We start from the raw sequence: 72,089 nt of genomic DNA on the forward strand, positions 1-72,089 counted from the left end.
ACACTATCATCTGAAGGATGATGAAAGCAACGATGTACGTGATCAATTTGAGTTTTTTCTTCTTAGCGAGTTCTTCCGGTCCCAACATCGCCCGCTCTTCATCGCTGCCCATGGTGTGTTCTTTTATGGAGGAAAAGATCTTTTGGTTTGTATAAGCCAAATATGCTAAGTAGTTGGTGATAATGGTTGGTTTGTCATCTGTTATTTATACTTATAATATAGTACATTAGATGATGTCATTTAAATTATTTTTCCTTAGAACGGACGTTGGACGGAAATTTCCTTTGCAATAATTTATTTGAACAAACGCGCATTTGGTTTCGACTTCTAGATGCTTACATGTTTTCAAAATAAAATTTGACTTTTGGTAAATCACATAAACTTCTAACGCGTGGAGAATACATCAACTCGAGTTTAGAATCGCCCCAGTAAACCCATATTCTACAATGAGTCATGCTCAATACTTCCATGTAATGATGTAAACCACTTGCAGGCCCGCTAACCTAAGGAATTTTTTTTATAGACCCGAAGAATTAAAGAAGTCACCCGGACTCGTGGCTTTTTTTTTTTTTTAAATAAGTTTCTTTGTGGGTCTGGGGCTCATTCCACAAATATTGTTTGGGCGAATTGCACTTCTTTAACCATGCTTGCATATGGTGTTATAAAGGACTGTCAATGGATAGTCTAAAATCCGAATCCGAATACGAATATTATTTTGGTATACGAATATATTTCGAATACGGATTCAAAAATTGGTACATCCGCATTAGATAGAGTCGGATTCGAAAATATAATATAATAAGTGTGGACATGAGATTCTCGTTTTCAAATATCTCTACCACTTTGGGATATTGGAGTCGTCATCATTCTTTTTGTAAAAGGATGTGAATGGTCATCTAGATTGTATTTTTTGAAAAGAATATTGTTTTGGTGTTTAGTGACTCTTGTATGGATAGGGTTCATTTGTCCACCTTGAATGTGGTGCCTCGCCAAAACGCTAACACAAATCCCCATGTCAGATCCCGAGGTACTAGGTGACACCTTGAAATTTCGGCATGGTCTCCTCTGTTTATGTTAGCATTCCAAGACGTTCAACCTGCACCTGATAAACGACATACATTCTTGTATATATACATTCAAAATATAATACTAACGGAAGCCTATATACATCTAATAACATATAAAAATCAGAGTGCGGAAGAAGAAGTTTATATACATGATTATACAGGAATTCCTCACTCTAACAAAATTCCTATCAATCAGAATAAAATCTATAATACTTTTGGACAATTCGATACCACTAGGGGGTATAACCCCAATACTCACCAAATGACGGACTCTGGCTGTCTATCTAACCCACCAGATGATTCTCACTCATTTCTACACCTGCATCGCTAAGCTTCAGATCTGAAACTAAAAAATTGGAGAAGGAAAGGGTGAGTAACAATGGTTACCCAGTAAAGAAACAAACAATTTCTGCCAATAACCTCTTCTAGCATGAACGAGTAAGCATACTAACTCATTTTAACACATGCAAAGTTTTACAAAATAAACTACGATTAACTGGTACATATAGCCAAGGATGAACAACTTAACATTTTAAAACTCACATTACATCGATCATCATTACTCATTATAACATTCTCTTTTTATACATATCTAATTGATCAAATGGAAACATTAAACATAGATTTCATTTTATATATCAAAATAAGCAACAGATACATAATACACAATGGTGGAGTATTGGAATTAGAGAGTTGGGATTCACGACTGGATCGCTCCCAGTCGGGACATGATGTTACAATTCTTCTCTGGCTTTTAGTTCCTGATTTTGTGGCCGGTCGCTGTACTTACCACGCTTGGTTGACCATTTATCCGGCTTAGGTTGGTCGTTTGACGTGACCGTAAGCAATGGGTCTCTTTTCGATGTGTCAGAACGTTTGATTACTATAGATTGTTAGTGATTACTGACTAATCATCTTCGTCTGTGCCTATCAGGCGTGCATGTGATTCCCAAATATACAAACCATTCGTATACGACCACCTTTACATTACAAGTTCACTGGTAAAGATAGAGAGGAATATCCCGGATTCCAGTTGTGACTCCACTTTCATACGCGTCCCATGCCACGTATGAGTTTGGTGGTCCCTACCGTACATCCCAGGATAGTACACCACTCCGGATGATATGACATACTATCCCTTCAAGCATTCACAGACTCTTTAACAGCTCACAAAATAGCTACATATATATATATATTACTTTCATTTGAAAATAAAAGAGAAATTAATAATACAAGGTTGAGAATGGATATCCAGTTTCCTACCATGCAAGTGTTGCCACCCGGCCTAAAATAAATAATATAGCGGAAAGGTAAACAGCGCCTCGCGCTAACAAAAATTTAAATAAACATGCAACTAACAATATTATCCCTGGATATCTGTTCACCAACCTACACACAACACAACAACGTAAAATGCAGACATCACCCCTCGGGTGTGACTCTGACATTTTACCGTTTCACACCCTTTTTCCCTTTTTCCGATTTTTTTTTACAATTTTCAATCTCTTCAATAAAATATCCATTTTCTGATATTCATCAACTCAATATGAGTTCATTGAATATTAAATCACATTTTCCAACTGAAGAATTTATTTTTTATCAATAATATAAAAAAATACAAATTATTTTTCAAAACGGGGTCCGAGCAGTGCACAAGACCCAATTTATGGAAATAACCCGTTAAAATACCCTACCCACGTATAATTTGTTAAAAATACAATTAAACATTTCGAACATGCAATTTCTAACGTGAATTTTTGAAATAACAAAAGAATTCTTCTATATTTCGGAAATACATCCAAATTTTTCCAATAAAATCCTAAATGCAATTTTCACAATCTACGATTACTAATAGAAATTGAGAGTTCCTTACAATCACTAGGCGACGGAATTGAAGCACTTGCGCGGAAATCGAGACAGCTCGTACTTCGAGATGGCTGATTTTTGAAATCGGCCCAGTGATTTCAAAGATCTCTATGTCGTCGTCCTTTCTCCCTTCTACGGCGAAGGACGGTTTGACCCCGAAACGGATGAAATTCGAAGTCAAAGTTTTGAAATCGTCGTATATGTATACGGCTGATTTTTGACGATATGGGATGAAAGAGAAAATGAAATGAAGGGATCTTGGGTGGGTTTAGTAAATGTTGAAGCTGCAGATCTTTTTCTCTTCTGCAACGATCGTTGAAAGTGGACTGTTTGTGACGAATCGACGTTGGAAGAACGAGAGAAAACCAAATTTTTTTAAGAAATAACATGGCTGGTTTTGTATGCGTTGGAGAAGATGAATAGAAAAAATAAAAATAAAAAAATTATTTATATAAGGTCTCGGGACGAAATCGCTATTTTGACTATTATTTTGATCGACAATAACTTCACCATCCGAACTCCAAAACTGACAAATGAATACTCTATTTCATCTAATTTTTCGTTCTAGATTTAATGGTGTAGTCAATTTCTACAAATTTTATCTCTAACAAAAATTTGCATTTTTGGCCTAAGGTGACCCCTAAACTTGATGTCGTTTTCGTTTTTGATGATAATTCGACTTTCTGATCTTCAAAAATGACAAATAAATAGTCCATGTTTAATAATTTTTTATTACGAACCCAATGGTATAATTGAATCTTAATAATTCTTACTCTAGCAAAAAGTCACTATTTTAGCCTGGTCCGACTCGAAAATCGAGGATTTTGTAACTTTATATTCAGACTCGCATTTGAGCGTACTTATAGGCTAAAATATATTTTTTGATCATTTTGAATCCAATCGTGAGGTCAGATTCCATTAAAAATGATCAGAAATATTCTAAAGTTTTACCCCTAAGTCCCACTTTCAAGATTTTCTTAAAATTCTATTATTTATTTTTTTCCTCGAGATACGAATTGAAAACTCGGGGTTTTACATTGGATTTAGGTAAAGAGGTCTATTTTAAGAGAGTACGGAAGGTGTTAGGCATCTTACTCCTTCCACCGTTGGTGGTAATATTGAATTTGATCTATTTGAAATAAAAAAAGAAAAGTCAGAAAGATCCGATTTGTGCCCTTGAGTATGAGGGACTTTGATATTGGTTTAAATCGTTGAAGGCCTCCTTATTGAAAAAGGGGTCCTTCGATGGCTCAAACCTTTTGTGGTGTATGCATAAATGTAGAGAAAGGGAAGAAGTAGAAGAGAGGAAGTTGGAGAGAAAAGAAGGGGGGTTATTTGTTTATTTTTGTCCAAAATCCATCTTGATCTTCTTGACCTTCTTTGACCTTCAAAAAATATGCTTCCTTGACTTGATCTTAGTTTTCTTGAAAGTGAATAGAAGGTTGAGAATGAGGAGTGAGTTAAGAGAGTTTTGAGAAAGAGAGTTCAAGTGTTTGTTCTTAGTAGTATTTTTTCATTAGGTGCACTTGTGTTGAGAATGGGGGGATTTTATAGAAGTTTGAAGGTTATTTTTAAGGATAGAGTTGGGTAAAATAATGAAAATGAGTAGAATGGTTTGGCGTTTGTGAAAGAGGGTGTGTGTGAATTAAGGGTGGTGGAAAGACATTTGTGAGCCAAATGGGTTGGATCCTTCAACTCATTTGGATTGAGTGTTAGGTGAAGTAAAATGAGTGGTATTTGATTAAGAGAATGAGGGTGTAAGAGAGTGGTTTGTTAATTAAATATTTGGTGAGTTGAATGTAATGGATTTGATTAGAAGAATAGGTTGTGTAAGGGATTAAATAATTAGGTTTTGGGAGGGTAAAGAGTGTGGTGACATGTGTCCAACAAAGTGGAAATGGAGTGTTTAGATAAGTTGATTAGAGAGAATAAGTGTTGGATTGAAAATAAGTGGTGTGAGTTTAGTTTTTGAAAATAGGTTTGTAGGGAATGATAAGGGTAGGTTAGAGAAAGGTATGGGTTGAGATGTGGGTAGATGATATTTTAAAGAAAGGTGATGGGGATAGGTAAGTAAATGAGGGAGGTGAGTTGAAGTGGTGACATATGTCCTACCTTGATAATCTTAGGTGATTAGCTGTAATTTTAGGACTTGGGTTGAGAATTGGGCTTGGGTAGTGGGTTGAATAGGTATATTGATGAGTTGAGAACCCAATGGGCTTAGGTGGTAAGTTGAGCTTGGGTATAGTAATGGGTTGAGTTGAATTGAATTAAGGTTGGGTTGGATTGACAAGTGTAGAGGAGTGGTGAGGGATCTTTGGCCCATGGGTCATGTGGGAAGAGCTTAAGGCCATTTATTGAAAAATAAAAGAATTTTTGAAGGTTTGGACTTTGAGGGCTTATTCCAATTTTTATGGATTTTGGGACATTTTACATTGAGGGCTCAATCAAATTTTAGTGCCTACAGCTACCCCTCTTTGCAGGAATTGCGTGCAAAGAATAGACGAAACCCTTATTTATATGGGCCCAATGATTTTGCTCAGACAAGTTTTGAAAATACTAATTTGGTTTGACGAATTTGATGACAAGAAATGGCTACCCAAGCACGGGGTCTGACAGGATGAGCCTTTTGAAGTCCTCGATCTCGTGGTTCAGAGCACTTGTGAAATCTCGGATTTGTGATAGTTTGGTGGAAAAACTTTGAAATAAGAGTTTTTTAACGAATCTTAGGCAATATGAATTGAGCTTTTGCAAAAATGTTATTTTTTTTGTTTTTGTTTTTTTAATTTCTATATTTTTTATGTTTTGTTTTTAATTTTTTTGATTTCTTTTGTTTTTGGTTTTTTTTTTTTTTTTTTTTTTTTGGGGGGGGGGGGGGGTTTGTTCATAGAACACAAACAGACGAAGATTTTTTGGGTCCATGCATAATCCATAGACTTGATTTTTAAAATTTTTGGTTTGTTCATGATGCACAGACTGTGAAGATTTATTTTAGTCCGTGTATCATGTATAGACTAATACGTTTAAATTATAAACGTCGCGCTTAAACATTTCACTTGGCCATTTCATTTCATATTCTTTCTGATTTTCTCATTTTCATTACTTCTTGCCTTGTGGTGCTCTTGGATTGTTGAGGAGATTCTCGTGTGGACCTTTCGTATGCATGCCGATTTAGACTTCTAGCACTTATTGCACTCTCGAGGCTTACTTTTCGAATAAAAGTCGGTTCATCTTCCTTTCTTGTTGAATATTTTCCTTTCATTCGTAAAACCTCTATCTCATGACCACTCGCTTCAAACAAATCATGATAAGCACAAACTTTATTATGTTCTTGCTTGTTATGATAGATTTTTCTTTATGCCCTCACTTTGCTCATTCTTTTAGAAGTTTTTATTGCAAGAAAACTCTTGTTATATGCTTGTTACGAATGCTTATTTTGCCTTGCATGCTTTCGCTCTTCATCATGTTAACATTCGAACATGTGCCCTTAGAAACTGTAGGACGTCTAGGGTAGATTCCCTATGTACGAGGTGTGATTAGGTTAAGGTGGATTTTGGAAAATGGGCGAGGGAAGTAGTTAGGTCGTTGAGCGAAATGGTTTGGATGATTCTAGGGTGAGTTTTTTGTTAGGCATTTTTCCGGTTGAGTTGGAGTTGGTTTTTGTAGGGAATGAAGTAGTGAGGCGTAGTCATGGAGAAGGATAAGTCGAACATTTGGTTTGTCGAAAATGTCTTGAATAGATTCTTTTGATCAAGTTAAGGTTTTGGTCGTTGGTGGGTTTTGTCCGGGCTAGAGTTTTGGTTGTCAATGGGTTTGATCCGGGTTAGATTTGGTTTTAGTGTGTTGTCTTTATTGAATAGTTGATTTTTCCTGTAGATGGTGCGTACTCGATGGAGTAGGGTAGCCTTGATTGGTGAGTCCGGGGGTAGGCCAACTGTGAGGACTAGGTATGAGCAAGATATTGTCAGGGCATCGCCCGTAGAGGAGGCTGTCTTTAGGGAGCGAGGCTGAGGCTGGTACTTCCTGACGTTGTGCTGCAATTCAAGGTGTACTTAGGAGGAGCAAGACTAGAGAAGTGACTGGTAGGGGTGGCCATGGTGGCAAAGGGAGAGGAGTCGAGGGAGCTCACACTACTATACCAACAGAGGCTCGAGAGGGAGTATCAGACAGTCATCTTTTTAATAGATTGAGTATATATGTCTTGATGTACATAAGGATGGACATGTTGATGCCTTATCCGTCGAGCAACTTCATAGGTAGCTGGAGGACTTTCATAATGGAGTTCGCCCTCTTTACTGAGGACTTGAGGGGCTAGTTTACTTGGGTTGGTTTTCGGGCTTTCTTGTAAATTTCATACTTCAGATCAGACTGGCCGATCTTTGTAATAGTAGTTTCCAGCCACGCATACTTTTCATATGCCCGAGACAGAGATTGATATCAAGCCATCGGATTTTGTTGCTATCATTGGGATTTCGAAGGAGGGGGAGCCCATTTTCCTTGATATGCTTCCATTAGATGAGATTGCGTCCTTTCATCTCTGCTGCCGAGGTCTACAAGCTGCACAGGCTGAGCATGAGGTTCTTGTGGTTGACTCTCGACTATCGAAGTCGTACCATTAGGCGAGGAGATGTCGATTTTGTTGCAGTATTTTGTCCCAGCTTCCTATGTTTGTTGGGGAGCTACTTCTTTTTAGAGGACTACTCTACGATGATGACCTGGTTCATTCCCTTCCTCTAGGACATTCACCGAGTACCTACCTATGACTAGGGGAGTTTGATCTATGGCATCATTTTCGGTGGCCTGGATCACGTTGTGGAGGGCATCATTTCCCCCCTGAGGTGGCGGGATTTCTACTAGGTTCTTCTGGCCTTTCCTTGAGGTATATTTCGTCTTAAGTTTTGTGTTTTTGATATTTTTCTTCTCTTGGTTGATTGGTCTAATCTTGTTGTATTCTTTTCCTTCCAGCTTTTTGTTCAGTGTATTTTCCATATTATCTTCCCCCATGTGCCATCCAAATAAGGGCTATCCTTTTGGTGTTTTTTGGGCGACCTGAGACTGGCGCACAATCAAAAGTAACTCTCGTAGTGCTCGGGCCCACTTCAATAGGTGCAGACTTCATGAAGTGAGTAACCCTTTTTCGTTTTGTAGAATTAGAGTTTCCTTCTGGTATTTAAGATCTCATTGTTTTATTTTGTGCAGATATTCTCTGTCACCTTTCCAAACTTTTATCACTAGGTTCAGGAGTGTCAATAGGTGTGGGCAACCTTCGATCAGGACATGCGGTGAGAGCTCTACCGATGTTTCATCGACCGTCAGTCCTATGTATATTACTTTGAGGAGCGGTTGTTTTTTCAACATGACTGGTTTCTTAGTATCCCAACAGTTCTGATGACACCTTCTTCGATGGATCTACCGACGGAAGAGCACTTGACCCAAGTTGGTGGGTTACTAATGCGAGGGCTTCTGGTGGAAGGTGACTATGTTAGCTAGTTCAGGACTACCTCCATTGGTTGCTTAATGCCTACTATGCCTGTTCGTGCCAGGATTACTGAGATTGGCGAGATCTTTATCTAGGAACATGAAGATATTGTGAGCTCTTGCTCTTATTTTTCATCCCCATTTTGATTCTCTATATCCTGTATGATTATCTGATTCTTTTTCAGGTTGATGATTTGCATCACCTCCAGGAAGGGTACAGTGTGATCGAGGCTCAGGCAGCCCGATGTGTTGAGATGGAGGCTTGGTGGAGAGCGGCTCAGGCAGTGGTGGTAGCTCAAGCGAAGCGTATCCACAAGCTTGAGATGATGTTGGCCATGAGGGAGTCTCGTTCGCAGGCCGAGATGATATGTTCTTATCCTCTACTTCTTTCAATTCAGTAGTTTTATCATTGTCGATTGATTTTCTTATTGTTTTGCTCTTTTGTGGTGTTACAGAACTATCGTCAATGTTGTGATAGGGCTAACACATCGGCTCATCTGCCTCCTCCTACTCAAGTATATTTAATTTCAATTATTTCTTTTGCACTAGCCTGCCTGCATGTCTGCTTGTCATTTGATTGCTTATATTTGTCTTTTCAGGCTTCGGGTGCTGCTGGACCTTCTACCCAACCCCCAGCTTCTATGGTAGATCTTTCAAAGACTTCCGATATGGGCTTAGGGATACATGATCTGCTTGCTTATTCCGGCTCCGACTCCGTCTTTTCCGGTCCTCAAGACGTAGATTTGACCAGCGTTGATTCTACTTTCCCAAATGGTCCTAGGTCAGATGAGGATAGGTCTTAAATAGTGTTTATTGTATATAATCATTGTCTGCATGTATATATTTTTCACTTGCACTCATTGTATAACTGATTTCAATTATAAATATATAACAATTTTTATTTCTTTTTGGATTTGTCAGGACGAGGACCCTTGTATGATTTGAATTCTCGGCCTTCCAAGGCCTTGGAGTGTGATTGAATTGACTATACGCAGTCCTCAGGACTCCTAGTTAGTATTTTCCTTGATCGGGGTTTCTTGAGACCTCGAGACATGTGTTGAGAGAGTTTGGGCCTCAATAAGCCTCATGTGAGTGCATCGAGTGATTAGAGTCTCATAAGGCTTTGATGGTATTTTTGGACCTCCCAAAGGTCTAAGTGCACGTTTCGGGATGTTTGGGCCCACAAAAACCCTTTCGGTGTGATCAAGCCCTTAGACCTCCCCAGATAGGCGCAATTGGGGTATCATGGTCTTAATAGACCTGTTGTGACTTTAATTGAATAATCGGGACTTGGAATTGGAAAAATCAAATGATCGAGTCCTGTAGTACCCCCATGCATCAATTCAAGCACAACACAAAATATAAACGTACTGGTCCATGCATATAGCACGAATTGCGCAAATTTTGATAGGTTCGTGTTGTATGCACGGACTGTTTGATTTGTATCCAGTCCGTGCATGGAGTACGGGCTCAAGTGGATTTATTTAGTCCGTACTCTATGTACGAACTAGAACCTTTCTTTTTTGACTTTTTACCCAATAGAACCTCATTTTATTCTCTTCATTCACAATTTCAAGATTTTTCACACATTATAGGGCATCAATAAAGTCCACTCATACATTGGAGAATTTAGCCAACTTTGATCTTGCAGTTGAAAGCTCATCTCCCACTCTTGAAGGTGGTCCCAACCTCCAAAATCTCAAAAGGTACGTCGTTGTAAACCCATTTTTGCAACAATGATTTAACTCTTTGACTCATGAAAAGAGGATTAGATGAAACTCCAATAAGCTTGGACTCACTCTCTCTTTGTCAAAGTTTACCATCATGTAAGACTTGATGGAAGCTCTTATGGGATTTTGGATCCCAGAGCTCAACTTGTTTCGTTTGGGAGACAAGAAAATGACTCCTATGATTGAAGAGTTTGAGTGCATTCTCAGCCTTTGCCAATTGCCTCAAGTGGTCGTACCACCCTTGCGTGAAAGCTATAGATAAGAAGTGTTAGGATTCTTTAGGGTACCAAAACAACAACTAGAGCGGATTGATGGGAATTCGAATCTCTCAAGGTTTCTAAGGCATTTTTGCTTCGATGGCTTGAGGATGTGGGTTCCCTATCTTGGTTCAACATTTTGACCCTAGTAGTGGTGAATCAACTCTTGTTCTCTCGGAATGATTAGTATGTGAATCTAGTTTTGATAAGAGTACTCAATCAAGTTTGATAGGGTTTCAGACTTGCTCCTATGGTCCTAGGGGAAACATATTTATCCCTCATGGCTTGCTCGAACGGGAGAGAGCGAGTGTAGCATGGGTGTGCTCCATTGTTGCAGGTAAGGTCCTCATTTTGTCGATTTTAAATTTTAAAATATTGTGATTAGAGTTGACTTCTCTCTTTGTGTAGCTTTGGTTCCTTGATCATTTTACTTCATCCGTGACCATTAGTTGTCCTTTCAATGTCCATGTCGATTTAGTGGTTTTAATGAACAAGAGAGAGCTCTCTGTCTGTTCTGGTGCAAGTCAGGTTGGTTTGAAGGTTGCAGGATATGCCCGATGATGAGGTACGTTGGTTAGGTACCTTCTAGCTTTCAGTTTCGCCTGTTTTTTTCTTTTCACGAAGTTGCTTTGCCATATTGATCGGTTTGACTAGGGTTACTCACTACATCCCTCTTCGTGTGTTGAGGCAATTTGGCAAAAAACAAGTTGAAAAAAGTAAGACTTGAGAAAAATATCGATTTAGGTTGAGAAAAGTAGGACCTGAGGCATTGGATCCTTCCCCGATTTCACAATCACTCATTCTTGAATAGCTGATATGCTCCATGTTCTATCTAAGGCAATAGAGTCACAAGTTTTTTAGCAAAATCATGAGTTTTATGAACAAGAGACCAATTCTCGGGTTTTAAGTTGCAAAAAAGTTTTGGTTCGTACCTTACCTAAAGCCATAGTAAAATTTTGGCCTGGCCAAGGGTGATCCATGCTTAGAACAAAATTTTGGCCTGGTCTAGGATGACCCACGACCATAACAAAATTTTGAATTGGCCAAGGTTCACCTATTGCTAGAACAAAAATTCACTTAAATTTTTTCATTATTTTTTGACGAATTTGTTTATAAAACCCTAAGGAAACTCCCCCTTTAGCATTTTGGACCTAGCCTGTCAATTTTACAAAAAATAAATAATCATAGAAGCATACTTTTAAAAAATAAACAGGCAAAACTGGTAAATTCAGGTAAAATGGAATAAAGGTTTTACAAACACACACAAATTATAAGATACGTAATATTCTTTATTACAAAATGAAAAAAAAAACTCAGGCCTTCCAAAAGAAACCTTTGGTAGCATGATGAAACTTCTTAGCACATAATCGTTTCAATCGAGTCATAGCCGATGCTGCTTTAGGTTTTGTCATGGGCTCTGCCTCAAGCTCTAGTTTTGGCTCTGGCTCTCTTTCAACTTCTTGGCTAGTCTCTTACTCCGACTTAACTAGATAATTAGACTCACGCTCCTTAGAAACATGGTTTGGGGCGCAAAAGGTCTCGTAAACCAACAGTCTGTGAACCTGACATGGCTGGTTCTCGCTACTTCCCAAGTAACACTGTTTCCAGCCCGATAGTACCCTTAAGGACCACAGTCGCTTGCCTAATGTGGCTCAGTAGATGCTTCCAAGTAATAAGATGTCTAGAAAACGTTAGTTGGAGTATAAGGAGTACTACTCCCAGAAGCTCCTTGATGAGACCAAATATATATATATATATATTAATAAGCATAGTCATTTTGTTTTATTCAGATGAATAAATAAGTACTAACTAAAATGGTTTTTCTACTAACCCATAATGACTTAGGTGACCTCTGATAGGAAGAACTAGTACCTTCTTGTGCTTGCTGGAGAGCCTACAGAAGATAACAAGATGATTAAATAAGAATTTTTCAAATAAGGGAAAGAATTACAATTGCTTACTAGCTCACGCTAGAATTGCTCAATATAAAAAACTTGTCAAGCCATCTCAAAATTCCTCATCTCGTCTCGTTCAAGGTATCTAGCCAACTCAGCACTTCGAGTGCAAATATAGTTAAAAAAATAAGAAGTGGGAAAATAGTAATGACAACTAAAGAGGAAAAAGAGAAAACGAAAGTTGAGCCTCATGCTAGCAAACATAAATGCTTCCGAATTCCTGAAACCCCTTGACTATCTCAAGTAAAGGAAGCAAATGCCCAATAGATACCTTGTGGAACTGCTCGTCTTAGTTCCCAAGAAGAATGAATGCTCCCTAGGAATATACTCTAAATTAGTGAGCATACTGAAAGCGCCCTCGATCCGCGGGGTGCGCGGATCCGCTTTTGACCCTTGAGGTTTGGGAGTCGCCACCTAGTTATTGTGGTCTAGGAACCAAACTGACTCTAACATGGATAAAAACAACTAATCTACCATAAAAAATCTGAATTCGGAGATCATGTTACGGGGTTGGAAGGTGTTAGGCACCAACCCCGCCCGGCCAAAGCCGGTCTCTACTAACTTCCCAAGTAAATTACATTGCTAAAACCTAGATAAAAATAAAAGTTTACCTTTCCGATAGCAAGGACTTTGTTCCCTCAGATCTGACAAAAAGAACTCCTTGTACCGTGCTTCCTTGCTTCGTTCTGTCTCCGGATTTGATTTCGGATCTCCGAGACAAGGTATCTTCTTATTTTTGAATCTGAACTCTTCAAGTTCGTTGCGGATTTGGGGGTGTTTTTGGAGGGCTTTTAGGTGTTTTCTAGACTAAAATTGAAGGAGGGATGTTAGGTAAGGAGTTGGGGCTCCAAAACTAGGGTTTATGGGGGGCTAGGAGAGCTTCTAGACCTACTTCTCCTAGGATTTATTATTTGATACGAAAATAGGGTGTGAGCACCTCTATTTATAGAATTTTTTTAAGGTTTATTTGGATAGAGTTAGTGTTTAATTAGAGATCTTTTAATTAGAGTTGTGTTTTAGTTAAAATTGTTTTAGGTAGAATTGTGTTTTAATTAGAATTGTTTTAGGTAGAATTGTTTTTAAGTTAGAACTCTATTAGATAGAGTTATTATTTAATTAGAATTCTATTATGACTTTTGGTCTTATTTGATTGACTTTTAATGTTTTGACTTTAGTCTTAATTGATTGACTTTTAATATTTTGACTTCAGTCTTGCTTAATTGACTTTAATTTTGACTTTAGTCACACTTGATTGACTTTAATACTTTGACTACAGTCTTGCTTGATTGACTTTAAATTTTTGAAGAACCCCCTTCCATTATTTCTTTAATTCTTTGGACCCCCAAATGGAGGGGTCCTTAAAGAAATATCCCACGAACCCTCAACAATTTTGCCTGAGAGTCCGATTGATCAATTTTTTAGGTTCAAAATTTTAAATTAATTTCATTAATGTTTCACTTTAATTATTTAATGTTTTATTTATTAATTTCGAATTTTTTAATTATGAAAATTATGAAATTACCGTTTTGCCCCCAGAGAGGACTTTTCACATTTTAAGTCGGTTTTTAATGTTCTAGGATGTTTTAGAATCGGTTTTTCGTAAGGAATTCAATGAGAATGTTGGTTTGTGTCATTTATGAAAATTTTTATGTGAAATGGTTGTGAACTTTATGAGGGCATTTTCGTAATTTTGTCAAATTCTGTTAAAATTGGTGAAATGATTTATTTGGTTCCAATTTTTTATTTTATGTGTTCGAGAGAGTTTTCCTAAGCGTAACGTAGGCTCTAGGGTTGTCTTGAGGTTAGGGGTATTTTGGTAATTTGGTCAATTTTTAGTGATTTTTATCGTGAAGCTTCTTTTTGGTCTGCAAGATGATGATTTCTATGTTTCTGGGGTCGTATTTTCCTAGCGTAGCATGGTTTCTAAGGTTTTGTCAGTTCGAGATACCTCATCCGAATTTCTGAAACACATCTGGTAACAAAATAAAGCAATAGAATACACATCCATCATTGGGAATCATTGCGATCGGGTTGACGAGTTGATTAATCAGGCGGATGCAAAAATGGGGTGTCTACACATACTATCCTAGATAGCTCCAAATCTCAAAATAAGTGGAGGACTAAGTGGAATGCGAGCTTCTTCTTAAGACTAAAATAAAATTTGTTCTCCTAGGTAGAACACATAAGAAAGTCCACTGATGTTGTACGGGTGAACCATCCTCTAGAAGTTAAAGAGGGGAGCCATAACAAAGTCTGGATGAGCAGAAATAGAATGTGGTAACTCGAGCACTTTATGATTGATGATCTGAAAAGGAGCAAATGAGTAGCTAAGGCAAGGAAGAAAAATGAATGAGAATAAAGAAAGGCAAAGAAATGGGATAATACTTACATCTCGGCAAAAACATCAATCTAAATGAGCCCAAATGGACTAACCTTTACTCTTTTATGTTTTTTTGGGACATATAACAATTTCCTACCCATGGGGTAGTCAATTCTTCTTGAGGGCATACAATGACGACATAAATGAAAGTGACGATGCGAGAATAACTGCAAAAAAGGGAAGGAATGTGATGTATAGGAAAAAATAGGACAAAATTAAAGTAAAATTGTGAAGTACCTCAACAAAAGGCTAGAAGAAGAAAAGAGATATTCCACCACTAGGCCATCCCATCATACCTAAGACCACTTGATCATCAACCCTTACAAGAGGTATAGGTATTCCCCCTATCCCAATCTTGGTGATACTCAAAAATTCAGAGGGTCTGATTACAAGTTCTATATTAGGGAGATGGAAAGTGTGAATTTGAAGAAACCACCTCTTTATAAGTGCAATAATCTCAAAGAAGGTGTCAAATCCCGTCAATCCCATTTGTGCCTCAAAGGCATTAGAAAAACTCGCATAAATGTTGCAAAAAGTATACCAGCTACCCCTAAACTAACCATCAGGTACTTTGATACTGGCACGCGTGCAAGCAAATATATGAAGATAAAGACTGGATAATATTGGAGTATTGTGAATTTAGACATCAATCTCAGGGGGAATGATAACCCTCAACCCCACCATGTCATCAATCCCAACTACTACCACCTCAAACCCTACTACCGTCAGAGGACAATCATGTAGTGCTTTGTACTCTTCTCCATTACCTAAGGGCACTTGAGGTCTCGCCTCATTTGAACTACTTGAAGAACTATCTTCAGGAGGAGAAACCTTCTTACTTTTACTCTTATAAGAAGATTCCCTCCTTAAAGCTTTGAAAATCTTTAATCGACCCATCTGATGAGAAAAGTGTGGCGCCCCGCCAAACGTTAACACAAATCCCAAGGCCAAATCCCAAGGTACTAGGTGGCACCTCGAAATTTCGGCATGGTCTCCTCTGTTTATGTTAGCGTTTTACGGAACTCAAACCTGATAAACTAATTTATAACAAAACCTGTATATAAAAATGTAGATACAAGAAAATAACAGCGGAAGACTAATTACATCTAACATGTAAGTAGATCAGAGTGCGGAAGATTTATCAATATACAGGCTTGCCAAAATACTCTCACTCTAACAGAGGCCTAAAACTCTCAAATCCAAAAACTACATACATCCTGGATGAAACTAACAACACTAAGGGATGTGGCCCTAGTGCTCAGCAGGCAATAAAATCTGATCGTCGATCTGATCGACCAGATACTCCTCAATTACTGCCTCTACGCCTGTCTCGACAGCTGCAAGTGCTGAAACTAAAAAAAATAGGAAGGAAAGGGTGAGTAACAATGGTTACCCAGTAAGTCCACAGCCAATTCCTACTAATAACCCTTCCTAAGTATGATCGAATAAAGCATACTGAACATTTTAATACATGCAAGGTTTTACAAGATAAAATACGATCAACTGGTACATATAGCCAGGGATGAGCAACTAAACAGTTTAAAAGTAACACATAACATCAATCATCCATACTCATTATACATTTTCCATTTTATGCAAATAATGTTGACAACATTGAAATAATAGACATGCTTCTCAGTTTATAATTCGAAATATAACAACAGATACATAATACAAATGGTGGAGTATTGGAATTAAAGAGTTGGGATTCACGACTGGACCGCTCCCAGTCGGGACATGATATTCCTCAATAACATTGTAGTTCCTGATTTTGTGGCTGGTCGTGTCTACCACGCTTGCGGAACCATTTATCCGGCTCAGGCTGGCCGTTTGACGTGACCGTAAGCAATGGGTCTCTTTTCGATGTGTCAGAACGTTCGACTACTACTAGATTGTTAGTGATCACTGACTAATCATCTTCATCTATGCCTATCAGGCGTGCATGTGATTCCCAAATGACACTCCACTCGTATACGACCACCTTTACAATACACGTTCACTGGTAAAGATAAGAAAGGAATAGACCCGGATTCCAGTTGTGACTCCACTCTCATACGCGTCCCATACCACGTATGAGTTTGGTGGTCCCCACCATACATCCCAGGATAGTGTACCCCTCCGGATGATGTGACACACTATCCCTTCAGGCATTCACGAACCCTTTAACAGCTCACAAAATAGCTACGTACATATATGATTTTTCATTTAAAACAAAAGAGAAATTAACAGAACAAGGTTGAGAACGGATATCCAGTTCCTACCATGCAACTGTGGCCACCCGGCCTAAAATAAATAACAGTACTCAGCGCACGCGCTAACATAATCGGAAATAAACATGCAACCCTTTCATTAATAACCTGGATATCCTTTCACCAACCTACACACAACATACAATGTAAAATGTAGACATCACCCCTCAGGTGTGATTCTGACATTTTACCGTTCATTCCCTTTTCCATTCTTTCAACATTCTCATTTTTCGTCTTTTCAAATCAACCATCCATTTCCAATCTTTCAAGGTCATTATTTCGGTCTTTCCATTGAAATTCATCAAAGTTTATAAAAAAACAAGGTCCCAGCGATGCTCGGGACCAAAGCTGTTAAAAATAGAGAAAGCTGGTGAAAATTTGGCTAAGTGTCAGAAACTCAATTTTTCAAAGTTCTCGAAATTAAAAACGAGTTTTTCGAAATGAAAGTCTTGATCATGAGATTCGACACCATATAGTTTTTGTAATCTAATTCAAAGAAACGCGAAAGTTATTTCATTTTGAAAACTTGCCGAAAACGTCGAAAAATACGTTTTGTTCTTGAAACCAAAATTCGGATTTTGATCCTTTGAGATTTGGATCTTAAAACCATTCTTATTGTTCCGAAATGGGGGGTAAAACCTTAATTTCATTAAAGAACTTAAAGTAAATGAAAAGTAAAAATTAAAGTGGAAGTAAAAATTAAAGAGGACATTTACTTAAATGTTTTTAATGAAATAAAGGGTGAGAAATAGTGTATAAGGTGTGAGGAGGTCAAGCCAAGAGTCAGAGTCTGTTTTTGACTCAGAACAGTGCTGTCGGCAGCAGAACCTTGTTCTGTCGGTGGAACCGATGGTTCCTGCCGACAAAAGAAAATTTTCGGTGGCAGAAGCTTCATTCTGTCGGTGGAACCGACAGAATGCCTTCGGCAGGTGCCGGTGGCACCGACCCTTCCCGCCGACAGCCTGAACCTCACTCGCGATTTTTGGGTTTTTCGATCCCTTCTTTAGATCTTTGTTCCATTCTTCAAATCCCTCAATCCACCCACGAATTCAACATTTAAAACATAGATTAAACACCTCAAATCTTTATTTCTAGCATGAATTTCCATTCAAACAAAATCTCTATGATTTAAAACAAACAACTCATTTTTAACAAAATCCCTAAATGCAAGTTTCAGAAATCTAAAGTTACCAATAAGAATTGGAAGTCCCTTACTTGGTTGTGAACGCCAAGGGTACAAGCTAGCACTACAACTCAAGGTTGGATGGCTCAAGAGTCGAGGTTGGGCTGACTTGGATGCGAAACGAGCGAGGGTTTGTAAGGTCTCCGACAATGACGTTCTCTTTCACTTCTACAATGAAGTATAGACCTAGCTCCTAACTCGATGAAGCCCTCGGATGGCATGTGTTGAGGTTTACTCGAGCTACCCGGCTGATTTTGATGGAGGATGGAGAAAACGAACAAGAATGAACAACCAAAGGTGGTGAAGTTGTAGCCCTTGTCGTGGTCGACAACTTTGCTTTCTTCGTCGAGGTTCAACTCGGACTCGTTCACTCACAAACTTGACGGAAATGGGTCGAAACCCTAGGGTGGAGAAGTGGCTGTCGTTTGGTTTCCTTAGAGAAGAAGAGAAATGAAATGAAATAAAAGAAATAAGATTTCTTTTATAATAAAGCTGAGGGTATACTTGTAATTTCCCCATCATTTCTAGTTTCGATCGTAACTTAACTATTCGGACTCGGAAAACGACAAACGAATATACTATTTCGAATAATTTTTCACTACGGATCTAATGGTTTCATCAAATCTTTTCGATTCTCGCTCTAACGAAATTCCACTGTTTTGGGTCCCACTTAACACGAAATTCGAGGATTCTATAACTTCTCTATCCGAATTCGAATTCGGACTTGCTTACAGGCTAATGTATATATTTCGATCCTTTTGAATCTAATGGCGAAGTTGATTTTCCTCGAAATTAATCATAACAAGATCCGAGTATTTTACTCTAAGTCTCTCATTCGATATTTCCTCCAACTCTCACCATTTACTTTCCTCGAGATATGAGTTGAAAATCCGGGGTGTTACAAAAAGAAAGCATGATAAAAGTTAGAAGTCAACCAAGATTCATACCCAAAAAACCACAAAAAAATTCAAAATAATCAAAATACTAAAAATACCAAGGAATTTGCCCCAAACCTATGTCTACCCCGTTGAAGCAGTTTGCCGAACATGTGGCATGCTTGACATGAATTAACCACCCCAAATCAATAAAAATCTTACCTAAGCCACCCAAACCCCTACCTAAGCCTATCCAATACATTTCATATCCTTAAACCCCACCATTTTTTCAAATAATCTCATTGGCGCATTTCATTGAACACGTGGAGTGCTGAAATGAAATAACCTTTCTCAAGCCATTAAATCATCTTCCTACCCATCTTAATCCTTCAATCCAACAACATTCAACTTCCATACAAATCGACTCTATCAAGGCTCTAATCTCATGAATTCAAAGAATTAATTGACAAATTGAAGAAATTTATAGATTACCACGTACCTTGTTACAAATTTGAGGTCAAAAGGTGAATATTCGAACAAATTTGGTTGTAAGCAGTTGTAAACCATCGAATCGTTGTAAATCAGACATGACAAAGAAATTTGGACCGAGGTAACCCACCATGAGTCAAATACATACCGAGGGTCAAGCTCAGAAGCAAGAATCCAAAAATCTGTGAGTCTAGGTCTGGACAAGCCGAGGAGCAAAAAAGGTTTGGCTTAGGAGCAAATGAGCAAATAATGCTCAATTTTGATTCTTTTTAAAAAAAATGTTCTGGTATGGGGATGACCCATGGCCAGGCTAAATTTTATGCTTGGCTGTACCTCACCCATGGCAAAAAAATAGAAAATCAGAAAAAAAAATTCAACAAAATAAAAAAATCTCTTAAGAAAAGCAAAAAAAGAGAAGTTTCAAAATACAAAGGGAATTTTCTTAGGTTAACACAGAAAAACACAACTCAAGAAAAAGAAAAGTATCACGAAAAATTGTGTCGAAGCACACAAAAGATAAAGAACAATAGAATCAAAAGAGATGAATTGAGCATTATCATGTTTCCTAAAGGTTTGGTGTAGTAGTAAGAGCTTGAAGTCCCAAAAGGACATGCATTAAAACTTAAGTCCACCGAAGGTTTGGTGCAATGATAACAGCTTGATGTCCTTAAGGGACATGCGCTTAAACATAATCTCACCAAAGGTGCAATGAAATGGTAAAATCCTGAGGTCCCTAAGAGACGTGCTCTTAAACCTGAGCCCACTAAAGGTACGGTGCAATAGTAAGAGCTTGAGGTCCCTAAGGGACATGCGCTTAAACTTAGGCCCACCAAAGGTGTGGTGCAATGATAAGTGCTTAAGGTCCCCAAAAAAACATGCATTCAAACCCAAACCACCCCTTCAAGAGTAAGATTCTATTTTATAATTTATTTGTGGAAATGCAATCATCAGAAAATACCTAAGTAAACCAGTCCTGAAAAGTTTCATCAATTTTAGATGCAAAGTCAACTTTTACTAAAGTGAACACAGATTGAAATTATTACTTTCAAATCATTTATTTTATCAAACAGTTTTCAAAGCCCTACATCATGCCAAGAAACTTGTTATTTTCGAAAGCTTCGAGAGCCATACATCGAACTTAGAAGCCAAAAATTTTAGGTTTAAACCCTGTCAGACCTGGAGCTTAGGAGGACTGACTTTGTATTTTAATAAATTTAATCTAAGTTCACTAAAGTGAGATGCGAACAAGTGAACAGGCTCAAACTCGGCCAGACAAAAAGAAGTTTGAGTCTATCTCTTTGTGATTCACTACATACAACTTTCACAATGAGGGACAACTGTAGACACCCCATTTTTATCTAGGCCAAGTCCGAAAACACAAAAAATTTCTAAGGAAGGGCTTGACTCAAGGTAGCTTTCTAAAAGGTTCGAAAACCCCAATTTTCAAACAACCAAAGTTTGAAGACCATTTTTACACAATTTTGACCTGACTAAAGGTGACCTACAACTAGAAGGCTTTTTAAGCTAGGCCAAGGGTAACCCACGACAAGGGAAAATTTTTAGCCTAGCCAAGGGTAACGCACAACCAAGGCAATTTTTAAGCCTGGCCAAAGTTCACCCATGGCCAAGCAAAATTTTAGCTTGGTCCAAAGGTGACCCATAGTCAAGCATAAAATTTGTTTTAGCCTTGATTCATCCAAGGCCAATTTTATTGGGTAGTTTTTCTAACCCATGTACACTTGAATTTGTTAGGGTTAATTACCCTTTAACCCATCTCTTAATGAATTTTTCCTCAGGAAAATCCTTATATTTTACTCTTTTGCCCATCTTCTAATTTTTCAATAAACCTACCATCATGGTCTTCTTATAAAAAAAATTTTCAACAAAGACGCTTAGTCAAATTGGTCCCCACATAAAGGTAATTACTACCCTAACCTCATATTATTAGAACTAAAATTAAGTATTTTAATCTTATGTCTCCCAAGTCTATCTTCAATCCTATAAGATTCAATGTAAATTGACCAAGTTCAAGAAGTTTTGACAACTTTGCCCTACCCATAGAATTCTCTAGAACTTGTGAGCAAAGACATTCTTAACCCTAGGTTGTTAGCAAATTAGTTAGGCTAGGTGACTTTAATGTTGAAAACTCAAGTCTATATTTAGATTCTATGTGGCCTAGTTCTTTAAGATTTGACCCAAAACCAAAGACCTAGGACTCTTTTAACCTCCTCAAAGAATTAGTTAGGCTATGACCTTTTACAATCATATCCTTTTGATCATTATGATTGATAAGATCTCTAGGTGAGTTAAAGACCATCAAGTATAAGGAAATGAGAGGTAATTTGGGTTTACTATAGAGGTTTTAATTAAAATATTGGAAACCCTAGGATTTAAGATAAGTTTATCCCCAATGATTTTCCAAAATCCTATAAATAGGATCCCATCCAAGGCAAAAGGATGCTCATTTTGTTGATCTAAAATTCTATCTAAATTCTCCAAAACCTCTCTAAGGCTTCCTATTTTCTCAAAAACCTCTCTAAAAATCCCTAAAAGAACAAACCAAGAAGAAGAAGGAAGGAAAGAAGAAAACTAAGATGGGTTAAACTCTCTATTCTCCCCCTCTAATCTCCCCATTCTTGTTATCCATTTCTTTATATTAAGCAATCTTATTTCATTATTTTGTTTGTAACAATATAGATCCTTATTAGCATTAGTGAAGCTAGGAGGTAGATAGTAAAACTTCCTAAAGGTAATCTCCTCCTATAAGTTCTCAATAAGCTCTTTGAGACCATTAAATTAGGTTTTCCTTCATTTCTTTATGTTTATGCAATTTAAATTCATAGTGTAAATGCTTTACTTTCTTTACTTTACTTATATTTTAAAATTTCTTATAATAATAGTCTTTTTTTGTTTTACCTTCTTTGGTGGCGATAGAACTAGAGAGTAAACCCTCCTTAGAGGTAATCTTCTCTTGATAAGTCTATCACATGCATACATTTTGTACACACTTACTTCTAAAATGGATACAAGTAAGAGTGTAAGTCCCTATAGACCTATATTCAACATTTAGAGCCAAAAAATATAGTTTCAAAAATGGATAAAATCTCATGCATAAGGTCCCTAGTCTTTTAATGATAGTGTCCAACTCATAGATACTTCCTAAAGGCTAAACTAACAAAAAGATGCTCTCAAGTGAGCACATTACCCTCAAAAAAAGCTTTGAGATCCAAGAAGGTGAAATCCATATGGATTCCCACTAATATCTTATCTTCATAAAAAATTCTAACAAGCTACATTTCTGTTTTAACTTGTTCATTAATTTAGTTTCTTAGTTTTCTAAAACTAAAGTATAGTTCTTTTGCCTATTACTTTTTCCTGTAATTTCCCTTATTTTCAAAATTCAATTTTTTTTTATAATATTCACTTAGGGTCATATATTAGTAATCATCTTAGGATGGGTAGGACAAGGTGCCTAACACCTTCCTTTTCCCCCAACTGACCCTCCTTATCTTAGAGATCTAGGTAGACCATTTCCCCTTATTTTTTGGATATGTGAGTCATTACAAGCTAACAAAATAAAAATTAAAAAAAAAACTTTTATAGTATCTATTCACACTTCAGTTGAATAGTGGCGACTCTTAAACTCGTGTAAATGAGTTCAAAACCTTTCAAAAGATTTGGAAGCCCATATATCTACGTAAACATCACGTAGGTGCGCTTGAAAGACCCACTTTTGCTAAAAAATTATTGAACTTTTTACTTTAATTAATTTATCCATTGAGTTGAATTCAATGAATTGCAACTCGTGATTGTTGTAAAAGACAAATGCGGTGTCACAACCCAAAAGATATTCTTTATAGACATGTGTGTCTGTTCAAACAGTCACAACTCAAACACATTTTTCACTAGTCTTGGCGACTATCCAAAGAGATCCTTCTATTTTTTTATAATATATTCTCATTTGTTTTCCCTTTTGTATTATTCAATTTTTTTATTTTATTTGCATCATGCCTTCCATATTCAAGATCTTATTCGTGTGTCCTCGAGAGTACAAGACATAGTACAAGTTCAATATCAATAGAAGTATTGCCTTGTACACATGTAGAGTGTTGTATCCTTAGAGATAGATGTTTAAAGATCATAAGCACGTCGCAAGGGTCAAATCTTTTTTAAGACTATTGTATCTAATACAAGTCTCACTCTATTCAAATCAATGTTTGAGTAATCGATATTTCTAACGTAGTCAATTTTTTATTATTTTATTTCAATTTCTTTTTTGTTTATCTTTTGTAATCTAATTACACACGAATAACAACATCTACATTAAATAAATAAATTTTCATTGTCCTCGTATCAGCCCAACGTACAAAGTGTACATCTAGATGACTTGAACTAACCCTTTTTCATTAGATTTTTTTTGTGAGGGTCTCATTATTCAAGCCATCTTTGAATAAAATAGCAGAAAGGATTAAAAATTTTATTCCGTAAAATATTATTCATTTCCATAGAATCGAGTCATTCACTTTATGAATATCCTTCCAAGCACTTTTTATTGTAAAATTGCCCTTTTGAAGGTAAAAATCCACTTAATCGCTCTTTATATAAATCATTGCAATAGCATTGGGCGACCCTTAACTATTCTACAAACTTATTCAACACAAACTTCTTTTATGCAAAAATATACATTTAACGTTGATCGTGCAAAGTTGGGGATGTGAAAATGAGATTTAAATTTTTCCTTTTCTTTTTTCTTTTTGGATAAACAAGTAAGTGGTAAAGAATTAGGGGAAATTCCCGAAAGGTAGGGAAAATTAAAATTTTCTAACCCAATACATTTTAACTCTTATGATTTAATTAAAACATTTTGATTAGAGTGTGCAAAAAAATCCTCTTATATAAAACAATAAATTTTCCTAACTTTTAATTAAAATGTTTTAATTCCAAAAATGGTAATTTGTTGTTTCTACTATCAATACTAAGTAGTAAACCACAACAGCAAGTTTGTACCTTCTAATATTGATGGACAGTCTAGCATTAAGTGAAGCCCAAAATCACATTCCAAGAGGGTTTCCAAGGCTTTTTTCCATTAATTCTACTTAACTTAGCTGCAGTGCTTGTCTGCTCACAGCCCAACAGCTATTTGACATGTGGCATAAATGACATCAACAATAAGAGATGAAATTGCTCTCTCCTGCCCATGGTGAAAAGTATAAATTTCTTAATCAAATCACCTTGCGGCATTAAAAAACATTATCCGATGCCACGGGGTTGTAAAAAATGGAATTCTACGAATTTGGAAAAAAAGAAAGAAAATAAAAAATAAAATTAATTTTCACCCTTGAATTTTGATTTTAATTTTGGATATTTTGTAAGTGTCCATTTTCAATTCTACGGATCAAACACGAAAAACATTTTTTTTATTTATAATTATATATATATTTCTAATATGAATTTTTTTTCATGAAATCTAAAAAACTGCGGTGTATGTGGTGTCAATGAACCATTTTATTAAGATTTTAAATGTCAAAATTGGAATTTGTGGACAGAGAACGTGGGGTGGGGTGGGGGAGAAATAATTTTGTCTCGATTGTTGATGTCATTTGTGCCACATGTCAAAGGGTGTTAGGCTGCAAGCAAAATATATATATATATATATACATATTTTGAGCAAAATATCTTTAGGCTGTTAGCAAAATATCATTCATTCAGGTACCACTGGCAAATTCATTCCTCGAATTTATTTATATATACTTAATTTACACCTCCTTGACCCAGCTTGATTGACGAGGACTATTATTGCTGAACCAAGTTGATTTTTATCTTCTAGAGAGGGAAGCACGCCAATAGGATGACGTGGAATATCTAGAACACCAATAATCAACGCAGCCAAACGCGTTTTCAACTCATTTCGACAACTCCATTTATAAATGCAACTCATAACAATCCCTCACTCCAAACACACAAGCAATTCCTTTTCATCCTTGCTCTCTCATAACACAAAAAGAAGAGAAGAAATTTCTTTTTATACTGACAAACGAAACATGAGCATCGACGAAGAAAAGGCGAAGTTGGGACCTGCGGAACTCGCAAGGAAGAAAAAGATCAAATTGATCGCATACATCATTATTTTCATTGTCTTTCAGATGATAGTGTTCGCAGTACTTGGCACAACCGTGCTAAAAGTGAAACGTCCTAATATTAAAATTAGGTCGGTAAGCATCGAGAATTGGAAAACCAATCCTACAACCCCTTCCTTCAACATGAGATTGACAACGGAGATCAGAGTGAAAAACAAGAATTGGGGTGAGTACAAATTTCGAAACAGTACCTTGAACCTTTCTTATAATGGGGAATCGGTTGGAGAGGCTCAAATTCCTCCAAGAAAAGCAAAGTTCCGAGGCTCACGGAACGTGAATGTTACAATTGATGTGAATTCAACTCAATTATCAGATACTAATTTGAATTCGAACCTTGTTAGTGATCTAAGTTCAGGGAATTTGACTATTAATGCCTATACCAAATTGAATGGGAAGGTGACGCTAATGCTGATGATGAAGAAAAGTAAATCGGGCCAGATGAACTGCACCATTACTTTCAATATACCCAACCAAAGGGTTCAGGATATTATTTGCTAAGTGATACGTAATAGCTCTAGGTTTTGTTATTTTGGGAATTTTTTTATTATTATTTTGAGTTTATTGTTGTACCCCTTCCGCTAATGTAGTATAATATTATATATTCCTTTTTGTGGATTCAAAATATATAGATTTTTAATCTTAGAGCTTTGTCCTTGACAAAGCCCAATTTAACGTCTAAAAAGGTATTTAATATAATTAAATAAAAGCTTTGTCCTTGCACTCCTTCTTTGTTATTCAGGTTGAAAAGACTTAGAAGTCATGATTGGGAGGTTTCGTGATTCTTGATTTATCCGAACCCAAGTAGAAATACTGGTTTGGTTTGATTATACAGCAAACACCTGTAGCTAAATTCTCTTTTGGGCTGCAACAAGTAGGGTTGATATGGACATTTTAAAATAAATATAATACGCTAATAATTTTAGGCTGCCGTAGTATACTAGGTGATATGTTAGAAAGTCCTACCCACGATAAGCAAAAAAGGAAAAAAAAAAAAAAAAAAAGAAGGTGATCGTTATGTAATCAGATAAGAATTGAAAATCCATCCAGGAAAAGGATTTTAGTAAATTTACTCTTATACCCATTACTTTTTAAATTTACATAATTGAATATTTTAAAATTGTATTCGATTGCTTAATTTAATAAAAAGATTTATCTATTTCCTGACTTTCACAAAAACATTATCCCACGCCATTCTTTATAACTAGATTGTCAAGTCAATTTTATTAGAATTTTCAGAAAAGGAAATTGATCAAAATTTTGTACACTTTAAGAAAATAAAAAGATATCACAAAATCTTTAATCCGTTCAAGTTTTTTTATAAATGTAAAAATTAGAAAATTCAACAAGAAAATTTAGTAGGCCAAGGCCTACGAATTTTAGAAATTGGATTTCGATGACCTTGGGCTGTTAAATTTTTAATGTTCATAGATTCAACGGCCTAGAGTCCTGTTTTGGCCGGTGAAAAATAACCGACAATAAAAAATTCGACTCTTTGGTCCATCTAATTTTACAAATAATTGACGGTCTTAGGCCATCAAATATGAGCTTTTTCACTTTGTGGAAAAAGTCCACTATTGAACCTAGGTTGACTCTGATTCGACTATTTGAACAAAATTTTCATTTGATTATTGGTCTAATTTTTATAACATTGATTTTGAGAGTCATTTATACTATTAGAGCATCTCCAACAAGCTCTTTAAATTATGTTGCCTCTTACTTTAAAGAGTGAAGGTGAAAAAATTGGCTCCAAGAGACTCTTTAAAAGTAAATGTTAAATTAAAAAGTGGGGTTCCACTCTCTACTTGTAGAGAGCCTTCAAGACTTGTTGTTTTAATGTTGAAAAATGAAAATACTTTTGTTACTAATTACGTAAATAGATAAAATCCAATTCTATTTTGATCACGTCAAGGTATATGCTTCATATTATGCATAGTGCTTTTTCATTATTTTTTTCCTTAATAAGCTTTATAGTGTATTAGTCAACCTGAGAATTACTTAGAACAGCCCCACCAATTTGCTTTCCTTCTCTAATCACCATACCATGTGCATCAATGGTTTCTTGAGTCTCATTTTGCAATGATAGACTTCATTTAATTTTGGCATTGTGGATCTCCTTTGACTAACCATTTGTTGGGAAAATACGGAATTTATCCTGTAGTTTGAATGGAAGTGGAAGTGAAGGTAATAGTAAAAATAAAGCAAAATTAAAAGAAAAAGTTAAAGTAAAAGTTAAAGTGAAAAATGAAAAATGAAAGTAGTTTGTTTTCTTCAAATTATAGTGTAAATTCTTTAGTCCCACATTGGATAGAAACAACTAAAGAGTGTAACTCTTATATGGAAGCTCTCACATACTATAGTAAGTGAGAGAGAGATATGGGTAAAACCCACATGTACATGAGGGCCCATGGATTCTAAAAGGAATTTGTACCCATTGGTCCGAAAAATCTTAGTGTGTGTGTACGCATGAGATGCACGTGCAGGTCCACTTTTGATAAAAAAAATTGTTGGACCTTTTACTTTAATTAATTTATTCAGTAAGTTGAACTTAATGACACTACGTGAAAATCCCAACTTTTTCTAAAAAAATTTGTTGGCCTGGCCCGTCGAATTTTAAATCTGAAATTCCGCGGCCTGTGGACCACGTTTTCAGTCCATCACACTCACTCTCTACCTCTCTCTCTCTCTCTCACTGTTTCTCTTTCTCTCTGCCTCTCTTACTGTTTCTCTCCGTCTCTCTCACAGTCGATCGATCGACTTCTCACTCTCTGCCTCTCTCTCTCTCTCACTGTTTCTCTCTTTCTCTCTCTCACACACACTCAATCGATCGACCTCTCCATTACTTTCTGATAGTCGATCGATTTCTCTCCCTGTCTCCCTTGATCTCATCTTTGGAGTATGGATCGATGTCATCGCTCAATCGCTCGATTTCTCCATTTGTGATCTATTTGTCTATTTTGATTTGGTTGTTTTTTTTAATGCGTCTAGTGTGAATCGACCGTGTTCCAGGTGTTAGGTCGTTTGATTTACTTTTGGTTTGGTGAGTTTTGTTGATTGATCTGTTGATAAGTTGTGTGATTTGGTTGCATTTGATGTTTTTATTTGGTTTTTGTGTGAATCGAGCTGGAAAAAAGGGAAATTTTGTTAATTTGCTTTGTTTTAGTTGGTTTTTTCTGGGATTTGTTTGTGCATTGAGTTGTTCTTACTGTTCTTAGTGATATTTTTGACGATCTGTTACTTGATAAGTGATTTTTCACTGTTTTGTCTCTTTTTGAAAGGATTTGAACTCCTGAAGACGACATTTCCTCGCTTTTTATTTGCTTTTTTGTGTGCTCATTTTGTTCTTTTTTATCTCAATTTCCAGTAAATCAAGTGGAGAGAGAGTGATTTTTCCTTGTTATCTCATGTTGTCTGGCTTCACTTGTTTTCAATTGCCGTCTTTTCTCCAAATCAAATTGGAATCAAGGCGATCATCCTAAAAAACTTCATTTTTCTGCAAATGTGTCTCTTACCTTTCACATTTATGGCTTGTTTGGTTGTTTGAATCAAAGAAGAAAAAATTAGTCTATTTTCTATTTTTCTTATATTTTGTTTGTAGTCTTTTGTGGACTTGTGTAAATATTTCACAATGGAGAATGGCGACCACTCAGTGAAGAAGAGGTACAAGTTGTGGAAGCTCTGACTAGAAACATTAGTCACAATCTGCATTGCACTGAGTGCGGGAGCTAGTCCATTGATATTCTTAAGCAGATGTTGCTATTCTCCTCATAAGGGTACAGTTTTTGGTTCACTTCTTTTCCATTATTTTTCCCATTTGACCTCTGAATCACTTCAGTTAACATGCTTGCTATCTTCCAATCATATATTTATATCCTTTAGTCAATTGATTATTGATGAGACTAGGTTGTATTTTGAACTTCGACTTGTGTTTTGGTGACACTATGTTAATTTCTTCATTTATAACTTCAGTTAACATTCATTTTTTCTGCTTAGTCTACTATAAGGATGCAGTTAGATTCATTTTCCCTGCTTGCCGGAATTCAGCCAGATTCTTGCCAATGTTCAAAATAAGTTCTTCTTCCTCTTAGAATTTTTTATTTTCATTTTTGAGAAAATGAAATGCTGAACCTGTTTTCAATAGATGACATGCCCTTGACCTTGGTCTTCAATGGAAAGACTACAGATAACTTCTCTGCTACAAATAAGCTAGGAGAGGGTGGATTTGGACCTGTTTACAAGGTAACCATTAGAATAAGTGTGATCCTCTTAGTATGTGAATTAAGAAATATAGGCTAAAATGTTTTCTTAATCAACACACTTAATAAATTAAGGAGCTCTATTTCAGGGCAAATTACTAAATGGGCAAGAAGTAGCAGTGAAACGGCTTTCAAGAAGGTCTGGACAAGGACTTGTGGAATTCAAAAATGAAACCAACCTTATTGCTAAGCTCCAGCGTAGGAATCTCGTTAGGCTTTTAGGGTTTTGCATTGAAGGCGAAGAAAGTATATTAGTCTATGAGTACATGTCCAATAATAGCTTGGATTCTTTCCTCTTTGGTATGTGTTATGTTCATTATAGTGGTTTTCTATTTGATTCCCATTCTATGGTTGTGCGTCAAATATTTTACCAACTCATTGTTTATAATTTTTTGATGCTCAATTGATCTAGATCCAAGTAAAAGAGAGCTATTAGATTGGAGTAGACACATACACATCATTGAAGGGATTGCTCAAGGAATTCTTTATCTTCATGAATATTCTAGAGTGAGAATTATTCATCGAGATCTGAAAGCCAGTAACATTATTTTGGATAGTATTTGAACTCAAAAATATCAGATTTTGGCATGGCAAGAATTTTTGGAGGGAACGAGTCACAAGCAAAAACAAAGCGAATTGTTGGGACTTAGTAAGTAAAAACAAGCTAACTTTGAAACCAATTATATGCACATACCATGCAAAACACTTCCACATGCATCTCCAAGAACATTAATATCATGTACAACTACTTAATGATTTTATTGAATGATGAAATCCAGTGGTTATATGCCCCCCGAGTATGCCATACGTGGTTGTTTCTCTACAAAATCTGATGTTTTTAGCTTTGGGGTGTTGCTGTTAGAGATTCTGAGTGGCAGGAAGAATAGTGATTTTTGTATTTCTGATTCGCTCAATCTTCTTGCATATGTGACTCTTCTTTATTATTATTATTTTCTGAAGTGATGATTTTATGCCATCTAAATTTTATGGATTTTATCTCCGGCTTTAATCCATATTGAATTGATTTTTTTTTTTCAGACATGGGAGTTGTGAACCATGAGTATTGCCTTGTCAAAAGTTATTGTTCATTAGTAAAATTATTTAGCTAAAAGTCTTCATTAACTGGACTAAAAATATTCATCAATGTTGCTTTTGAGTATCTTAGCCAATTTTGCACTCTCTGATTCTCGAATTCCTGATTATACAAGGAAAGTCGATGTGTATAGCTTTGGGATTGTGCTTTGGGAGCTCACGACAGCTCTACTTCCATTTCAAGGGATGACTCCTGTGCAGGCTGCATTTGCTGTGTCAGAGAAGGTTGGTTATTGATACTTCTCTAGTTATTTTTGGCATATTAACATTTCAGATAATTTTCAGTAACTCCTATCATTTTATATTAGATGATTTGTTTATTCTTTATATATATATCGCCTTGGGATTTTACGAAAGTAAAGATGTTTTAGAATTAAGTGTTTAGAAAAGGTTCCTAGAGAGAAAGCTAATTTGATTGTATGATTCAAACTATCGATTTGGCTGATTGTCACAAAAATGAGATAGACTTATTTGCATGCTTATGAAGAATTTCTGTATGTCTTTCTAATATTGAAAGAGGTGCCACTTTGGCTTGAAGGCAAAGGTTGTTCTTCTTTGATTTTAGACATTTAGTAAGTTCTCCTAGAGTCCCCCTTTAGAAAAATCCAGTCATGGAAGTCCCTAGGACATTTGCTTTTCTCTAATTGAAACTTGTAATTTGATTGATTAGTATAGGTTGTCAATTTGTTTGCATGTTTAGTCAAGCTGAATGTTTTCTTGAAACATCGTAATAACCCATTTTTTGCTCCTGAAATTTGGAATCCATGTAGCTAGATTGTCCAAGTTTTACGATATGCAAGAATGTCTAAGATTGTCTAGTTTTCTGATTTTTTGGGTCATGGTCCATCCAATATGTAGGTTTCCAATTAAACAGTTAGGAATGATGAAGAGTTGACTTTAGGAGGGGATGTAGGTATTCTTTCAAGGTCATTGCCCACCACCCAAGTTAACAATAGCAACAACAATCTCAAGTCTCTATCTATCCATTTCTCACGACATTTGTCACTCCTTGAAGGTTTGGCTCATCTTACATCGCTCCAAAGGTTGTCAATAAAGTTCTCTGATTCCTTGATATGCATGTCTGAGGAGCTGAAACAGCTCACCTCGCTTCAACACTTGGAAATTATTTGGTGCTCTGTTCTATGAGCACGTTTCCAAAAGGAGGTAGGAGAGGACTGGAGCATCATATCACACATCCCCAACATCCACATTGCTCCATCATGACTCCACCGAGATCTGAGAGAGGTAAAGTTCGTTTTTAATTAAGTAAGATTTTACTTTTGAATTTTGAATTTTGAATTAAGAAAAGAAACAATTCCACTCCTAATTGGTTGATTTGAGGTTGGATCTCATCATCACATGCCAACGGTTCAAATGATGAAACAGTTATTTTAAATCAACTCTCTTTTTGACATTTTCCACTGTTTCAATTAAACAATGAAATTCATTTTCCCATGATCATTTTTTCAAGGAATTCTTAATTATCTTGAAAACGAATTTCATACAATGAAATAGAACCTATGGATCTGTTGAGAATTTCATACCAGAAGCATTCAACTTTCTTGATGTTGTTCTTTTGATAAGGGACATTGGCTAAGAGTTAAAGTGATGACTTCTCTACGTTTAGTAGTTCAAACATTTAAAATGTTTTTGTATAGTTTTTATAATATGTCATTAACAGTGATAGAAAATATTTGTTTTGTCCAGGATAAAGAACAAATTAAAAGGATCTGAATTTTATGGAAGATATTCCTAAAGGAGTAGCAGTTGTTGTCATGAGTTTCATGGCTATTATTGTGTTCAAGACTCATCAGTTTTTGTAACTTTTTCCCTATTGACGGCTTTGAAATCTTGTATTAGGGATTTTAAAACATGTCCTCATTGAAGATTTGCTTTGATTCAGTTTTCTCTTCTTTGTTCTTCAATCAATATGGATGCCCATCATATTCTTGTTTTATGATTTTTATTTTTCTGATTTTTTTTTTATTATTTCGTTCATTGTGATTGATGAATTAGAGAACCGTGCTATTGTTTGTTAAACCTCCAAATTCCATGGTCATACTCTTATGGATTTTTTTAACATATTTTTTTAAACCCATTCTCTAATAATTTGATAGTCCAGGGCCGTCAAAAAAAATATTCTACAAGAGAATATTTGACGGGCATATTTGACAGGAGGGTCCGTCAAATTTTTCAAAATTTGACAGGCTAACATCGTCAAATACGGGCTTTTTTCACATAGTGTGAGTTACGAGTTATAACTCGTGATTATTCTAAGAGACTAGTGGTGTCAACTTGTGACTGTCCTAAGACACACAAATGGTGTCACAACTCTACAAACATGTGTGTCTATTCGAATGGTCACAACCTAAGCACACTTTTCACCGGTCTTGGTAACTATTTAGAGAAACACTTTTAATTCTATAAATTCCCATTTGTTCCCTCTTTTACATCATTAATTTTTTGAGTTTTTAATTTGCGTAGTATCTTTTTATTTTCAAAAGATTTATTCATGTGTTTTTGAGAGTTCAAATTACAATACAAGTTCAATTGTACATGTATACTAGGAATGTTACCTTGTACACGTGTGGAGTGTCTTATCCTGTGAGGCAAACGTCCAAAAACTATTAGCATATCATAGAAGCGAAATCTGTTTTAAGGCTATTGTATCAATACATGCCTCACTCATTTCAATATTAAAATAGTATTTTACGGTATTTATAATTTATTTTATTATTTTATTTCACTTCATTTTCTGTTTATTTTCTCTAATCTAACATCATATATTTAACAATCTTAAGACATATTAATTAATATTTTTGTGAGCGATAGCTTTTCAAAAATGATGAATCCTACAATGAGCCATCCTCCTGTGAAACATCACAAGAAACCTGAAAATTTTGATGGGTTCGATTTCAAGAGATAGCAAATAAAATGTTGTTATACTTGACAACACTAAATCTGACCTTTTTCTAACTTGGGATGCATCGGTTCTATAAGAGAACGAAATAGACAGGACTATGATTGTCGTTGTCGAGGCTTGGAAACATTTTGATTTTTTATGCCGAAACTACATTCTCAATAGATTGGACAACACATTGTACAATGTTGTAGACACCTCATTTTTGCATCTGCCTAATTCAACAATTCGTCACCCGTTTGTTGTGGATTCCTACTGATAAACGCAAAGAACTCGAAGGCTTGTAAGTACTGTTTTTGATTCCTTCCGTTTTTAGTCTTTTCATCTCCCTACTCGTCGCAACTCAATATAGAAGTTTACGCACGCATATGATCACTACACCGTACACCCGATTTAGCAAGTACATACGCTCTAGGTTCGCTACACAATTCGATAACTTAGAGACTTCGCTACGCTAGGAAAATACAACCTCGAAACTTAGAAATAACCACATTGGGACTAAAAGAAATTTCACCCTAAAATTTGTAAAAATCCGTAAAAATTGATAAAATGACGAAAATACCCCTCATGAATTTCGGACTTTTGAAAAATCTCGAAAATACCTCCATCGTATTCGGAATATGATTTCGAGTGTAATAGGACTCAAATCGACGAAAATAGAGAAATTTATGAAAAATCATAAAAAATGACCGAAATACCCATCAATGTCCAATTTTGACTTAGAACTTGATTCTTAGGAAAACATAATAAAAAAATAAAATAAAATCAAAATCAAATTGAAAGTCTGAGAAAAATCAAAGTCAAATTAAAAATCAAGATTCAGTTAAAATTTAAAATTTAAAATCAATTTAAAATCGAAAATCAAATTAAATTTCAATCAAGAAACCAATTAAAATGCAAAATAAAAATTAAGATTAAATTAAAAATCAAGAAACCAATTAAAATACAAAATGAAAATGAAATTAAAAATCACTCAACCAATTAAAATGTAAACGTAAAATTAAAATTAAAATACAATTAACAAATTAAATCCAATCGATGAATCTAACCGACCAATCAATAATAAAATCAAAATCAAATTAAAATTCAATCAACCAAATCAAATTCAAATTAAATTTTAATCGAAATTCGAAATTCGAAATCAAATTGAAATTCAAAATTAAATTAAAACATCAAATTAAAATATCGATAAAATGCAATTTAAATTCAAACTCAAATAAAAAAAAATTCAAAATCAACCAATCAGATGAAACTAAAGTTTAATTAACCAATGGCAACTCATCAACAAGGTACCATTAATGAAGTGAGTAGCGTGGGATCCCTCTCCCATTTTCTTAAAAGAAAAGAAAAAAAAAAAACGTGGGCAAACCCACATCTTTTTCTCCAACGAGAATGTCCCATTCACTCTCTATCTGTTCCCATCACCCCCTTCTCACGTCCATGTAACTGCCCAGCCAACCCTTTATCTCTATAAAAAAATAACAACAAAGCAACGAAAAAGGCAAAGGAGGAATCTGTGTCTCCAAAAAAAAAAAACTTGTAACTTCAATCCATTGCTGCCCCCTTTGGTGCCTCCAACAAAATCTGCAATTTCAACCCATTGCTGCCCCCTTTGGTGCCTCCAAATAACCTACAGCTTCAACCCATTGCTGATTGCTGCCCCCTTTGGTGCCTCCAAAAAACTTGCAACTTCAACCTATTACTGCCCCCTTTGGTGCCTCCAAAAAAACCTGCAACTGCAACCCATTGCTGCCCCTTTTTGTGCCTCCAAAAAACTTGCAATTTCAACCTACGTACCTTTTTGTGCCTCCAAAAAACCTACAACTTCAACCCATCACTGCCCCCTTTGGTACCTTCAAAAAAACCTGCAACTTCAACCCATCGTTGCCCCCTTTGGTGCCTCCTAAAAAACCTACAACTTCAACCCCTTTTTGTGCCTCCAAAAAACCTACAACTTCAACCCATCGTAGCCCTCTTTGGTGCCTCTAAAAAAACTTGCAAGTTCAACCCATTACTACCACCTTTTGTGCCTCTAGAAAAACCTGCCACTTTAACCATTTGTTGCCCCCTTTTGTGTCTCCATTAAACCTTCTTCTCTAACAACCACACCTTCATCATGTTTTTACCATTAAACTCTTCTCTAACAGCCGCACCTTCATCGCGTTATCTGCCATTAAACCTTGCTGCACCTATCTCCATTACAGCAGATACATATCCAACCCTATAACATCCTCTACACTTACAGCCCGCCCTCTCTTCAAAACATGGCTACTATTACCATATCTCAGCCATCTTTTCTTTCTGACATTCTGTCTATAACAACCAACTCTCAGCCTTCTATTCGATTCACTACTATAGCACCTGCAAGAATACTTCTCTCTTTAACATCCTCTACTCAACAAGACCCTCCGTCTCTGATTTATTGGACACCCCACAGTGGTCATCATCTCATCTTCTTCCTACATTCCTTGGCGACACATGCTATTTCAAGTTTTTTTTAAGGAATCCAAGCATCCGGTGAAAGTAAATTTTTTTTTTATTTTTTCTTGATGTCGTTTTTTTTATGCATCCAAATTAATTCACCAATTGTTTTTTGTATACGTGGCACTAATAGCAATCTTTGGTTACCAAAGTATTAGTAGATCGATTCATTGATTTTTAATGTTGATAGATCGATCGAGTTCATTTTTATACAAAATTAGAGAGTCGATTCATTGATTTTTTTAATCGAGTCAACTAACTGATTTTGTGATGTTAATGAATCAACTCATTGGTTGATAATATTATCGGATCGACTCGTTGATTTTTGTGCACATGGAAATTCAAAAAAAAAAAAAAATCAAATTTCTTTGATTAAAATGTGTGTAACTAATCTTCGCACACATGATGATTCAAAAAAAATTCAAATTTCTTTGATTAAAATGTGTGGGTTAACTCGTTGATTTTGGGTGCACGTGGCGATTCAAAAAATCAAATTTCTTTGATTAAAATGTGTAGGCTAACTCGCTGATTTTGGTGCACGTGGCAATTCAAAAAATCAAAGTTCTTTGATTAAATATTCATCGATTTTTTGTGTACGTAGAAAGTTTGTCATCAATGAGTCAACTCACTGATTTTGTATACATTGGGAGTTTAAAATCGAATTTTTCCATAAAATGGGTATGTGAGTCAACTCACTGATTATTATATACGTGGCATTAAAAATCAACTTCATACTTTTCAAAATGTAATCAAATTGATCCACTAATTTTTGGTGCCACGTAAGCCTTATCAATCGTGAGATTCCACTATGCAGATTTCGAGGAATTATGTAATATTTGAAAATTTTTGATCGTGAGATTTATTTAACATCTTTGATATAAATTGATGATGATGGGACCCTACTTTGACCTTATTTTTTTTCACTTCTTGACCATAAGATAGTTTGAATCGTAGTAGAAATCGATCATATCGATCGGGCGGGTTCGGTGCCTAATACCTTCCGCAACCCGTAATCTGACCCCTTACCTATTTTTCTTACTCGTGGACCAATCCGATCCATTTTGAAGTTATTTATGGTTCCTAAACCTAAACTAGGTGGCGACTCCTTATTCCCTAAAAATTCCTGATTTACGAATCGGACCCATATCCGTTATTTAGTGGAAATTGGGTCGAGACGATTTCAAATGTATACAGTACAATCTAAATTGCAAAACGAATTGTGGGAATTCTTAGATAAAAAATATAAAATTTAATGTAACACCCCAAATTTTTAATTCGTATCTCGAGGAAATAAATAGTGGAATTTTAAGAAAATCTTGAAAGTGGGACTTAGGGTAAAACTGTGGGACCTATTCTGATCATTTTTAATAGAATCTGACCTCACCATTAGATTCAAAATGATAGAAAAACATAGTTTAGCCTGTAAGCACGCTCAAATGCGAGTCCGAATATAAAAGTTGCAAAATCCTCGATTACCGGGTCGGACCAGGCTAAAACAGTGACTTTTTGTTAGAGGAATAATTTTTAAAATTCGATCATACCATTGGGTTCATAACGAAAAATTATTCAACATAGACTATTTATTTGTCATTTTTGGAGATCAGGAAGTCGAATTATCGCCAAAAACGAAAACGACATCAAGTTTAGGGGTCACGTCAGGCCAAAAATGTAAATTTTTGATGGAGACATAATTTGTAGAAATTGACTATACCATTAGATCCGGAACGAAAAATTAGGCAAAATAGAGTATTCGTTTGTCAGATTTGGAGTCCGAATGATCAAGTTATCGACGATCCAAACAATTGACAAAATACCAATTTCGTCCCAACTTTTATATAAAAAAAAAAAAAAAATTTTAATTTTTTTTTTTTAAACCCATCTTCCCCAACGCGTCATATGGCCGAGACATATAAAACGAAAATTTGATTTTCCTCCGATTCTTCCACCTCAGATCTCTCACAAACGGTCGTCGTCAACGATCGACGCAGAAGAGAAAAGAAATGTCCGCAGCTACGTTCTCTACAAAACCCACCCAACCTTTCTTCGTTTCACTTTCTATTTCATCCGATATCGTCAAAAATCAGCCGTATTTGGATACGAAAATTTCGAAACTTTGACTTCGGATTTCGTCCGTTTCGGGGTCAAATCGTTCCGACGCAGAAGGGAGAAACGTCCGCAGCCTCATTCTCTACATAACCCAACCAAGTTCCTTCCGTTTTCTCGTCTTTTTCACCCCGTATAGTCAAAAATCAGCCGTATTTTTATACGGAGATTTTCGTAACTTCGACCTCGGTTTTCATCGATTTCGGGGTCAAACCACCTTTCGCCGTAGAAGGGAGAAGAGACGAACACGTCGAGATCTTCGAAACCACCAAGCCAGTTTCGAAAATCAGCCGCTTCGAAGTTCGGTCCATCTCGATTATCGCGCCAATCGCCTCGATTTTCGTGCACGTACTTCGATCCTTTCGCCTAGACATTGTAAGGAACTCTGAATTTCTATTAATAATCATAGATTGTGAAAATTGCATTTAGGATTTTATTGAAAAAATTCGGATGTATTTTCGAAATATAGAATTCTTTGTTTATTTCAAAATTCACGCCAGAAATTGCATGTTTGATATGTTTAATTGTATTTTTAACAAATTATACGTGGGTAGAGTATTTTTAACGGGTTATTGCCATAAATTGGTCTTGTGCACTGCTCGGACCCCGTTTTGATACGAATTTGTATTTTTTTTCAATATTATTGATAGAAATAAATTCTATAGTTGAAAAATGTGATTTAATATTCAATGAACTCATATTGAGTTGATGAATATCAGAAAATGGATATTTTATGAAGAGATTGAAAACTGTAAAAGTCGAAAAAAGGGAAAAAGGGTATGAAACGGTAAAATGTCAGAGTCACACCCGAGGGGTGATGTCTGCATTTTACGTTGTTGTGTTGTATGCAGGTTGGTGAACGGATATCCAGGAATAATGTTACTGGTTGCATGTTTATTTACTTTCTGTTAGCGCGAGGCGCTCTGTTATGTTATTTATTTTAGGCCGGGTGGCCACACTTGCATGGTAGGAAACTGGATATCTATTCTCAACCTTGTATTGTTAATTTCTCTTTTGTTTTCAAATGAAAATAATATATATAAGTAGCTATTTTGTGAGCTGTTAAAGAGTTTGTGAATGCCTGAAGGGATAGTGCATTATATCATCCGGAGTGGTGTACTATCCTGGGATATACGGTAGGGACCACCAAACTCATACGTGGTATGGGACGCGTATGAGAGTGGAGTCACAACTGGAATCCGGGTTATTCCTCTCTATCTTTACCAGTGAACTTGTAATGTAAAGGTGGTCGTATACGAATGGTTTGTATCTTTGGGAATCACATGTACGCCTGATAGGCATAGACGAAGATGATTAGTCAGTGATCACTAACAATCTATAGTAGTCGAACGTTCTGACACATCGAAAAGAGACCCATTGTTTACGGTCACGTCAAACGGCCAGCCTGAGCCGGATAAATGGTCAACCAAACGTGGTAAGGGCAGCGACCGGCCACAAAATCAGGAACTAAAAGCCAGAAAGGAATTGTAACATCATGTCCCGACTGGGAGCGATCCAGTCGTGAATCCCAACTCTCTAATTCCAATACTCCACCATCGTGTATTATGTATCTGTTGCTTATTTTGATATATAAAATGAAATGCATGTTTATTGTTTCCATTTGATCAATTAGATTTGTATAAAAAGAGAATGTTATAGTGAGTACTGCTGATCGATGTAATGTGAGTTTTAAAATGTTTAGTTGCTCATCCCTGGCTATATGTACCAGTTAATCGTAGTTTTCTTTTGTAAAACTTTGTTTATTTTAAAATGATTCAGTATGTTTATTCGTTCATGTTAGGAGAGGTTATTGGCAGAAATTGTTGCTTCCTTACTGGGTAACCATTGTTACTCACCCTTTCCTTCTCCATTTTTTTTTAGTTTCAGATCTGAAGCTTGGCGAAACAAGTGTAGAACAAGAGCGAGGATCATCTGGTTGGTCAGATAGACAACCAGAGTCCGTCACCTGGTAAGTATTAGGGCTACCCCCTAGTGGTGTCAGTTTCTCCAGGTAGTGTTATGGATTCTGTCTTGAGTGTTAGGAATTATGTTAGAGTGAGGAATTTTGTATAATCCTGTATATAATTTTTCTTCTTCCGCACTCTGACCTATCGGACATTATTAGACGTATATAGGCTTCCGCTAGTATTTATTTTGTTTGTTATATGCAGGATTGTATGTCGTTTATCAGGTGCAGGTTGAATCGCCTTGGAATGCTAACATAAACAGAGGAGACCATGCCGAAATTTCGAGGTGCCACCTCGTACCTTGAAATCTGACATGGGGATTTGTGTTAGTGTTCGGCGGGGCGCCACAGATAAGATGCTAGAAAGAAGAAATTTATTGTTGGTCGATTTCTTGATTTTAAGATGGTGGATTCCAAGACTGTTATGAATTAAATCTAACATCTTCAAATCATCTTGCATAAAATTCATATAGAAAATATGATAGTTAATGAAACTTTTTAGGCGACATATATAATTGAAAAATTACCGTTATTGTGAAAAGATTTCAAAAACTATTTAAAACATAAACATAAAGAAATGAAGAGAGAAGACTTGATACTAAAATCGTGCAAAGGATTGTCGCAAATGCAAGGAACAAGATTCATCAAAGAATAAACTTGGTCAAGCCTAATTAATTGAAGTAAAAAAAAAAACCTTGTAGTAGTTGTTTCCAGTATCAATCTTTCAGTAGTTATCTATGAAATCAACTTAGTTGGAAATATTAGGGAATGGTGAGTAGACACAAGGCCATTCAACATATATGTTTTGACAAGAATTTCTTATCATAATATAAGAAAGTGGAACATAGAGAAAAGTTATTTATGGGTAACTCTTCGATTTTAATAACTGATGGTCAAGGAAAGATTGTGTTGAAATTTACTTTAGGGAAGAATCTAACTTTAAATGATGTGTTGCACATACCCGATATCTAGAAAAATCTTGCATCTGGATCTTTACTTAATAAAAAGGGTTTCAAGTTGATTTTTGAATCTGACCAATTTGTACTTACTATGAATGGGATGTATATGGGCAAAGGGTATTTGACCGATAGTCTATTTAAAATAAATGAGATGACTATTGTACCAAAAGTTTCTAATATTAATAAAATTAATTCTTTTATTTGCTGTAGACACCTCATTTTTGCACTCGCCTGATTAGTCAAATCGTCAACCTGATTACAACAGTTCCCAGTGATGGATGAATGTTCCAATATTTTATTTTATTGCTAGATATGTTTCAAAAATTCGGAAGAGATATCTTAAATTAACAAAACTTTAGAAATCACGCTATGCTAGGAAAATATAACCCCCAAAATATAGAAATCATCATTTTTCAAATAAAAAGAAGCTTTACGATAAAAATCACTAAAAAATGTTCAAATTACCAAAATACTCCTAACATCAAAACATCCTTAGAGTCCCCTTTATGCTTAGGAAAATCCTTTCGAACACATAAAAAAACAAAGTAAAACTAAATAAACCATTTCGTCAAATTTCCCTAAATTTGATAAAATTACAAAAATGCCCCTCATAGGGTTCACAATCGTTTCATGCCAAAAAATTCGTAAATGACACAAACCCATAATCCCACTGAATTCCTTACGAAAAACCGATTCCAAAACATTCTAAAACATCAAAAAATGACTTCTCAAAACAAAAGTCCTCTTCGGAGGCAAAATGATAATTTTTTAATTTTAATAATTTTAAATTTTAAAATTAATAAATAAATCATTAATTAACGTAAAGTGAAACCTTAATAAAATTAATTTAAAATTTTGAATTAAGAAAATTAATCAATCAAGCCCTTGAGCAAAATTATTGATAATTGCCCACTTATTTAAGTGGTGCTCACTGATATTTATTAAAAGACCATTTTCCATCTAGTGACTAAAGAATTAAAATATAATTAAGGGGATTCTTTAAAAAATCAAAAATATATTCTTTCATTGTATGTAAGAATTAAAACCCTAATCTAAAGAAACCTAGTCAATCAAATAAGACTTAAGTCAAAACCCTAATTAAAACTCTAATCTAAAGAAACCTAGTCAATCAAATAAGACTTAAGTCAAAATCCTAATTCACCTTATCTAAAAGAAACCTAATTAAACACCAACTCTTTCAAAAAATCTATAAAAAAAAAAATTTAATTTCGCAGGTCAAAATAAACCCTAGAAAAAGTAGGTCAAAAAGTCTCCCTAGCCTTCTTCAAACCCTAATTTTGAAGTCCTAACTCCCTACCTATCATCCAAACCCCAGCTTTTACTCAAAAAACACCCACAAACCCTTCAAAAACACCTATAAAATCATAAAAAATTATGAAACACTCAGATCTAGGAATAAAATACTTCATCTTGAAGATCAGAAGCGGATCTAGTGATGAAAATAAAACAAGGAATCTCATGCGAAGAGTCTCTCCACCAGCTCTGAGGGAACTAATCGTAGTGATCATCTAGGTATACTTCTTTATTTTTTATTATTTATTTTATTTATTTAAGGTCTTTTAGCAATGTAATCCTTTTTTGAGAATTAGTAGAAATCGTTGTTTGCCGGACGGGATTGGTGCCTAACACCTTCTAACCCCGTAATGTGATCCTCGGACCTTAATCTCTTTTTATTCGTAGATTAATTACTTTCATCTATTTAGAGTCAATATTCAGCTCCTAGACTGCAATCACTAAGTGACGACTCCCAAACCTCAAAAATAAAAAATGGATCCGTACACCCCGCGGATCGAGGGTGCTTTCAATGGCGAGTCCACCGAGGATTATTGAGGATCAAACTTGAAAAACCCAAGTATGGAAGCATAGCCAAAAGGACCTTTTTTTAGTTGTTTATCTGTTTATTTTGGTTTATTTATCTATTTATTTATTTTTGTCTCATTCTCTTGACTCCATTATTGATCACTGATTTGAATTTTGAATATTTTGTTTTGGCACATTTTTTTAATAGTTCAATCTAGGGTCATTCGGAATGACCCTAAATAATGCAGGATGTTAAGCATGTAATAATGTGAAATAATGGTTGTCGACTCATTTTTATTATTTTGTTTATTTTATATTTTTGGGTTTGTATTATCCTTTATTGACATCATTTGGTTTGACTTTGAGTACCTTGATCTCGCATATTGTTTTCTATGGTTCAATTGAGACTCACTTAGGGTGACTCTAAATAATGTAAGATTTCAAGGGGATGGTTTTATTGAGGATGGGATAATGATTATTGGACCATAATTTTTTTTATTTTTTATTACGTATATTTTTTTTAAAATTTTTTTAGGTGTATGTTTGATCTGTCGTTTGATAATATGTTTTCTTAAAAAAAAGATATTTTTTTTTTTAGATGTGTTCAGTTTTTTTTTTTAGGCAAGTTGTGTTATCCGTTGACAACAAGCAGAAAAAACAATGAATAAAAAAAAATGAGTTTTTTTAGGGGTGCTATTAGCAAACAACATTTACTCATCATTTTAACATCGATTTTACGGGTGGTATACCCCTAGTAGAAACTTGTTTTTAATCGCCAAACCCTTAATGTTTTTAATTTGATGGGTGGTGTGGTTTTAGTAAAAACCTTATTTTGGTCTTTAGACTCTTATCTAGTTCAACTTTCAACCTGTCTTCTTCCCAACTTCATCGTCTTCAACAGAAACCGATCGATATAAACTTTCAAGCCGATGAAAGCGCCCTCGATTCGCGGGATGCGCGGATCCGCTTTTGATTTTTGAGGTTTGGGAGTCGTCACCTAGTTATTAAGGTCTAGGAACCGAACACTGACTCTAAAAGGTAATAACACTAATCTACGAGAGAAAATACGGGTCCTGGGATCACGTAACGAGGTTAGAAGGTGTTAGGCACTAACCAAGTCCGGCAAATGCCGATCTCTACTAATTCCCAAAAATGATTACATTGCACAATAGACCAAAAAAATAATAAATATAATAATAAAAAATAAAAAAATAATTACTCGCAAATTACAACGATTCCCTCAGCACTGGCGGAGAGTATCCTCGTATGTATTTCCTTGCTATTTGACCGTCATCGGATCTGATTTCTGATCTCCAAGTTGAGGTATCTTCTTCTTAGATCTGTGAGTTTTTTTTTATTTTTTATGGATTTCAAGGTCTTTTGGAAGGATTTTTGGGTGTTTTGATAATGTCCCAATTATTCGATTTTGGGACCGTAATTACACTAAGATTATCATCGTTTAAGTGCTAGTTCCTTTAAATAATAATGAATTATATTAAAATTCCAAATTAATGTAGCTAACAATAATTTATTACTAATTTCAAGTAAAAAGGGTTCATTCGGAAATCAACAAAAGATATAACAACTACGGTTACAATACGCGAGCAAAAAGGAAGCATCCAACAAAAGCTCGAGGGATTTGGCCGCCACGTTACCGCGCCGCGGCTAGGCATGACCGCACCGCGATCATCTCGAGGAATTTGTCCTCGAGATTTGTATAAAAGTTTCCAAAAGCTTCGGTGGTTGTAATTGAATGGGTCCTTCGGATGAAATCATCCGCCAAATCAACCCGATTACCCGAATACGAATGTTATAAATTGGAAGGTTGATTTTAGAGAAGGGGTCCCCTTTTGGGTCCCTCTTGACCTCCCTAATTTCTCTGTATTTTTTTTATTTTTCTTTTAGAGAGAGTTTGTGTAATAGTGAGAGGATCAATTGTTTCTTTTGTTCTTGTTGTAACTCTTTTGGAGAATCATTTAAACAAGGAATCAAAAGTGCAGCTCTGTTTTACATTCTCTTCTCCATTTATTGTCTTCTTTATTTTCTTATTGCTGCAACTATGAACCTTGCAATGAGTAGCTAGATCCTCATTAGAGAGATCAAGGATGCCGAAGCAAGTTTATCCCTCTAATGTAGTTTTAATTCCTTATTTTGCTTACATGTTAACTATTCTGAAAATTCTCCTTTGATTAGATGATCTACTTATATTTCTGATTTAAACTTTGATAACCATTATTTAGATAAGTTCAAGAACGGCTATGCTTTGTGAAGAATCTGAATATAAACTAGGGAATCTCAATTAAATCTGGATTTTCATGAATGTCTTTTGGTTACCTTTGATGATTAAACCGCTCCACCTTCCGATCCATGAACAATGACTTGCTACATGGATTGAGTTATTATTGGAATTGATCTGCATTATGGATAGTTTACAAAGGCTGATTTGACTTCTCTAAACTTCCTTTCTTATATCTTCAATCTCTTCTATCTGTTTTTATTTCAATTTCAAGTTGATTTCTATTTTAGTTTTTGTTACAACTCTATTTAGTTTTTAAAACTAATATGTTTTTGTTTTTAAACTTTATTTTTGTTTTAATCCGAATAACATTTGAATCCCAACTGTCCCTGTGGAACGAATTCGACTTGCCCAAAGTCTTGTTTTACATCTTTTAATCTCTATTTTACACAGCAAGATTTACAATCCATCAAAAATGGCGCCGCTGCCGGGGATAGCGAGTTGATTCATTTTCCAATTCGAAAAGTATCCGAAACAATTTCTGAAACAGAACTGAACTTGTTTTGCTTGAAACAGAAGCCAAACGAACAGAAAAAAATTTGAAAAAATTTTCATTACAATCCTCAGGATATTAGAAACCATTTCCAATTTGAAAAATCGATTTTCATCAAAATTTCACCACGCCGCGGTTACCCCCTTGTGCTCCGCGGTGACGTGGCAATATTTTTTGCTGATTTTTGTTGAACAAGTTTCTGACATCATGGACATTGTAATGGACACACTGGTTTTTTCTGTAGTAGTCTGATTTAAATAATTTTGTTATTTTCAGGTGAAAGACTCGACGGAAGTTGACAAAAGGCGACACGTGGAACTTTTATCCACTAAATTGGTTCTCTCACCAAGAAGATCAGCAAATTCAAATTTTCTCTGTATTTTTTATTTATTTATAAAACAAATTGTATTAGGAACTTGAACTTGTATTAAATTTTAATAGTATCTGAGAGGGCTCGGATTGTAATAGATTTAGGGATGGACGATAGTGGGACGAAACTATCTCAGCCCCTCGGGTTCGTACACCAAATTTGGTGTTGGTGGCCCGAGTCGACTCAGCTCGATCATCCCCTGTCTAGAACGGGAGGTAAATTTTCAAAACACTCACGCATCTCTCGCTAGTGAGTTTCTGTATTGATTTTGAGTGACTAATCTGTACACCTTGGATTCCACCTAGTAATAAGGGCACCCTTACGAGGATGGCACTATAAGATAAGAATCGGATTTCATCACCGATATCTTGCCCTTTTAGGAAAATTGAATTCACATCCATTTAATTAATTAAAATTTGGTTAGACTGGACTCTAGGTTCCATCGAGCTCATTAAGCAAAGCTAATCAAAAGTTGCACCAATTGCACTTCTTGATCGTGGATAGTGCCTAAACGCAATCCTGCCCTATAGTTCTACGTGTATTCCGGGGATAGACACACGTCTATTCTAGACGAGAGGTGATCTAAGAGTGCCCTTATTGTACGCCACCTCTCCTCTGGGGATTAAATTGGTTGTTTTGATTTCAGAAATTTGGGTTGGAGGCTTTGATTAACCCTTTGAATCAATTAGGAGCTGTCTAGTCTTAAGAACCCAGTGATCACGTGTGAATTCCTCCCTATCTTGTGTGCAAGTCCATAGTATGTGTTATAGTAGATACAGAACCTCGAGCAGATTTACATCATCATGGAGTTTAGGAGAGAATCTTTGATCTCGTGCGGCTTATGTGATAATTATGGTCATTCTCCCGAGCATTGTCCGAGTCTGCCCATGCTTCATGCTACGCAGGCCAATATGCATCATTCTCAAAACTTGTATTGGATGCCAACACCCAGTTCGTTCGACCAACCATATCACGTAGATAATTTGTTTCCCCCAAATTTCATACCGTGTCAGAACGAGTTCACTTAGGGTAGTCATTTTGGTAACCATAAGGATTTTTATTTGCATGACACCTCGATGATGAATCCAACCATAATTTCCCAACAATCTTATGATTATCAATATTTCTCCGATTACAGAGCTACAAAGCCCGAGCCAACATCCACTCAATCATATTTGTCTTCTCCTCAATCGTCGTGATTAGAGTCTATGATGTCTGCCTTCTTAATTTAACAACAACAGTTAATCCAACAACAACAGCTCCATCAACAAATATTTTTAAATCATCAACAATAATTGTTAAATCATCAACAATAATGGGATATGGGTTAAGCTTTAGTCAACATAGGAACTCAATTGAGTTATCTAGTGTTATCCTTAGAAGAAGAAAATTTTGATAAATTTGAAAAAAAGGATATCTCAATCCTAGAAAATTCACCATTCTTTCAAAATAACCTTAGTGGCCAGTTCTACTCTTTTGAGGATGTTGATGATTGTCTATCAATAACTGATAACCTCGTCTCAACGGAAGTTCAAATACAAACCAATGAGGTTACAGTTCCAACTGAAGCAATGATAGAAGTTCAACTAGGTCCGATCACTGTGCCCTTAGAAGAAAGAGATAATGGTCAATTTTCAAATGAGATAACCCATGAGAGCCAACCAATGTTTCAAATTCCCAATGGGCTAACCAATTGTACAATTTTGACTAAGAAAACTGATCCACCATTTGAGGAGACTGTTGTTCAGGAAGAACCAAGGATGAATTCTAATTTATTAGTCACACCAATTTCGACCATTACTAATCCAACCTCATACCCCATCAAGCCTATCTTTTCACAAGATTGTAAAGATACTGCTTATTTTACAACTTTCATTCTCTTGGGGAATACGATGGTTGAGAATTTTTTTGAAAAGGTGATGACACTAAGAACTGAGGACAAACGAGCGTTGTTGATCATTTTAAAAAATCATTTTCATATCCTAACGATAATCAAAATATGTCTGCCTATCAATTGGGGTGGGAAGTCGATCGTTGTGTCCATCAAAATGAATAATAGGAAAATTCTTACATATCAGACCTTTTGATAGGTCCGGCTGAAGACGTTAAACTTAGCGTTGCTTGGGAGGCAACCCATGTGCTTTTATTTTAATAAGTAGTGTAGTTAGGAAATAAAATTTACAAAAAAAAAAAAAAAAAAAAAAAAACCTCTAACCTTAATCCGTTTTTCATTCGCTTCATCTTCAAGTCTACTCTCAAACCAAATCAATGAGTGCCACTAAGACTGCAGCCTGGTCAGTAATTGTTGATTGAGTAACAGAGATAGATGTTAGCTTATATTGAGGAGAAAAAGGCACAGACCACTGAATGTTCTGATTAAGATAGGTTTAAATTTTAGATTAGGATGTTTTTAATTTCTTAATTTCTTAATTAGGTTGTTTTTCTATTTTAGGAAGGATTTCTTTTATGCATCTCAAAAAAAAAAAAAATTAATTCGGAAATTATCTTTGTTATAACTTTCATTCTTTTCAGATTAGTTGTAACAAGACTTTGCACATTAATGCCCAATCCATTTCAGGTGTGATCTAACCTTTTTATTTTTTCGTACTGCTTGCATATTGAGGACAATATGTCATTTAGGTTTGGGGGTATTAAATTAGCTCACAATTGCATTGCATTTCATTGGTAGTTTAGTTTCATGTTGATTTCATTACTAGTTTAATTTCATGTTAAAAAAAAAATTTCAAAAATATTCAACACTTTCGAAATATTTTCTTCAAAATCTTTATATATACTTTTTACATATGAATTTCAAATCTCAGGCTCATGTCCTAACTTTTGATCATAAGTTCTTTTTGGTTATTCCTCATTAAGAAAATTATGAAAGAATTACTTTAAAAATTTACTTTTGATTCAGTATTTGGAAAGATAAGATTTTATGGAACAAAAGTTGACCCTCTTCTTTGTCTAGAGTGTTAGGGAAAACCTAATCTAGTAAACTATGACTTCTTTGTCCTTTGGTTGGCTGGTTAGAAGAAAAACAGAACTGAAGTTAGTATTACTTGGATAGCAACAATAGGATTAGACTGGGTACTTTGATAAGGGCTACTTGCTTTTTGTACAAAGAACACCAGAAAATGGTGAAGTGTGATAAAATCGAAAAAAGAAGTAGAAAAAAAAAAGAAAAATATCAAAGATGGCTAGAACTGCAAAAATGAAAAGAGTCTAGTAAGACCAAATAGTGCAGTAGGGTGAAAGCCGTCAATAGTAAAAATATGAGTAAACTGAAATATCACAGATAAAGCTCCTTAGAGGTATTAAAGTGAACATCCACACCTGTCACAATCCCAGACAAGATGCTTAATTTTGAGTTAGAACTTAGGTAGAACTGACCATTCTTAGCAGTTAGGAGGTGAAATCTTGTTCCTAAAAAGATGCTTTTAAAAGAAAAAAATCAGAAAAATAGCACAAACACTCAAGTTATCTTTGAAATTTTCTAAAATGAGGAATAAAAACTTAGAACTTTGTTCAAATGTAAATGACCTTTGACTAATTTATGAAATGTCGTTATGTTCACTTTACATTCTTTGATTTTGATTTTAATATTTCTGTAAAGTGTTAGAATTTTGTGGGTATATTCTATCACTGTAAACCCTCACGAGTCAAACTCGTCCACTAGGGGTAACCTAGGGGTTTAAGGGCTTACTACATAAGCTAAATGCAGTCGGGAACCTCACGAAAGAGGAGTTGTTTAGATTTAAGTTTTGTTCGGAACTAGCAAAATTGAGGTTTGGGGGTGTGATAAGGTCCCAATTATTCGATTTTGGGATCGTAATTACACTAAGATTGTCATCGTTTAAATGCTAGTTCCTTTAAATAATAATGAATTATATTAAAATTTCAAATTAATGTAGCTAACAATAATTTATTACTAATTTCAGGTAAAAAGGGTACATTCGGAAATCAACAAAAGATATAACAACTACGGTTACAATACGAGAGCAAAAAGGAAGCTTCAAACAAAAGCTCGAGGGATTTGTTCGCCACGTCACCGCGCCGCGGTCATCTCGAGGAATTTGTCCTCGAGATTTGTACAGAAATTTTCAGAAGCTTCGGTGGTTGTAACTGAATGGGTCTTTCGAATCAAATCATCCGTCAAATCAACCCGATTACCCGAATACGAATGTTATAAATTGGAAGGTTGATTTCAGAGAAGGGGTCCCCTCTTGGGTTCCTCTTGACCCTCTTCTTCTCCCTAATTTCTCTGTATTTTTCCTGATTTTTCTTTTAGAGAGAGTTTGTGTAGTAGTGAGAGGATCAATTGTTTCTTTTGTTCTTATTGTAACTCTTTTGGAGAACCATTTAAACAAGGAATCAAAAGTGCAGCTCTATTTTACATTTTCTTCTCCATCTATTGTCTTCTTTATTTTCTTATTGCTGCAACTATGAACCTTGCAATGAGTGGCTAGATCCTCATTAGAAAGATCAAGGATGTCGAAGCAAGTTTATCCCTCTAATGCAGTTTTAATTCCTTATTTTGCTTACATGTTAACTATTCTGAAAATTCTCCTTTGATTAGATGATCTACTTATATTTATGATTCAAACTTTGATAGCCATTACTTAGATAAGTTCAAGAACGGCTATGGTCTGTGAAGAATCTAAATATAAACTAGGGAATCTTAATTAAATCTAGATTTACATGAATGTCTTTTGGTTACCTTTGATGATTAAACCGCTCCACCTTCCGATCCATGAGCAATGGCTTGCTACATGGATTGAGTTATTATTGGAATTGATCTGCATTATGGATAGTTTACAAAGACTGATTTGACTTCTCTAAACCTCATTTCTTATATCTTCAATCTCTTCTTTCTATTTTTATTTCAATTTCAAGTTGATTTCCATTTTAGTTTCTGTTACAACTCTACTTAGTTTTTAAAACTAATCTGTTTTTGTTTTAATCTAAATAACATTTGAATCCCAACTGTCCCTGTGGAACGAATTCGACTTGCCCAAAGTCTTGTTTTACATCTCTTAATCTTTATTTTACATAGCAAGATTTACAATCAATCATGTTTTTTGAGCTAAAGTTGAGTTATGGATGTTAGGTAAGGAGTTAGGGCTTCAAAATTAGGGTGTTTGGAAGGTTGGGGAGACTTTTTGACCTATTTTTTTTTGGATTTTCTTTTTGATCTGAAAATAGGTTGTAGTATTTATAGATTTTTTTAAGAGCTTTTTAGATAGAGTTAGATTATGTTTCTTTTAAGTAGTTTTAGATTTTAATTATGTTTCTTTTATATAATTTTAGAGTTTAATTAGAATTCTATTAGATAGTGTAGACACTCCATTTTTGCACTCGCCTGATTAATCAACTCGTCAACCCGATTGCAACGGTTCCCAATGATGGATGTTTATTCCAATATTTTATTTTGTTACTAGATATGTTTTAGAAATCCGGATGAGGTATCTCGAACTGACAAAACTATAGAAACCACGCTATACTAGGAAAATATAACCCCAAAAACATAAAAATCATCATTTTTCAGACAAAAATAAACTTTTTGATAAAAATCATTAAAAAATGATCAAATTATCAAAATAACCCTAACCTCAAAACATCCCTAGATCCTACATTACACTTAGAAAAATCTTTTCAAACACATAAAACAACAAATCGAAATCAAATAAATCATTTCACAAATTTTCACAAAATTTGAAAAAATTACGAAAATGCCCCTCTTAAAGTTCACGATCATTTCGCACAAAAAATTTTATAAATGACACAAACTAATATTCCCATTGAATTTCTTATGAAAAATCGATTCTAAAACATCCTGGAACATCAAAAATCGACTTGAAACTCAAAAGTTCTCTTTAGGGGCAAAACGGTAATTTTTTAATTAAAAAATTTAAAATTCTGAAATTAATAAATAAAATATTAAATAATGTAAAGTGAAACATTCATAAAATTAATTTAAAAATTTGAATAAAAAAAATCGATCAATCAGGCCTTTAGGCAAAATTGTTGATGGTTGCCTATATATTTATTGAAGGACCCCTCTATCTGGGAGCCCAAAGAATTAAAGATATAATAAAGGGGAGTTCTCCAAAAAATTAAAGTCAATCAAGTAAGACTGAAGTCAAAAAATTAAAGTCAATCAAGTAAGACTAAAATCAAAATCTTAAAGTCAATCAAGTGAGACTAAAAGTCAAAACCCTAATAGAATTCTAATTAAACAATAACTCTATTTAAAATAATTCTAATTAAACAATAACTCTACCTAAAATAATTCTAATTAAAATATAATTCTACCTAAAATAATTCTAATTAAACAATAATTCTCTCTAGAAGAATTATAATTAAACAATAACTCTATCAAAACAAGCACTTAAAAAAATTTATAAATAGAGGTCCTTACAACCTATTTTGGTATGAAAAAATAAACCCCAAGGAAAGTAGGTCAAAAAGTTCTCCTAGCCTCTCATAAATCTTGATTTTGAAATTCTAACTCCTTACCTAACATCCATACCCCAACTCAAGCTCAAAAAACACCTAGAAGCTCTTCAAAAACACCCAAAAATCCAGAAAAAGTCAGAAAATTTAGATTTAAGGAGAAAGTACCTCATGTTAGAGATCTGAAGTGAATCCGGTAACAGAACGAAGCGATGAGTGTTGTACAAGGAGCTGTTCTATCAGATCTGAGGAACAAAATCGTTGCATTCGTAAAGGTAAACAGTTTTTTTTTTTTTTTTTTAAATTATTTAGGTCTTTTTAGCAATGTAGTTTTATTTGAGAATTAGTAGAGACTGACGTTTGCCGGGCGGGATTGGTGTCTAACACCTTCCAACCCCGTAATGTGATCCCTAGACTCAGTATTTTTTTTTTGTACTAGATTAGTTTTTTTTTTTATCCCTTTGGAGTCAATGTTCGGTTCTTAGACTGCAATAACTAGGTGACGACTCCCAAACCACAAAGTCAAAAGCAGATCCGCGCACCCCGCGAATCGAGGCCACTTTCAGATAGTTTTAAAGTTGAATTAGAATTCTATTATGGTTTTGACTTAAGTCTTATTTGATTGACTAGAAGTTAGGATTTTGACTTAAGTCTTACTTAATTTACTTGATTTTAGGATTTGACTTAAGTCTTACTTGATTGACTTTAATTTTAATTAGGATTTCACTTTGCATTAATTAATGTTTTATTTATTAATTTCAGAATTTTTAATTATTAAAATTGTAAAATTACCGTTTTGCTCTCGGAGAGGATTTTTTGCATTTTAAGTCATTTTTCAATGTTCTAAGATGTTTTTGGAATCAATTTTTCATAAGGAATTTGATGGGAATATTGGTTTGTGTTATTTATGAAATTTTTGTGCGAAATGGTCGTGAACTTTATAAAGGGCATTTTTGTAATTTTATTAAATTTTGTGAAAATTGACGAAATGGTTTATTTGATTTTGATTTGCTGTTTTATGTGTTTGAAAGGATTTCCCTAAGCGTAAGGGGGGCTCTAAGAATGTTTTGATGTTAGGGGTATTTTGATAATTTAATCATTTTTTAGTGATTTTTATCTTAAAGTTTCTTTTTGTCTGAAAGATGATGATTTCTATGTTTTTGGGATTATATTTTCCTAACGTAGCGTGGTTTCTAAGGTTTTGTTAGTTTGAGATACCTCATCCGAATTTCTGAAACATATCGAGTAACAAAATAGAGCACTGGAATAACCATCTATCATTGGGAACCATCGCGATCGGGTTGGCGAGTTGATTAATCAGGTGAGTACAAAAATGAGGTGTCTACAGATGCCCCTCTTTGGCAGAGGGTTGAAACAAACTAGATAGCAAATCTACTTGGTAGATAGTGCGATATCCGAATGTCAAAGCTAGTGACAGTTCATTTCACAGCCTGATTTAGCAATTCGTCAAGGCGTTCAGATCCTTGAGGGTAAAATTCTCCCCAAACTAAAAGATTGTCAGGTCCTTAAGCGCGAACTCTCACTGATAGTGTCAGATCCTTGAATTTTAGAAAATTCTCCTTGACTAATGCAAAAGTGCATGTGTGTGCAATGGTGTGATGCCTACTGATTAAATATGTGTTAGGTCCTAGCGATATTCTTTTACTAACAATAATGATTCAAAATTAAAATGTGCTTATGCAACGAATGCAATCATAGCAAGGTTGAACAATGAGGTAATTGGAGTCATAACATTATAGGAACTTCGTTAAATTCTATTTGAAATTCTTTTTTAAAGTTCGAAAAAGTTTGAGTCTCGTTTATCGGATTTGAGCCTATTGTAGCCACGCTTCTCGGGCTAAGAAACTTAAACAATCCTATTAATTCATTCTATAATTCAAAAAAGTTGGAGTCTCGTTTCTCGGACTCGAATTTATTAGAGCCATGCTTCTCGGGCTAAGGTTTACAAGAACTTCGTATTAATTCATTCTGTGATTCAAAAAAAAATTTGGAGTCTCGTTTCTCGGACTCGAACTTACTAAGCCACATTTCTCGGGGTCAGATTTATAGGAACTTAAACAATCCTATTAATTCATTCTATGATTTAAAAAAAAGTTGGAGTCTTGTTTCTCGGACTCGAACTTAGTAAGCCATGTTTCTCGGGCTTAGATTTATAGGAACTTAAACAATCCTATTAATTCATTCTATATTCAAAAAAAGTTGGAGTCTCATTTCTCGGGCTTAGATTTATAGGAACTTCAACAATCCTATTAATTTATTCTATGAGTCAAAAAAAGTTGGAGTCTCGTTTCTCGGACTCGAACTCACTAAGCCACATTTCTCGGGGTCAGATTTATAGGAACTTCAACAATCCTATTAATTCATTCTCAAAGTTTGAAAGATCGGGCCTTTATTGGCTTATAAGGCATCTAGATTCATAATTATCATTGGACTTCATCGGACTTTTAAGTAAGATTTCTCTTTATTATGTGATTAAGAACAAAACTTTGGAATTAAATGACTTTCAAAAATGCCACTAGTTTCAAGCTTGGCTTTAACTAGAACTTGACTACGAGAGTGATGGAATAGATTACGCTTGAAAAATATGGACTCTGATGTATGATAGATAGAATAACTGACATTCCCTTAAATTTAAGACTCTTAAGATTATCATATGTGCAATAAGAGATTAATTATTTTCTTTCGAATTTCTTTTGAAAAATGCTTGAGCTGGACTTAAAAAATCTTGATAAATATTATAATAGAAGATCTTTCTCTTCAAAGTGGTTGATGATTGTATATCTTTCATTAGTAAACACTTGAATAAGTAAACATGCTCTTGAAGATCTTACAATGTTCAAGATGACTTCTGATTTTTTTGACTTCAACATTGTCTTCGTCGGATGTGAGTTTTTGGCTGAAAAATGAATGTTGTGGCTTGAATGGTTCTGCATTTTCTAGTTTTTGCACAAGCTTCCTTCTGAATTTTTCTTCTTGATGAGACCTTTCCTCCCATTTGATAATACCCTAATTTTTTCTCAGGTTACCTTTCCAGATTTTCAACCTAGCGGGTTTTTCTTTTCTTTTTTTAATGATGCCTTGATTTTTGCCTAGGTTGCCTTTTCAAGTTTTTAATATAGCAGGCTTTCTTTTTTATAGTTATGTCCTAACTTTTGCCTAAGTTGCCTTTTCGGGTTTTCGACTTAGTGGGCTTCTCTTTTTTCTTGATGATCTTGAATAACCAACACGACAATTTTTTGGTTCCCTGCACCTTAACCAAGTCAATTAGCATTCAGGAGGACTTAATAGGTGGGCTTAGGATATGGTTTAAAAAGAAAAGATATAAGGCTCAACTTCTTAAAATGCCCCTAGTTTGATATTCTCTTTTTTCTGTCAATTATTTTGATTTTTTTTCTAAGTGCCCCTAGTTTGGCATTATTTTCTTTTTATCAATTCTTTTGATTCTTTTTTTTAATGCCCCTAATTTGGCATTATTTTCTTTTGAACCTTTCAATAGGGGATTTTCCTTTTAGATGACACTTTTCTTAAGAGAATACACATATTCTTTGCGTGAACGGGCCTGAAGTAACTTCTCAGGTTGCCTACGTACCCTAAATATTTCTTTTTTTCTTTTGGAATCAGGTCAAAACGTAGTTCATACCTAGACTTCCCTCCCCGAGGTTAGTTAGTGTGGTTTAGAAAGAAATAGGCTATTTGATTTTTTTTAGAGGCTGCAAGGGGCTAAAGAAAGTTATCTTTTTTTAGTAAGACAGGGAAATAGTTAGACCAAAGGAGGCCTCCTTTGGTGTATTGCTACTTGACTTGGTCCAAGTTTCAGGAACTCGGTATTTAGATTGCTCTGTCAAGTAAAGTCTTCTTTTGAAAAGGAAAATCTTCAGTCTTCTTTTACGAAATTGAATGTGATTGAGTTCTTTGTATTTAACTGTTCAACTTTTCTAGAACTTCCAAAAAATCTTTTACTCTTTTGTGAACGAGAACTCTCTCTCTCTCTCGAGTAAAAAACATGATGGATCCCTTCTTGTGGGTCTTAGCACCTTTGTTGATGGTTTCAACTGCATTATTCTTGATCGATAATCTTTGATTTTGAAGTTCACCCTCTACTTTATGCCTTGATTTATTTTGGTACAATCTATCTTAATGAGACCATGTAGATACGTTGTTGAATTTCTCAAGTAAGTTTATTATTCTCTCATGTTCTCCTGAGGATAACGTATCACCAATTTGCACTTCTTGAGTGTATTCTTTAATTCCAATATTTATCAAATTTGATTAGTGAGCTTTAAGTCATTTCTCATGTTAGATTTTATGTTCACATCATTATTGCATACATGATAATCAAAAGAACGATTACTAAATAAAATCACTCTCAAATTAGAAAAATGTCAAGTAATATTACATAGAATAAGTCGTTACAAACTGATTTATCAAATTCCCCCAAACTTAACATTTGCTAGTCCTCGAGCAAAAACAGAAATAAACCTAACCTAGAATGAACTGAATCAAAACTAACTTCAGATTCTTCAACTTTCAAGAATAAGTTTCATTTAACAAGCACAATTCACAATAGTGTCTCAAAAATCACTGATAACATAAAGCGTCAAGAATCTATTAGACATTACAAAAGCTAGAAAAATCACCCAAATTTTCATCCCATTCAAATCATCAATTCTCTGAAAAATCCAAGTAAGTAATCTCTAAAACAATCAATTCTACCACTCGGATAATTTTATAAAACCAATGCAAACAAATTTGACCTCTAAATAATAATGAAACATCAAATCTCATAAGCTTGGCTTTCTTGTCACTTTCCACTAATGTAAACTCATCATGCCACCTTGGATCAAAAGGTTTTAATTAAGCTTGTAATGTTAGGTTTAGGTATTGACTCAAAAAGAATGGATAGGATAATTTAAAGAATGAGAATACTCACAACCGAACAAAATGTAACATTCTAAAGAGCTTAAGAATACTAACATCACAACTTCACTTTTCATACTTTCCTTCTTTCTTTTGTGCTATAACATTTTCGCACACTTTCATCACTACTACCATCAAATTTTTATTTTTTTTTTTTTTGTTGAATTTGTAAAACAAAATAAATAGATGAAGAACACTTTTCTTCAAACTTGTATCCCTCCATCTTTCTTCAAGACCCACTAACTTATCTTTGATTATCACCGGGGTCAACAACATTCTTTTATATCCTTTTCTCCCTTAACAATAGATTTTTGCTCTTCAATCTCAACAAATCACACACAAGTGAATATTCTCATTAAAGGTAAGGATAAGTGTTTAGGCTCAAAACCAGGTAGGAAAATAAGTTTTAAAGAAAGAAAATTAAGGCTAAAAATTAAATAAATGGCTCAAATAGGTAACTAGCGGATAAAAATAATTAAGGTAGGCAAGAAAAGCTCAAACGATCCAAAGATAGCCTAAATCATTTCCTAAGCAACATGAAAGTCTAGGATTTCGCCTCGAGCGACAATCAGCCAAGTTCTAAAATCTGTTGAGGCCTATTTTTCATTCACAAATGTCTAAATAAAATGTCTCTAAGTAGCAAAACAGGATCATTATTCAAAATTACCATACTAGACCAACATTGAATATCCAATCCAAACAAAACAAATGTCTAAGCTATCCTCAAAGTCTAAGTAATATCGAATTCCAACTCAACAGCCACATATCACAGTAATCAAGTTATCATCATTGACTTTATGAATTGACTCGAAAACAAAAGAAATGCTCAAAAGTTGAAAATCTCAATGCAGAAAACAAATAAAAGAATAGAAAAGAATAAATAATAAAAAATGAAAAATAGAAGAATGAAAAGAATGATAGTATGAATTTAATGCAGCTAACAACTCAAAGAATAAAAGAATCAAATTATTTTCTCTCCCCCCCCCCAAACTTAAGTATCTTCATTGCCCTCAATGAACAAAAGCAACCAAACTAAAGTAAGGAAATTAGAGGATAGAATAACTCCCTTCTCGATTTATCTCGGGTACAACGACATTTTCTCCTTTCTTTTCAAGCAGTATCCTAAAAAGAAAAAGAAAAAGTCACACTTGCAACCAATGTTAAGTCGTTAACTCACACAAAGAAAACTAATACTTAGTTCAAATATCCAACATAAAACAAAATATAACTAATAAATCCAGAAAATAAAACTAAAATCTAAAACAGAAAAATAAACAGAAAAGTAAAACAAAATAAACATAGAGACTACATCTCCTCCTCCTCAGCTGCTTCATCACCCTCATCTCCATCTAAGTCCTCTGCCTGAGAAGACTCCAGTCCTTCTCCATGTGACTTTCCTGGATAAACTAGCATGTTAGAAAACTGTGACATGTCCACTGCTATCCCCACTGCTAACTGCCTTATCATCAACTCAAGAGTGCTGTTGCAGGCATACTGATACTCTGTAAACTGTTGGAGCTGCTCACCTTGCTGATTAACCCTTTCTTCCAACCTCTCCATTCGCTCAGCCATAGTGAGAGATCTGGAAGACTGTGATCTTGCCTGTTGACTCTGAACAACTGGTGCCATTCTGTCACCTTTCATACCTTGCACTTTATTGTCAGAAAGTGCAGCCATGAGCTAAAGTCTCCTCATCTGCCCCAAATTGGACCCCAGCAGCAACACACAAAGTAGTGATCAAGGAAGGATAAAATAATGACATGGAAGTGTGCGTATAACACTGTATAATATGAGAAGATATGAATTTCCCCACATCAATAGATTTTCCAGTCACAATGCAGTACAAGAGAATTGCCCTTTCCTTATTAATATCACTAAAATGCTTTACTGGCATCATTCTAGCCGCTAGAAAATAGTACCAAGCCTTACAGTCTCTAGTGAGCCCAATGCTCTGAAATGTCACAGGTTTTTCTTCTGTTAGCTTCCATTGGGTGCCTGGTACAACAATCTCTTGCAATATCTCTTGATAATCTATTTGTCTCCCATTGAATCTATTATAATCATCTTTTGTAATATCAGGTAAATTGAAAATTTTGTTGATAGCCTCCCCACTAAAATCGACCTGTTTTCCTCTAACAAACACCTTTCTATTGTTATGTTCAGGAGCATTGGCATAGAATTCCCTCACAACTGGTACTATTGCAGGCTTAGGTTGTTCACAAAACGTTTCCCATTTCCTCTCTTCTATAATCCCCCTAATGCGAGGATAACCTATAGCTGTGACAGTTAATCTCCTTTCTGCTATGGGATTTCTACCAGTTACCGATTCATAGAACCTATTCTGTACATCTTCACTAACAAATTTCTTTTTATCATAAACAACTAGATTTCCTCTTCTTAGAAGTACTTGATGAAGCCATTATAACCCAAATAAAATTCTTCTAATCAGAAATCAACCAAACACAAAATTTCAATCAAGAAAGAAGAAAACCCTTACCACTTTTGCAAACCTCAAACCTCTTCTTCAACTATCGAATCCAAACTTCAATACAATCACCTTCTTTCCCCCAAACTTAGTAGCAATCTTTCATTTTTCTGAGAAGAAACAAGAATAGTGAGAGTGATTTGAACAAATGAAAGAGATTTTGTGGATTTAAATAGACTTAGGGGAGGTAGAAGGTTGAGGAAGATGAAGAGGTGAAGGAAAATGAGAGGTTTTTGGAGAAAAGAAGAGAAAGAGGCGGAGAGAATGTGAGATATTTGAACCAAATGATCGATTTAATCCCTTTAAATTCCAATTTCACGACTCGCGCCGCGCCAGGTAAGTCATTTCCATCGCGGCTCGTGCCCTAATTCCTTCAATTTGGGCTTGGCGTCTTTTCTGATTTTGAGAAACCGCCGCGGCGCACATGTACCCACCGCTGCGACGGAATTGACTGGGCAGCACTAAAATCGTTTATTCACCTGAAAAATAAAACCAACATAATTAAAATCAAAATAAGTAACATAAAATAAATCCTAAACTACCTAATAAAATAAAATAACAACTAAAACTAAAATAAAATAAACTAATGAAATCCTAAATCCTTGAAATTTTAATTTTGAAAATAAATCGGGTTGCCTCCCGAGAAGCGCTAAAATTTAAGTCTTTAGCTAGACTTTCTTGAATCTTCACTTCAGAATTGAGAGTAAAATGGACACCTGCTCGGTATTAAAGTTCCCTCCGAAGTAGTGCTTCAATCGGTGCCCGTTTACTATAAAAATCTCTTTCGATGGATGCTTGACTTCTATTGCCCCCTATGGTAAGACCTTGTTGACAGTGAAAAGACCGGACCACCGTGATCTTAATTTTCCCGGAAAAAGTTTAAGTCTTGAATTGAAGAGGAGAACTTGTTGTCCTTATTTGAATTCCTGTTTGTGAATGTGCCTATCATGCCATCTCTTCATCTTTTCCTTATAGATCCTAGCATTCTCATAAGCATCGTTCCGAAACTCTTCCATCTCATTTAGCTGTAACAGTGCTCTTCTCTCCGGCAGCCTGTAAATTGAAAATCAAGAACTTAACCGCCCAATATGATCTATGTTCCAACTCAACTGGGAGATGACAAGATTTGCCATAAACCAATTGATATGGAGACATTCCAATAGGTGTCTTGAAAACTGTCCGGTAGGCCCATAGAGCATCATCCAATTTGCTTGACCAATCCTTCCTTGAAGCATTGACTGTCTTCTCTAGAATCCTCTTTAGCTCACGGTCGGATACCTCAACTTGACCACTTGTCTACGGATGATAAGGTGTAGCTACCCTATGTGTCACTCCATATTTGCTCAGAAGTGAATCAAATTGTTTGTTACTGAAGTGTGATCCTCCATCACTTATGATAGCTCTTGGTGTTCCAAATCTTGCAAAAATATACTTCTTCAAAAATCTCACCACCACCTGAGCATCATTGGTTGGCAATGCTACAGCTTCAACCCACTTTGACACATAATCTACAGCAACCAAAATAAAACGATTAGAAAAAGAAGATGGAAAAGGACCCATAAAATCAATACCCCAAACATCAAACAATTCAATTTCTAAAATATTTGTTAGAGGCATCTCATTTTTCCTAGATATATTCCCAACCCTTTGACATTTATCACAATAGGCAACAAAATTATATGAATCTTTAAAAAGAGTAGGCCAATAAAATCCTGATTGTAAAATTTTTGCTGTTGTCTTGGTTGTTCCAAAGTGTCCTCCAACTTCGCGAGAATGACAATGTTGAAGGATACTCCCATCTCCTCTTCTGGCACACATCTTCTAGTTATACGATCACCACACATCTTGTAAAGGAATGGATCATCCTATATGAGATACTTAATATTTGAAAAGAACTTCTTCCTCCTTTGGTGGGTGAGTTTGGTAGGCACAATCCCCCTAGCCAAATAGTTGACAAAATCAGCATACCATGGACTTCTCCAACTGCAAACAGTTGCTAATCCGAAAATTTCTCATTAATATCTCCATCAACTTTTTCATTCAGCTGCACATAGTCCATCCTAGAAAGATCATCTGCAACTACATTTTCGATTCCTTTCTTGTCCTTGATTTCCATGTCAAATTCCTGCAAAAGTAAAATCCATCTTAGCAACCTTGGCTTTGCATCTTTTTTAGCAAATAAATACCTCAAAGCCGAATGATCGGTGTAGACAATCACTTTAGAACCTATTAAATAAGATCGAAATTTGTCAAAAGCATAAACAACTGCTAAAAGCTCTTTTTCGGTAGTTGCATAATTCAATTGAGCCTCATTTAAAACTTTGCTAGCATAGTAAATCACATGAAAGACCTTATCTTTTCACTGACCTAAAACAGCACCTATAGCATATTCACTAGCATCACACATCAAAGTAAAAGGCAATTCCCAATCGGGTGCAGCAATAACAGGAGAAGATATCAATTTCACTTTAAGAGTTTCAAAAGCATCTAAACATTCTTTGAAAAAATCAAAAACTGCATCTTTTACCAACAATTCACAAAGAGGTTTAGCAATTTTAGAAAAATCTTTAATAAATCTCCTGTAAAATCCTGCATGTCCAAGAAAACTTTTAACTCCCTTAACATTGGTAGGCGGTGGAAGCTTCTCAATTACATCAATTTTTGCTCGGTCCACCTCAATTCCTTTAATAGAAATTCGATGTCCCAACACAATTCCTTCTTTTACCATAAAATGGCATTTTTCCCAATTCAAGACCAAGTTTGTGTCAACACATCGCTGCAAAACCAAAGAGAGATTAGAAAGACAATTATCAAAAGAAGAACCAAAAATAGAAAAATCATCCATGAACACTTCAATGTATTTTTCAACCATATCGAAAAAAATTGACATCATGCAACGTTGAAAAGTAGCAAGGGCGTTGCACAATCCGAATGGCATTCTTCTATAAGCAAAGGTTTCATATGGACATGTAAAAGTAGTCTTCTCTTGATCCTCCGGTGCTATTGGAATTTGATTATAGCCCGAATATCCATCTAAGAAACAATAATAGTCATGCCCGGAAAGTCTCTCCACCATTTGGTCAATGAAGGGCAAAGGAAAGTGATCCTTTCTTGTGGCATCATTGAGTTTCCGGTAATCTATACAAACTCTCTATCCGGTTACCGTTCTTGTGGGTATAAGCTCATTGTTGTCATTCTTCACTACGGTCATACCACCTTTCTTAGGAACCACTTGGACAGGACTTACCCATGAACTATCCGAGATTGGATAAATTATCCCAGCATCCAAAAGTTTCACGGCCTCCTTTTTCACCACTTCTTACATGGAAGGTTTAATTTTTTTGAGGTTGCACCAATGGCTTGTAGCTCTCTTCCATCAAAATCTTGTGCATACAAATAGATGGGCTAATTCCCTTGATATCATCAATAGTCCATCTAATAGCTTTCCTATGCTCCCTTAAAACCCTCAATAACTTTTCCTCTTCCAAATCATTCAAAGAAGAGTTAATAATAACAGGATAATAACAAGACTCTTCTAAGAAAGCATACCTAAGATGTGATGGCAATTGTTTAAGTTCAAGTTTAGGAGATTCCTTTTTATATGATGGTACATTAACATACACAGCTCCTAACTCTTTAAATTTAAACCTTTTTGGAAACTCACAAGGTGGCAAAGCATCAATTATTCACACATTCAATTATATCTTCATCATCACTTAGAGTTCCTAAAGTTCTATCATTTAATATGCAATTTTTCAAAGGTAAGGGAGGAAAAGATTCATTAAAATTTTCAACTACTACCTTATCCAAAACACTTATTGCAAAACATGCATCAACATCGGAAGGAAATTTCATAGCCTCAAAAACATTAAAAGTTACTTGTTCATCTTGAACCCTTAAAATCAACTTACCTTGTGAACATCTATGAGAGTTCTACTTGTAGCGAGGAAAGGTCTTCCCAATATGAGTGGAATACCCTTGTCTTCTTCCATATCCAAAATGATAAAATCAGCAGGAAATATGAATTTGTCCACTTTTACCGAAACATCCTCAATAATACCTCTAAGATGCTTGATAGATCTATCTGCAAGCTGCAAGGATACCGTAATAGGCTTCACTTCTCCTAAACCGAGTTTCTTAAAAATAGAGAGAGGCATCAAATTAATACTTGCACCAAGATCACATAAAATTTTATCAAAATTAAAATCACCAATAGTGCAAGGAATAGTGAAACTTCCTGGATCTTTTAGCTTTTGGGGAAGCTTTCTTTGAAGAATAGCACTACATTCTTCCGTGAGCATAACCTTCTCATTATCCACCAATTTCCTCTTGTTTGATAGAATCTCCTTCAAGAACTTAACATATTTCAGCATTTGCTCCAGCATATCTACAAAAGGAAGATTAATATGTAAGCTTTTAAAAATATCAATAAATTTAGAAAATTGCTTATCTAAATTTTGCTTTCACAATCTTTGAGGAAAAGGAATGGGATTAGAAGTTGGTTGTGGAATAGGTTGTTGAATAGTAGCGGTAGCATCTTGATCTTTAGGAAGAGCAGTTTCATCCTCATTTGCTTGCTTGCTACCCCCCTTTGATTGTTCTAACTCCTTCCCACTTCTAAGAGTTATAGCTTTCACATGCTCCTTGAGCTCTTTCCGTCAATAGCTTGGAAATCTCTCCAACTTGATGTTCAAGGTTGCGAATACTTGCACCTTGATTTTTTAAATTGGCTTGAGTATCATCAATGAATGTATTGGTCTTTTACATAAATTGGGTGAAGACCTCTTCCATGGTTGGTTTCTTCTCTTGAGATTGAAAAGAATGAGGCGGTTTTTGCATATTCGCATTGTTGCTCCATGAAAAGTTAGGATGATTCCTCCATCCTTGATTGTAGTAATTGGAGTTAGGATTGTATTGTCTTTGATTGTTGGCCACATAATTCACTTGTTCGAAAGAATTTGCTTCATATGGGCCTTGACACTCCAAAGTAGGATGATTCCCTACACAATTATCACAAACTACATTAGAAACTGCAACAAATTCATTTTTTTAAAATTATTATTTAAAATAGCAACTTGAGCAGCCAAATTAGTAAAAGCATCAATGTCATGAACTTCGGCTGTCTTTTTCTGTGCATTCCTATCTGATTTCAGGAAGTTGTTACTAGCCATGACTTCAATAAGTTCATATCCTTCCTCCGGTGTCTTGTTGAAGAATGCTCCTCCACTTGCTGCATCCACCATGGTTTGAGTATTTGATAGCAAACCGTTATAAAACGTTTGAATTTGCATCCATAACGGTAGTCCATAGTGCGGACACTTCCTTAAGAGATCTTTAAACCTCTCCCAAGCTTCATAGAGAGATTCTTGATCTTGCTGCAGAAAATTGGTTATATCGTTCCTCATCTTTGTAGATTTTGCTAGTGGAAAGTACTTAGTCAGAAAGGCATTAACCGGCCCATCCCATGTAGTAATGATTCCTGAAGGTAGTGAGGTCAGCCATGCCTTAGCCTTATTGTTCAATGAGAAAGGAAACAAACGCAGTCTTATGCATCATCAGTCACCCCATTGTGCTTGAATGTATCACAAATTTCCAAAAAATTTGCAATATGCAGATTTGGATCATCATTGGCCAACCCCCCAAATTGAACCGAAGATTGTATCATCTGAATGATGGCAGGCTTGATCTCAAAATTGTTTGCTTGAATAGGTGGCCTTCGAATGCTAGAGACACCCACATTAGGAATAGAGTAATCCTTTAGTGCTCTATTTGGGAATGCATCTCCACCACCACCATTATTCTCTTCTTCCGCCATTGCTAAAACTCCTTGGCACTAACTCCAAACTACTTGTCCGTCTCATACACTAGGAAAAACCTAAAAAGAGAAAAACGAATAAAGTAAGAATAAAAATCAAATTAGTAATAAAAGCAATTGGTATTAATATTAGTAATCTTTAATCCCCGGCAGCGGCGCCAAAAACTTGATGCGTATGATTTATGCTAGCAAGTGCACTAATTGTTTCAAGTAATAAGATATCGTTCCCACGAGGATTAAGTTACTAAGTACCAAAAATAATCACTTAAATTACTATTTGATGAATCGAGAATTGTAGAATTGCAAATTGAAATAATGAAACAAGAAAGAATGGATTCTTATGAATTAAAAACCTAGGGCTTTCGACTTCACTACAGATACTCCTACGTAATTGATTATTCAAAGTAATTCCTGCTTTGTCTTATTTGGAGGTTTAATTCCCTAAACCAACTAGTGTTTTCTCTCGAAATACACTAGATTACTCCTTAAAATATTAATCAGCACATCTCTATGTGAATTTAAATACCAAAGAGTCATAAAATCTATGGAATTATTGTAAATTGAATTACTAACCTCTTAGAACATGCTAAAGTACCTCTACCGTTCATTCATTCCAACGTGATCTATTTTATTGATCTAACCTAGATTCTAATTCTCATTATAAACCTAGATCAATAAATCAATCAAAACTTTGGCCTTCAGATTTGATAGCATTAAACTCAAAATAGACACACAAATAAGTAATTGCAAAACAAGGAATTGAATTTGAATAAAACAACTACGAAATTATATCTGAGTTACATCTCAACCCTAGAAACGAAATTTAGTTCATAACGAAATACGAAACAAACATCTTGAAGTTAAACATAAAGAAAGGAAGAATAAACCAGTAGAATTCGAGATTGCCGTAGCAATCACTGGATCTCTTCTCCCCCTTCTTCTCTAGCCTCCAAGATCTCTCTAAACCCTAAAAAATTAACTACTTATAGCCTCCATACGTTCTGAATACAATTAGGGTTCAATCCCCTTTAAATCGGATCTAAACAATATAATAACAACACAAGACGAAGTGCAGAAAACGGGATCGCACCGCGTGCCGCGGCAGGAATGTACCTACCGCTGCGGCGTCTAGCTTCTGTCTTGGGGCCTTTGTTGATTTAAATACGAGCGCCGCGGCGGACATGTATCCACTGCTGCGGCGGCCTCTGCCTCTTGTACTCCATTCTCCGACACTTCATCTTTTTTTCCGATTTCACCCCGAATTGCTTCCTTTTCGTATTCATGGCCATTTATTACCTAAAACAATAAAAAGAACGATTACTAAATAAAATCACTCTCAAATTAGAAAAATGTCAAGTAATATTACATAGAATAAGTCGTTACAAACTGACTTATCAGCCACTTGTAAGGAATTGACATTAGGTTTGAAATATTTGGATTTTGACTCAGACGAGTTACTAAAAGTCCTGAAGAGTAGGCATCCTCAACTTAATTTTCAGCTTCAATGAGGGATTGAAAAGTGGGAAGGTACTGAGGCATAATTTGGAGTGAGATTCTTGAGGATGATCTTGACTTGTTCCTTCTCCTGAGGTCGGTCCCACAATTGAGTTGTTTTAGCTCTCCATCGAGCAATGAACTTAGTGAAAGTTATTCCGGGCTTTTATGTAGTAGTTTCTAGATATCTTCTTGTGAGTTCAATATCCGTGTTGAATGAATACCGACCAATAAACTCCTTCATCAATTCATGTCATGTTCTTACCCGAGATGAATCCAATAACATTAGCCAGCATAGGGCAGGACCTGTAAGGGTTCTTTGAAAAAATTGTGCCATCTGTTCTTCACTCAAACCCTGAGATTGCATGATTGTCATACTTTCAAGTGAGTCCTAGGACATCCAATCCCTTGATCGTAGATGATGCTCATGACTTCTGAGTCTTTGCTTGGTTTAAGCTAGGTACTAAAACTTGGTGGCTCGGACCGTCCTTTAACTTTTCAACTTCATGGAAGCTTTCTTCGATTTTTCTTTATTACTCTAACTTTTGCCTAGATTGTTCTTTTAGGTTTTCAAACTAGCGAGCATGCTCTAGCTTTTGTCTAGATCCTTTTTCAGGTTTTCGATCTAGTGAGCTCTATTTTTTTGTCAAAGTCGTTTTTTTGGATTTTCAACCTTGCAAGCTCACCTTAATTTTTGCCTAAGTCACATTTTTGAGTTTTTAACCTAACAGGCTTTTTTATATTTGCTCTAATTGTTTTTAAGGCCGTCCTTTCGAACTTTCAACCTTGCGAGCTTGCCTTAATTTTTGCCGAAGTCGTCCTTTCGGGTTTTCAACCTAGAAAGCTTTTTTTTTTCTTCCCCTTTTGAACTTCTGGAGTTATTGTCTGATCATGCTTTGCTACCTTCATTTACTTTCTCGCATGGTACTTATGAGGACTTTCATGGGTAAGCTTAGGACTGAAAATAAAAAAAAGGAACTTTGATGCTCAAAAACCCAAATGCCCCTCGTATGGCATTTCTTTTAAATTGTTTTGAATTTTCTTTCCCATTTTGCAGATATTTCTATTTAAATTTTTTTTTGGGGAATATATTTTTTTATTTTGATGTGGTCAAGCCTGAAGTAATTTCTCAGGTTGCATACGTATCAGACCAAAACGTAGTTCGAACTTCCCCTCCCCTAGGTTGGATGATCGGGTTGAGAAAGAAAACGGTTTTTTTTTTCAAAAAGGCTGTAAAGGACTGAGAAAGAAGATATTGAACTGGGTAACAAGCAATTGATTCGACCAAAGATGGCCTCCTTAAATGTGGTACCGCTTGATCTGGTCAAGGTTAGTTGGTTTTGGTAATTCGATTCCATCATGATCTTGAAATCTGACAGCTTTTCCAGGTAATATTTCTTTAATGAATGAATCTCTCCAATTGAATTTAGACTTCTTTCTAAGATCGAGGAAGGGTGCTAAATTTTCTTTGAAGTCTAATGGTTAAATCCTTGATTGTAAGTGACGAACTTTAACCTTCTTATCCAATGTGTAAGCAACTCTTCTCTGATAAGCTTGCACGTGGTACAAAACTCTAGATTGTTTTTCTTCAATCAAGTTTAGTTATTCGTACCGATGACAGACCCAATCTATTTATAATAATTGACTTTTCATCAAGACTTTGAGATATGGTTTTTCCATTTCAACTGGTAAGATTTCTTCCATATCATACACTAGAGAATAAGGAGTGACTCTAGTGGAAAACTGCATTGAAGTATTATATGCCTATAGTGCAAATGACAATTTTTCTGACTAATCCTAATGTGATTGACACATTTTCCTGATGATTGTCTTGAGACTCTTATTAGCTGCTTCAACTGCTTCATTAGTCAAAGGATGGTAGGAAGATGATTTGTCATGCCAGATATTGAATTTTGATCGTAGAGTGATATCTAGTGTAACACATCATCAGAAACTAATTTCAAAGGCACCCTATTTCGACTTATGATATTTGCTTGGATGAACTTTGCAACTTGAGATATAGAGAGGACAACATTGACATGTTTTATAACATCTTCTTTGATCTCATTGGTATTTTCATTCCATCGAGCGAGTATCTATTCCATGTTAGATAACACCCAAGTTTGCACCTAACATATCCTTATTGGATCACACGAACAAGTCTTTTGAAATTTTTGAGTAAATTCATTGTCCCCTCGTGTTTCTCTAGGGATAGGATGGTTTCTATTTGAATCTCTTTAGGAATTATTTTCTGTTCCGAGGTCAAGGACCTTTTCTTTCTCAATTAAAGGTTGAGCCTGACCATTATCTTCTTGTTCAGGAAAGAAATCTATTATTGAAGTTATATTATTTAGTTAATCCGTTAATGCACTCGAGGTATTTAGAAATTTCCTTTATCCAATCAAATTCAGATGGGACGACAGACACCTCTATACACTTGACAAACTAACTTGCCTCAACAGGAAAAGAGTAGAATCGATCTAAAGAACACATGACTTTGATGGATTGGACTCGAGCTAACCCACATGACTCATGGAAAGTCAAGACAAGTACCTACAACGGACTCGATTAAGATTGAGGACTAAGACATTGCTGACAATTAACAGGACTGAGACACTATGACCTTCAAGGAATAGCTATGTAATTTTAAGAGATTTTGGGATCATTTATGACGATTCACTTGGCGTTGTCGTTCATTCTAACTGACTGGACTAGTGACCCTAACAAAATAGTGAATGATTGAGCTCAGGTGCAAAAATAACCTTGTAACCCCATCAAAGGTGGATTATCAATTTCAGTGTTACCCCCTTGATAACATTTTAATGAATCCTCAGAATTTATTGAATTTTGTGCACCAATCCATTAAATTTTTTTTTCATGCAATGATTATTCAGAAGGAAAATAATTTTATTGCATTCTTGAAAATTATTAACAAATAATGTTTTCATTGAATAGAAGTTTTCACAAATATGATTATGTTTTTATAATCATTTTCTTTTTAGAATAACATATTTTGGTAATTTTTCAAGGTCAATCCAAAAAGTAGATTTTTTTGCAAAAAATATATTTCAAAAAATTTTCATGTAAAAATAAGTCTTTTGTAAATCATTTTTCTTTCTTTTCCTTTTTCTTTTAGAAAATATTTTTTTTGAAAATTATTCTTCTTCCAGAAAACATTTTTCTTCTTTTAAAATGGGTTAAAATTCAAATTAGTAAAGAATTTGAATTCCATTTTGATTTAAATGGTACTGCCCATCATGATCGTTGGATCGAGATGGACTGGGTCATTATGAAACATTGTCAAGTTTTTAAAATGGATTCTTTATTAGGTTGGTGCACCCAGTAATACAATAATTTCAAATCAAGTTAAACAACAAAAAAAAAATTTGATCCTTGAAGATAAAATCATACATTTTTTATCTCATTATTTGTAAGGTCCAATTCCAACAAGCAACCCGGGAACACCCACGATAAGTTCGAGTCATGACCTATAGGGAGGTTTCTAGACTATAGGTTTACTATGTGCAATGCAATTCATCTGGCCACCCTTGTCCAAGTACACCTATATACTTCTCGAGTGTACTCAATTAGATGGTACTTGTGACTTGGTTTGATATACCATATAGGTGATAATCTAAAAACTCCAATCCATTTATCTGAAGTCAAAAGTAGTCAGTTTAATCCCCAGTTGAGAGGTGGCACACAATGCTAAGCAAGGGCCCTCTTAAATACCTCTTATCTAGAATAGATGTAGTTAATCTCCTTCGTACAATAGGGTACAACGGGATAGGATCTTGCTTAAGAACTGATTTTGACCAAGAAGTGCAGTTGGTGAACTTAGACTAACTTTGATACCGAGTCTAGGGTTGGTGATCGGGACATGTGACATTACGGCTTACAATAAGACAAAGGCTTAGATCGCCCCAGCATGAGTGCATCGATATAACTTTCAGTGTCACCTGATCAAACGGTACTGATGCCCCAATTTTATATAGCACAAAGGTACGTGACTGGAGTTGTAGTTTTTATGGTTGACGTCGCATCTCACGAGGAGATCGAGTCATACATTAGTACCACATTGGCTAGAAGGGACATGCAAGCGTGCAATGCAATAAAGTAAACGTGCTAATAGTGTGTGCAAAACAGGGTGGGTGTGCCCGGGGCCTTTTTCAAACAAATGGGCCAATGGGCCTAATTATATCATTACAACATAGAATATCACATGATATTAACCAAACATTCAAAAGCTATAATATAAATATCAAGACCTGCACATCTCATACGTAAATCAATTAAGATCATGGCATATTAATCAATGAATATAACACATAATAATCGATCAAATCTAATATTAAAATAGGCACAAAAACCAAAAGGATTTTTTTTCTATGGTCCAATCAAGGGTTACTTTGGACGATCCAAAATAAATTGAGATTTTAATGAATATTGAATTGAGGATAGGATGATAATCGTTGAGATAAGGG

General features: G+C 35.2%; 2 protein-coding genes, 1 long non-coding RNA gene and 1 other non-coding gene across 6 annotated transcripts in view; 3 read left to right on the top strand and 1 right to left on the bottom strand.

Moving 5' to 3' along the window:
* Nucleotides 1-162, bottom strand: part of LOC147391059 (uncharacterized) — a 21,379-nt gene extending 21,217 nt beyond the window's left edge. For all 3 annotated transcript variants that reach the window (XR_015183191.1, XR_015183192.1, XR_015183190.1), the window contains exon 1: nt 1-162. This exon is cut by the window's left edge and continues 4,338 nt beyond it. This is a non-coding gene — a long non-coding RNA (uncharacterized LOC147391059).
* A 25,405-nt stretch (nt 163-25,567) lies between these two features.
* On the top strand, nt 25,568-26,161 carry LOC147391060 (late embryogenesis abundant protein At1g64065-like). The gene has a single exon (XM_086458979.1). It carries the CDS (start codon nt 25,568-25,570, stop codon nt 26,159-26,161), a length of 594 nt encoding a protein of 197 aa, XP_086315105.1.
* A 3,645-nt stretch (nt 26,162-29,806) lies between these two features.
* LOC147391061 (cysteine-rich receptor-like protein kinase 11) lies at nt 29,807-32,404 on the top strand. The gene is made up of 5 exons (XM_086458980.1): nt 29,807-29,899; nt 30,006-30,216; nt 30,329-30,843; nt 31,175-31,233; nt 31,867-32,404. The coding sequence occupies exons 1-3, from the start codon at nt 29,807-29,809 to the stop codon at nt 30,478-30,480; spliced, it is 456 nt and encodes a 151-aa protein (XP_086315106.1). The 3' UTR covers nt 30,481-30,843; nt 31,175-31,233; nt 31,867-32,404.
* A 33,193-nt stretch (nt 32,405-65,597) lies between these two features.
* LOC147391062 (small nucleolar RNA R71) lies at nt 65,598-65,704 on the top strand. The gene has a single exon (XR_015170360.1). It is a non-coding gene; the product is annotated as a small nucleolar RNA R71 (small nucleolar RNA).
* Nucleotides 65,705-72,089: the final 6,385 nt, after the last annotated feature.

This window comes from Akebia trifoliata, chromosome 11, assembly GCF_017979445.1.
Source record: "Akebia trifoliata isolate Shusen 1 chromosome 11, ASM1797944v1, whole genome shotgun sequence".
In the NCBI taxonomy this organism is placed as follows: Eukaryota; Viridiplantae; Streptophyta; class Magnoliopsida; order Ranunculales; family Lardizabalaceae; genus Akebia; species Akebia trifoliata.

What these genes read in the sequence shown, in the direction of transcription:
- LOC147391060 (XM_086458979.1), top strand. Translation starts at nt 25,568, where the DNA reads ATGAGCATCGACGAAGAAAAGGCGAAGTTGGGACCTGCGGAACTCGCA.
- LOC147391061 (XM_086458980.1), top strand. Translation starts at nt 29,807, where the DNA reads ATGCCCTTGACCTTGGTCTTCAATGGAAAGACTACAGATAACTTCTCT. An exon ending in GATTTGGACCTGTTTACAAG is followed by an intron (nt 29,900 to 30,005) that starts GTAACCATTAGA and finishes GCTCTATTTCAG; the next exon opens with GGCAAATTACTAAATGGGCA. An exon ending in CTTGGATTCTTTCCTCTTTG is followed by an intron (nt 30,217 to 30,328) that starts GTATGTGTTATG and finishes CAATTGATCTAG; the next exon opens with ATCCAAGTAAAAGAGAGCTA.